Source organism: Pinus tabuliformis, chromosome 4_2 (genome assembly GCF_031772625.1).
Source record: "Pinus tabuliformis cultivar Carrire ecotype Pingquan chromosome 4_2, CPIR1, whole genome shotgun sequence".
NCBI lineage: Eukaryota > Viridiplantae > Streptophyta > Pinopsida > Pinales > Pinaceae > Pinus > Pinus tabuliformis.
This window is the reverse complement of record NC_142304.1, coordinates 748,864,823-748,936,911: the sequence shown is the minus strand read 5'-3', so window position 1 is coordinate 748,936,911 and position 72,089 is coordinate 748,864,823. Positions and strand designations below refer to the sequence as shown.

The 72,089-nt window shown below is 34.9% G+C and overlaps 1 pseudogene; it reads right to left on the bottom strand.

Moving 5' to 3' along the window:
• Nucleotides 1–33,388: 33,388 nt before the first annotated feature.
• LOC149171762 (peroxidase 5-like) lies at nucleotides 33,389–43,066 on the bottom strand (annotated as a pseudogene).
• Between the last annotated feature and the right edge of the window lie 29,023 nt (nucleotides 43,067–72,089).

Below are 72,089 nucleotides of genomic sequence, written 5' to 3'. Positions count from 1 at the left end.
GGAGGAACCGTCTTTGGTCGAGATCTGATAGGTACGAGATGGGGTATTTCTCTTCCCTTCTTTCACTCGCCCTCGTGCTTAACTCCTAGAAGAGAGGAGATTTCTTGGACAACTTAACGACATTGTATTTGAGAAGTATGGAAGAACCTATTATTGTTTTGAAACCAACGTTTTAAACTAACTAGGTGAGTCCATCATCAGGGCTGTCAGTTGCAAGTTTAAGAAGAGAGAGCGTGGATGCATGGAGCGATTAATAGTTGATAGTTGATGGTTTAATGATAAGAATTTGAATGTTGGCTATTTATTTATTTAATTTCTAATATGGTTAAATTAAGTCTGTTTAATTTCCTAATTTATTAATTAGAACTAGATGTAAGGGTTTAGTATATTTTAATGTTATAATATGTGTGTTGTTTAATGATTTTAAAGGTTTTTTTTTGGCTTATTTCTTAACTATTAATGTTTAGTTTTAAAAACATTATGGGTTATTTGTTAAAGTTTAATGTTTACTTTTAAAAAACGTTATGGGTTATTTGTTAATGTTATTTATTAATGTTATTTATAGGTTAATTATTAATGCTTTTAATTTAGGTTTATATATTTATGTTACATTTTATTTTTAATGTATTGTGTAGGTTTATTTATGTAGTTAATGATATGGTTTAAGAATAGGATAGTATTAATATTAATTATATTTTATTTAATTCTTAGTAAGGGTTTCCATGAACTACTTAGTTTAAGACCATCATATGTGTTCATGTTCTTTGATGATTTTTTTTCTATTTCAATGGCTTCATTCACCCTTATTTTTAGATAATGATCTTCCTCGTGAATTAATTTAGCATGTTCCATGCAAATGAAGTGTGAGGAGGAATATGAATTTTCTGTCAAGGCTGATTTTTCTGACCTATTCTTTGCGATGTCATTTATGTGTTCTTTTATCCTTATGCCTAGTGATCTCCCTGTTTCACCTATATATACCTTTCCACATGAACATGGGATAGAGGAAACTCCTTTGTGATTTTTCGGGTTAGTTGAATCCTCGGCAGAATCAAGCATGTTTTTTAGGGTGTTAGGGGGAGTAAATGTGACCATGATGTTATGTTTGGTGAGAATTCCAGTAATTTTGTCGGTGCTTCCTTTTATATAGGGTAAGGAGATTTTTGGGTTTTCTTGAGGGGTTCTTTTTTGAGTTTTGTTTTAGTAGATTTTAATAGTTTTTCTGGATTATGTTTTCTTGGTAACCATTGTTTTTTAATACTTTGAAGAGGTGGTTAAGTTCTTCCTCTAAGTGTTCGAGGTCACAGATTCTAGATGCTCTAGTAACTAAGGTTTTAATGACACCTACTTTTTGTTTTGGATGGTGATGGGAGTTTGAATGTAGGTATTTGTCCATATCAGTTTGTTTTCTGAAAACTTTGTGGCTCAGTTTTCCATTTTTCTTTGTGAGGAGGATGTTCAAGAAAGCGAGTTGGTTGTCGTTTTCAATTTCGATTGTGAATTTAATGTGTTTAGAGAGGCTGTTGATGTGAGTTAAGAACTCTTTAAGTTTCTCCATACCATGGCTCCATTTAGTAAATATTTCATCTACATATATTTTCCATTCCTCAGGGGTGAAAGGGAAGGAATTAAGCAAAATTTGTTAAAAGTGTTCGATATATAGGTTGGCAATTATTGGAATCATAATGTAGAGGGATACTATGTCAAAGCTTACTAGGAGGTCATTATCATTAATTTCAATAACTACCAACCTATATATGGAACACTTTGAACAAATTTCCCTTAATTCCTTCCCTTTCACCCTTGAGGAATGGAAAATATATGTAGATGACATATTTTCTAAATGGAGCCATGGTATGGAGAAACTTAAAAAGTTCTTAACTCACATCAAAAACCTCTCTAAACACATTAAATTCACAATAAAAATTGAAAAGGACAACCAACTCTCTTTCTTGGACGTCCTCCTCACCAAGAAAAATGGAAAACTGAGCCACAAAGATTTCAGAAAACAAACTCGCACAGACAAATACCTGCACTCAAACTCCCACCACCATCCAAATCAAAAAGTAGGTGTCATGAAAGCCCTAGTTACTAGATCATTTAGAATCTGTGACCCCAAACACTTGGAGGAAGAACTTAACCAACTCTTCAAAGTATTCAAAAACGATGGTTACCAAGAAAACATAATCCAAAAAACTATTAAAAACTCCAAAAACAAAACTCAAAAAAGAACCCCTCAGGAAAACCCAAATATCTCCTTACACTATATAAAAGGAACCACCGACAAAATTGCTGGAATTCTCACCAAACATAAGATCATGGTCTCATTTTCTCCCCCTAACACCCTAAAAAACATGCTTGATTCTGCCAAGGATTCAACTGACCCGAAAAATCACAAAGGAGTTTACTCTATCCCATGTTCATGTGGAAAGGTATATATAGGTGAAATAGGGAGATCAGTAGGCATAAGGATAAAAGAACACATAAATGACATTGCAAAGAATAGGTCAGAAAAATCAGCCCTGGCAGAACACGCATATTCCTCCTCACACTACATTTGCATGGAACATGCTAAATTAATTCACAAAGAAGATCATTATCTAAAAAGAAGAGTGAAGGAAGCCATTGAAATAGAAAAATCATCAAACAACATGAACAAAGATGATGGTCTTAAACTAAGTAGTTCATGGAAACCCTTACTAAGAATTAAATAAAATATAATTAATATTAATACTATTCTATTCTTAAACCATATCATTAACTACATAAATAAACCTACACAATACATTAAAAATAAAATGTAACATACATATATAAACCTAGATTAAAAACATTAATAATTAACCTATAAATAACATTAACAAATAACCCATAATGTTTTTTAAAACTAAACATTAAACTTTAACAAATAACCCATAATGTTTTTAAAACTAAACATCAATAGTTAAGAAATAAGCCAAAAAAAAAAAAACCTTTAAAATCATTAAACAACACACATATTGTAACATTAAAATATACTAAACCCTTACATCTAGTTCTGATTAATAAATTAGGAAATTAAACAGACTTAATTTAACCATATTAGAAATTTTACAAATAAATAGCCGACATTCTTATCATTAAACCATCAACTATCAACAATTAATCGCTCCATTCATCCACGCTCTCTCTTCCTAAACTTGCAATTGGCAGTCGTGATGATGGACTCAACTAGTTAGTCTGAAACATTGGTTTCAAAACAATAATAGGTTCTTCCACGCTTCTCAATATTCAACCAACGTGTATGGAATCACTCTTTAACAACATTGTATTTCACTCTTTTAATCAAATTATATGTTTAAATTCAGAGTGGCCTTAGAGAGTTAACTCTCCACAACCCTAAATGACCTAGACTAGTTGATTTATATATGAAAAATCAAAAAATTCTAGTTCATTTTGGTTTTAGCACTCGATTTTAATGGTTGTTCTTAAGTCATGCGTAAAATGGAAGTGCAACTTATGATGTTATTTGATGCAAGAAAAAAACAATAGAAAGCATACCTACATGCATATGCAACTCTTTTTCTTCGATGAAAGATATTTATACGAAAGGTTATACAAACAAACTAAGAAAGAACTTATTTTTTTTCTTTTTCAAAACACATGCTCACACACTCAAAATCTACAAAAAGACAAAACTTTTTTACAGTGCATCTACCCTAATTCAAACTAAAAATTCTTCATGCAATATCCCAAGGATTTCTCTTAAATAAATACAATGTATTTCTCAAAGAGATCAAGAGGCTAAAAATTGAAAAAAACAAAAAACAAATTCAATAAAAAACTATTTCCCAAAATCAAGAAAATTCAACCTAATGAAAAGACTTCACACTTGCTAAAAAATGATAAGAAGACCAAAACAAAACCAGAAAGAAAAAGAAAAGCAACAAAAATATGTTTTTATCTTTTTTATTTTTAAGGGCAAAAAGAGTTCTTGAGAAAACAAAACTACTAAAGACTTGAATATCAAATTTGAGCATAAATAACCTCAAATTTCACAAGCCATAAGAATCATTAACATGCTAAGTCTTAAAGTGAAAAGTGGCTACAAACTAAAATAAAATGTTCTGAACAATAGCATACAATCTCCAAAAAGCAAGAAAGTTTTTAGGAAGAGCAAGAAAAACTTTTCAAGATTGCAAGGAGGACTTTCTCAAAAACCAAGAAAAAACCAAATATGGCAACTTTCAAGAAAGCAACGCAAAGAAATGTAAAGGATGGGTTATAATTGAATTGATACCAATTCCCTGTTCCAAAAGCTCAGAATAGCCAAGAACTTCACTAAGAAGCCTTGAACCCAAATAAAAAAAACTAGCACTTCACCATAAAGCAAACCCTAGGTTAACTAGGTTTTTCCACAAAGAGAGATAGGAAACTGAAAATCTACAAGAAGAAAGACTCTCCGAGACAATCAATGACTAAACAAAACAAATAAAAATCAAGTGAAACCCTTTGTTGGATTCATAATTTTAAAAATTCATTCGAAACCAAGGATACTCAACTGTGCAGTGACAGAACAACGTGTATACGCGATTGTACTCAAGGAAACATGCATATACACCGGTTTCTTTGGAAAACAATGTGTGTGTACATGATTGTGTGAATTAGAAATCACATATATGGAAAAAAGAAAAGAAAAAATAAAACTTCACGCTTGATCCATAAGATCATACTTTCTTCCCAGATTGCAAACAAGTCAAAGATACTAGAAAAATCAAGAAACCAAACAAAGAAGGCTCATATCAAGAGAGAAACAACCCAAACAAGGAAATACAAGATTGTATTCCCCAACGGAGTTTCCAATTTTGTTAAAAGATAAAATACCCTAGGGCCTGGGTTGAGAACCCCAACAGATCGAATGCATACACCAACAAGAAGAAAGAAAACAAGCAATCCTAATTCTTAAACTACTAAAGTGGGATGACAAGATAGTACCTGTAGCTCCTATGTTTTATGATGTTCCCATAGGGCCGAAACCCTCTGCTTCCTCCAATGCTTCAAAACATGTAACACATTCCAGAAAAGCATATATACTAGCAGTATTTCAAATCATGTTCAATATATGAATGTTAGACCACATAAGCATATGGATATAAAACATTAGATCATACATAATTATATCATAACATGAGTTAAATCATAAAGATCATAACTATCGGGAACAAGACAAAGCTTCTTTATTGATGTGTGCAAAGAATGTGGAAGAATACAACCTGATTCGACCACGGACCTAAGTGAAACATTCCTCTGTATCCATACATCCCAAACCTGAACAATCCTCTTTCAAATGCATACACATAGATGCCATATAAAGGAGATGGGCATCTCTATGAGGAAACAAGGGTTTCCTATAGCTGGGAGTGCAGGAGGCACAAGGATATATTAGACTTGATCAGGGACCAATTGGATATAATATCAACATCCTATCTTTCTTCCCCTTTAGGCCTTCCCATGAGGTGTATTTATACGGGATACATTTAGGTCATGGGCTCCTATATGTGGGCTTTTGTTGTAACCTGTAAACCCCTCCCATAAAATAGGGATTTATATTTTTTTAATATTTCAAATTATATATGCGGGTTGGGCATAGCTGGACCCGCATGTGCACGTGCTTTTTGAAGGGCAGAGTCATGTATGGAATTTAAAATAATGTTTTTTGGTAAATGTACCAAGTCTGAAGGGGAAGGACTTCCCAAGACTAACTCAGAGCATCAAGTATACAAGGGTCATAAATGAAGCTATAACAAGAACGCAATATCTCTGGTGTACCAATGTTATATTACACAAGGTAATATTTGTAGTTTAGTAAATTACAATATATAGGTATTTGAGATCTTTCTCATAAATACCATAATAGAAAATTTATTTGGAAATAATTGTCAGAATCCAAGAAATTAATATATTCAACGAGTTCATTTCTCACCAAATTAAATAGGATTCTCTACTTTCTCCACCCATTTGGCTATCAGAACTTTATCAAAAGTACCGGTTGATGTCCCTGAACAAAAAACTGCCAACAAATGTATATAAGGTACTTAATCCATTAGTCATGTATATCCTATTGTTTTCGATTTGGAAAGAATTTCGTCAGATAGTAACTCAGACAAGAAAAACTTAGTCGAGTCAAAAATAGAGTTGACTGGATCATTGGAACTCATTCAACAGTTGAGACAATGTCAAAGTCAATCCGACTAGATCTGCATGACTATCGATTGTATCATTGGCACTTCCTTCTATCCCCAGACAACAATTAGAATTGGAAAGTATGGCCGGGGAAGGTTCTCCACCTCACACTATTCATGTAGGCCATGAGCAATGGACTACATGTTCAGCATGGAAATCATGTCAACCGAGACCCATATAAAACTTGCAATTGGCATGATTAGCCATTAGGTTCAATCAACGAGTATATGAATTGTTTGCTCAATGTGCTCCATGCACATACACATTTTATCAATTACTAAATTTTTCTAAGATAGACCCAATTAACTAGTTCATTGATAGATAATCACCAAAACTTGATGTAGTTATATCAATTACGAAAAAAAATAACAAGAAATGATACAAGCATACCTTGAGCCTTCTTCATGCCATGATGTTTCGATTTAGTTCATTGTCAATGTCAAATGGTAGTCGGATTCCATACATTTATGAGAATTGTTTTCTCCCTCAATTAACCTAGACATCCACAAAACTAATAAAAGGTGAATCATAGTCAAAAAAACTCTTCCTCATTTTGAAATTCATCCAGGAAATCACTAGTCATTTAGGTCGACTGTTTTGGTCACTCTCTTCCCATTGTCGTGATACAATACCCAAAATAGTTTAGGATTTGGATTCCTTCACGATTGTAATGAACTTGCGATCTTAACGCCATCCATTAGTTGTTGTCTAAGACTAAAAGAATTTGTTAAATTTTACAAAAAATGAAAATTGTGGAGGAGACAATGCATGTTCTCAATATTACGAATTAGTTAAATAAGAATACATTGGGGACATCAACCATAAATGATTGCAGTGAGACTGAACTAAACTAGACTAATTGAAACTAAACAAGGACAATTGGATGGACAGTTTTGACACCTAGTAGGTGGTTGGAATTAGATTCTCCAATACTCACCCTTAATTTCAACCACTAAAATAAGTTAAAGTAATATGAAAGTCGGCCTATGTCTCAACTAGGCTTATAGTTTGAAATTTGAAATCAACAATATTTACTTTTCTTCTTCTCTTCTTCCAGGTCTAATAACATGTAAATTGATTCAACTTTTTCTTTTTGTTATATCATTCAAACCTCAATTTCTTCATTTGTTTGTGAACCCCTTCTATTGTTCTAGTTTTCCTAAGCATGTCGTGGAATTCTTGAAAAAATTGCTTGTATGGGGACTGCTGCCACATGCCATCTTTTGTTGTGTGATATTCATTATCAATTTGCAGCAACATAAGTTTATAATAAAAAAATATTTCTTCATGACTCCAATCCTTTAAAATTTCATTAATTTGTTCATCATCCAAGCTATCTTCAAGGTTAATTTATGTAGTTTCTATGTAGCCTTTATCAAGGCATGGTGTTGCAAGCCATGCTTCAAGAAAATTTAACTGTTCTTCATAATCCTTTTGTGTACCTGCACACTGGAAATCAATGCTAGAATTGAAAATATTTGTAGAACCACATTGGTTCTATTCATTGTGCTCTCTAATGAGATATTTCTCTTCTTTCTCTTCCTTCTCTGCCTCTACCTCTATATCTGTCTCTATCTTCTCTTTGTGGGCTTCCTTCTTTGCCTTTGCCTCTATCTTTATCTTTGTCTCTTCCACTTTACTAACATGTGCTGCTACAAACAGGTTGTCTTCTACTTGGTTTTCAAATTCAAGTGGGCTTCTCTCATCGAATAACATCATTTGGATATGATGTTTTTTTTACGTCATCCACAATCATTCATCTTTAGGCAACAATTAGTCATTAAAGTTTACATCAACAAGAATAATTGCTTGATTTATCATAGCATTGAGTGCTCCAATGGAAGTTTCATTGCTATGAGTAAGATCTGTTGTTGGATTCACCAAATCTTCATCCACTTGTAGTTGTGCATAGCGGGATTCACGAGTATCTATGTGATCCTTCTCTTCTTCTTCCGCAATGTTTTGACATTCATCATCCACATTTGGATGAGCATAGTGGGATTCAACAAAATTTTTATCTTTTTGTAGATCTACTGCTATAGATCCACCTTCATCTTCAACTTCAATACACCCCCTTACACCAAACCCACTTTCAAGGGTATGCTAGGCTTCCTTGGTTGTCTTGACATCTGAGGTTAAGCGAAGAATAACGTTCTTCTGCTGTTTCACCTCCAAATCTAAAATTATCTCAATGATCTCATGTTGTCACTTTAACCTTCTTAGACTCTTGGCTTTTCCCATATGTTGAGTGTTGATTCACTATGAGTCAACAAGCCAATCTAACTTCAAACATAGGGACTACCTACAATAAAAAAGAACTTTGTGGTGCCTTCTTTGGTGCTTAACCTCTGGCTCTAATAATAATGTGATAAAATACGATGTTCTATTAATTAAGTGGCTCTCCAGGTAAGATACCTGGAGAGTGCCCAAGCACTTCACACATACACACTGTGTACAATCAGAGGAACAACCTAGTATATATAGACTTTCTTACAATCAGGATGGTTTGAACCACTCCCTGGATATTAGGATATGAGATCTAAAATTAGAGTCTCAATCCTATCATCATTATAAAAGTAATCTAAGTTTAACTTTCTCCATTATCCCCAAAACTCCACCTTAATGGAGAAAAGGGTACTAAACAATAACATATACCTACTGGTCTAGTCTCAGCTAGGCTTACAATTGAAAACATGAAAAATCTTGGTAACAGAGTTTTCATTTTAGTCTTCTTGCAGCATAGCCCATACTTGTTCATTTGTGGATGAGGCTTCATCTTCAGTTTCTTTGCCATGAGGTAGTGCTGCATCTTCACCTCATTTCTTCCCCTTTGAAGGAAAACTTGAATTCTTATTCTTGCCTTTATCAGAATTATGGTAGGCTAGATAGGAGAATTTTCCTTCTCACTATTTCCGGTGTCAACCATCTGAACACCAGCGATGATGTCTTCACCATTCATTACTGCAACTTCTGTGTTGATTTCATAAAGACATGGTGTTTCAAGCCATGCTTCAAGAAATTTCAATTCTTCTTCAAACTTTGTTACTTTGTCCTTTTTGTTGTTGGTATCATCTACACACACAGAAATATTAATGAGATCATCACAATTTAATTTTTCTCCAGCTTTGTTTTCTTCTGCCACATCTTTGCAATCAACTTCATCTGGCTCGTCCCATTGATCTTCAACACTTTGTTCCTATTCACATCCTTCTTGAAGATCAGCTTGTGAATCTTGCACAATAGACTGTGCCTGTTGATTCTCATGGTCATCAAGAGAACCACATTGTTTTTCTGAAATTTCTTCTGACTCGAATATACTACCCATGTTAATGCCAAACGCCAACATGAGAAAAATGTCATCATTAGAATTAAAAATATCTTCAAATAAAGACATGTTGTTAAAGTCCAACTTATCTCGCTTTGAGATTCCTTTTCGGCTCCACATGGTCCTCTAACAAGTTCCAACAACCTTGTTACCACACAGACGAGAAACTTCTCCCTTTGGCATCTCTTCAACTACAGAACCTTGTAGATTGTGGCTTTTGTGCCACGCAGGTCTTAGTGCCCTCGGCTCTAGCGACGAGTAACTAAATGACCTCTCACAAGTTGGAAACGCTATCATTATCTAATTTTGATGCACATATTTCTAAAGATGGGTTCAAATCAGCAAAAAAAAATCGCATTTTCTGTGGCATATAATAATTTAGAAGAAAATTTTCCAAGTTGGTTTTCAGATCTCCATAACCTGCACCTTCTAGGTTACTCAAAACAATAAAATTTCCAGATAATTGAAAATGGATGATCACTGGGAAGGACAAAAAATATCAGAGATAAGGTTCGCTGAAGGGGTTTGCCCCAATCTTGAAATTCTTAGCGTATCAGACTGCGTGAATATTCTTAGCATTGGTGAAACCTGAAAGATGTCTGATCTATGGCCTAGTCATATTATCCCAAAACAAGTAACAACATTTTTTATATTCCATCCATTGGCATCCACGGTAACTTTCCAAAACAACTGTTGAATTGTGATCCAGTTAGTTTCTAGCTAATGCTAAGTTACTTCTAGGGGACAAAATAACAAAGATCACAAAAAAATAGTAGCAATTAATTTGATACAATATGGCTGGATGCCAATTAGCAATCAAATAGAAGAATCTAAACCATAGTATAAGACTTGATCCAATGTCCCAAAGGATGTTCCACTTGCAATGTTTGGAACAGAAACCAACCAAAGAAAAAAAATTTGATGTTTATTTCCACATTTCTCTCACTCCCCTCTCTTATCAAACCACAACTTAAGTGCACTGCTATCAATTAGAAATGCCATTGTTTCTTGATACGGAGAGACAAATACAAATAGTCCATCTTAAATAAGCCATTTAAAGTTTAAGGAATGGGCATTGCTTCCTTTCATGCTCTGGAATCAATTTCAAAAAGAAAAGATCCGATGTAGCACCCTTTAACTCCTGAGGTTTGAAGTTGAACAAATTCAAATATTGCACCCTGTTTCAAAGATCTTTGGTAGAGATCCTTTGACACCGGCTTTGCCGCACTTCAAATATGTTGTCAAAAGAAAACACGCAGGTTGATCACATAGCTGTCACCTCAGCTGCTACACCATCAATGATCCATGACTCCACCAACAGACTCACCACCATGTTGCTTCAATGCAAAACAATGAATCCTACCACGCAGACAGCAGCCCAACATGCGAGACGGTCAGCGCACTTATACAGAAGGGTCTCGCGCAGATATTCACAGAAGTACACCTAAAATCTCCGAAGACTAACAAAATAAAATATGCGTGTAGTCTCAGAGTGGGTCTGCGTGCTTATGCACCTAAAACATGTGACATCTTCGCTCATGCTCTCCACCCTGAAGCTCTGATACCATGATAAAATACGATGTTCTATTAATTAAGTGGCTCTCCAAGTAAGATACTTGGAGAGTGCTCAAGCACTTCACACATACACATTGTGTACAATTAGGAAAAAAACCTAGTATATATAGGCTTTCTTACAATCAAAATGGTTTGAACTACTCCCTCGATATTATGATATGAAATCTAAAATTAGATTCTCAATCCTATCATCATTATAGTAGTAGCCTAATTTTAGCTTTCACCATTATCTCCAACATAATGGCTATGGTTCATGATGGGAGCATGTAAAAATATTGGCTCAAGAATCTCAAATAAATTCTCATTCACTTAATCCCAAATAAATTTACTTTTATCACTCAAATATGCAATTTAAATACTTCACCACTCAAACATAATTTTCATTTTTTTTGAATGCGAAGAGAAAAAAACAAGTTGTAAAAATATTTCCCAACCTTCATTTCACAAACATTTCCCCTTTTAAGAGATAGTGCAACTTCTACACATTCCTTTTAATAATACCACCACACTTCAAAATATAATATAAGTCCCTTTTTAATAAAAAAAAACTTTTGAAACCTTCTGCTTGCCTCATGAATATCTGCTTGCCTCATGAATATCTCAGGAAAGTATTTGTACTCCCTTCTTCTTCTTTTTTGGGTTAGAAAGGTCTTTTAAAAAAAAAATCAAAAGAATTTCTTAGATCAAATTTTTCAGGACTACCTTCCTTGGACTTTTCGTGGTCTCAATTGTTTCAGTTTCTCTGCTATCTTCGATATTAAAATGAACACTGATCATCGAACAAACAACGTGGAAATTGTAGGTTGAAAATTTTGATAATCTGCGTATCGTACCTAGCGACACACATAATTTAGTAGTCAACGATCAACACACTTCGTGATGCTAAATGGCAGCGCTAAATCAATCTTTTGATGAGATTCATAATTTTTCGAAGTTCAACCCATGTGGTCCTTCAATGTGGGTGCGTTTTTCCATTGAACATTTTCTTTTAATTCCTTTTTTCTCTTTGCCAACGTTCTGTATCATCGTGGCTTCTTGGCCTTCACGTAGCAACTGGCTACCTCACAGGAGGGATTTTCAAACTTCTAATTGTCTGTTAAAGAGTCTTACGGAGGATCTCATTTTTTCTCATCATTTCATTCACATTATTTCTCTCTAAGGGAATCTTATGCAAACTATCTCTGGTACCATGACAAAAATTTAATAGTGTGGAGTAAAACTTTTCTCTTCTTAATAGTACGAATCATTTCAATAATATTATTTTGGATGCATCAACATTAAATGACTGTGGTGAGAGTGAAGTAAATTGGAATTACTCAATTTGAACTAACACACATGTATGAATGGTTTTGATACATAGGAGGTGGTTGGAATTAGATTGTTCAACAAAATTCAGAAGGTTGGCAAGATTATTCTTCAGTAGTTGGTTACTTTCAATTTTAATAAAGAAACCATTGAGTGTTTCATAAGGTGCATTCTCTACCCATATTCTAACACCATAAACATATTGAATGTGATTACAATAGCCATGTTTCTTCCTAACTTATTATAAAAAATTACCACTCCATGTTTCTTCCTAACTTATTATAAAAAATTGTCACTCCATGTTTCTTCCTAAGTTATTATAAAAATTTGTCATCATGAAGTGTAGGTTGTCGGGCGTGTAAGTTGAAAGCATATTGGGTCCCAAAACTATGGCCATTCGATAGGAAATTTTTTCTCCCAAGATCCTCTAGTGCCATAATGGATTCGACATCAACTCGATCCATTTGTCGAAATTGAAGAACTCTATTAATTCACTCCCAAAGGTAATACTCAACAGAATCAAACACAATTGTGATTCCTATCAACCTTGCTCATTCTAGTCAGTAGGGACAACTTGTATATGGATGATCTCTAAACATACTCCATATACATAGCAAATAAATAATAATTTTAGACAATACATGTCAAAAACTATTAGTTGGGTGTCCCACTGGTTTTGTATGGTGAAAGTAGATTTATCACAAACCATCCCATGGCCACAACTAGAATGAATGTAGCAGTTGTGGCATCCCAGTACAATATGGATATAACTATATTAAAAAAATAATTTTTCTACCAATGAATAAAATATTTGGATAACCCAATTACTTCAAGTTTTTAGTATTTGGTGAACCCTTATCAATCAATAGACCAAAACCTAAAAATACAATTTGATTCATGGTCGAGTCAGATGCAGATTTCAAACTATTAGAAAAAATACTGAGATGGGAGGTGAATCAATATTTTTAATGTACTTTAATTTCCAAATACATAATCAAAAATCTGTATGATACTATTATTTATGAAACCCGTGTGTGTACACAACTGTAGTGAATGAAAAACAAGTATGTTCAGATTACTTAATATTCCAGAACTTACATCAAACGTTTAACTTAATAATTTCATTGTTAGTTCATTAGTCATCCGATATGGAGTAAATAACATATAAATTAAAACACATAAGCAACACATCAACACATATGAACACCAATATTTTAGGTGGAAACCCAGTTTGGGGAAAAACCATCGTTGATGTCATCTCTATCTTATTTCTTATTATATAAAGAAAATCTTCATTACATCTTATACTAGTGCAGACTCCTACCAGCATGCAAGCACCCATCAGCAGGAGGCTACAATCTCTTCTCATTCTCCAACATCCATTGGAAGGGAGCTACAACCCCGTGATTTCATTTACGAGTTCCTACCAAAAGGGAGTTCCTACCCCCTCAATGAAGCTTCCAACCCTCAGCAGCATGTGGATCATGTTTCAAAATGTTTCACACTCGATCTACCTAACTCAAACAAATATAAAAAAACATTAGCCCGCCTTTGATCAAATTTTCACACTGGACCCACATCAATAATAAGCCCAAACCCATATATCAATCTGAATATTGAATCACATAATCTAAATACAATGAATGAATCAGTATTGAATACTAACTGAATTATTGAAGTAATTGAAAGATTGAATACTAGACCAATATTGAATCGTCATAAACATATCATACCAAATAGTAATGAACCATCCTCATATCAAGCCATAAATCAATCCAATGAATAATCAGACATAAATCAAGATAATAGCCACACTGTCATCAACACAGAAATAATTTGCAGTCATTACAAACCCTCATCAAATTTAATTCATAAATTATACGCCACTGTTTTGAAGCATACCCAAGTGTATATGTGCTTCCTCTAAATACAACCTCTGTATAAATCTCAAAACATTGAATGATAAAACTAAACCATTGAATATCAGTTCCAATTAGAAATCATGTTATGAATATAAAAAACTATATATATGTCAACTCAAATGTTGATCATCTATCTAAAGAAGTTGTATTAATGTAGGAAGAGACTCAAATGCAACAAGAGTTTAGAAGAAAAACTTAGATTGCATTTTCAAAAATATCTTTATATTGATATGGAAAGTGATAAAAAATCACAAATGTGTTTGTTGGTTTTTTGTGTAGTTGTTGCAATAGTATTTTAGTCTTAGTAGTAAGGCTTAAAAGAGATTTTGTTAAAATTTTCCCATTATAACTTAGGAATAATTTATTTAAGTAGTGACATAATAATTTTAGATGCTTATATTATATATGTTAATATTACATATATAAGTAAATCTATATAAAAAGTAATTTGGCATTATTATATATATTTAAAGCACAAAAAATATGATAAAATAAAATGTAATTGTTTAAATTTTAAAAAAAATTAAGCAAACTTTGTACATTAATTTTAAAAGTTAGGCATTAATTAAAAGTGAAATATGATTTTAAGGCACACACGTACAAATGAAAATTCGATAATTATTGACATTTGATGTGTACTATTTTTCATAAATATTGTGATTTAACATGTGTTTGGTAGCATGCCTAGAATTTCAAAAAACAATTTCCTATCAATTGAAAATTTGGAGACGGGTGTTGGTTTTCCATGCCTATCAATTTACGTTTTCAGTAAGTTTATGACTGTCATTTTTTTCTTTTGTGTTACATATTAAAAAAATTAGCAAGAGTTCCTGTAGTTTGACATTCTCCATATGAAAAAATCTTCCAGTCTTCCATCATGGCCACCAAAACAACAAATTTCTTGCTGGTTTGCAGTTTGTGTCTCATGCTCATCCCTACAGTCTCGAGCTGAGCTTTAAGTTGCAATAGCTGCATCCATCAATCTAAACTGACACTAACAATCCCAAGCCACCAAGCGTGGGGCAGACTAAGAAGTATTCCATATTCCAGGTCACATGACCATCTAGAAAGACACACTAACAACCAAAAAAACCCACCCCTTGCTAGGTCCACACCACTGCAAACTCTCTTTTTTTTTTTTTTTTTTCTTCTTCTCAATTTTCTTAGAAAACTCTCACCAAACAAGACGAAATCATTACCGCACTCATCTTCATATTTCAATTAGAATTTTATTCACTTCACATCTCATCTCAAGACTGAGTTTCGATAGTCGTTCTCTTTCTCTTCCATGAGGAAAAGTCAATAACAGTTGACATGTGACTTCTACATTAAATCTTACTAGGTTATATTATTTAATTATCACTAAATTAATTGATTGATTAAGCAAGATAAATATATTCTTCAAAAATATAATGTGTTTTTCTTCTGAAACAATTACTCATAACTATTAAGTCTAGTCAAAATAGGCCAGTCATGGTAGATTTATTTTGCGAATTTTACAGGAAAAAACTAGCGTGCAACGATAAAAGTTCAAACGAGAACCATGAAAGCACATGTTGTCAAAGATAGAGCAAATCCAGTTTACGTCAAAGATGAGGGGCATGGTTGAAGGTATGTCTTACGAAGAAATCAAAGAGGTGTATGTGGGAAGTACCAGATTACTTTAAAGGAGTGGGTGACTCAAATGCCAGACTCATGGCAAGTTCTAATTAGACACCTTCAATCCAGTAGGGAGTACAGATTTGCATGTTCAGAACTCAAACTACACTTGATTTGCTGCGAGGCTGCAACAGTTTGGTTTTACACTGAGGTTTGTTGCAGCCACTACACTTGATTTGCTGCGAGGCTGCAACAGTTTGGTTTTACACTGAGGTTTGTTGCGGAGCTGCAACAAATGTGTTTTACAGTGAAGTAATGAACATCATATACAACCAAATTCCAATACAAATCCACCCGTACCAATTTAACATTCAACATACAATAGTTGCGTTCAGCGAGATCATGGAATAGGTAAATTGTAACATTGCAATTTCCATGTCTTCATCATATTAAATTTGCATATCATTAGTATAAATTTACATATCATTAGTATGGGGTGAGCAGCGAATGGTAGCTCGAGACTTTCTTCTTTTAATGGGTAGTAGGCAATGGGGAGCTGGAACATTTAAAGATTTTTTACTTTCAAAATGTGTTATGTACCGGTACTCTTATGAAATAGGGCATTATAGATTTTTATGTTTTCCCAGTGAAATTAGACGTTGTTTTGAGGTGTTGGAGAAGTATACCAGAAGTCAAACTTGACGTGGAAAATATTTCCTTGGTCGTCAAATACGTTTTGAAATCAAAAATACCTGTCAAATTCTAGGCCTATTTGATATATATATATATATATATAATAATAATAATAATAAATTTTTGATAAATATTGAGATTTTATGTGTGTACTATTATTTATTTTCTATTTTTAAATAATTTTTATTTTCAAAATCTATTTCTAACTTTATAAAATTAGCCATTTTGTTTATATGAGCTAATAAAAAAGATAAAAATAGAAATTTTAAATTATTTTTTATTTTCAATATATTTAGTTCAATAATTATTTTTTTCAAAATTTTAATAAATATTATAATTTTTTTTTTAATTTTACTAATTGTAAAATAATTATATTTTAAATCAAAATATTTTGATTGTAAAATAATTACAATATAAATGTAGATTAGATTTATAAAATTTTAATGGTAAGATACTAAATTTATATAATTTTTTTTAATAATAAATAATGCTTACATTAAAATTAACATTAATATCATTCAGATTTAACTAAATCCCCAGCACATTTTTACAAGAATTATAAAACTTGCTTTATAAATTAAAAAAAATATATATAATTTTTATATCATTTACTTTATACATGAAAAAAAATTATATAATTTACTCAGGACATTAAAAGAAGAAAATGACGAGAATTCACGGCGTTCTATTCATGATCCATAGGGCTGACGGCAGGGTTTGGAAAGTGCTACGTGTTCAATCTATGCTGCCATGTATTTTGGAAGTCTGGGAACTGACGTGACGTGAATCCCCCTTCAGTTCGAATTCCTTTGTGTATGGATTAGTTCACTATTTTCACTTCATGCATGGGTCAATGTTGTATTTTAGATAACCCTTTTTATTATATTTTTATTTTATGATTATAATTTTTGGAAAGGCAGTGATCTTTGGTTATTTCAAATATACTTTAAATGTATAAAGTGTTTATAATAATATTTTTTAATATATTTTTATTTGAAAATATAAGGGATTTGGATGTTTTATTATTTAAAACATGTTTTTAAATGTATAAATAGATTTAATCCACTAAAAAAAGAAAATTTTATAAGAGGATGCATTTATGAATTTTAGGTTAAATTGATAAAAAAATATGTTAGAAAAGGGAAACAACATCGAATAATTAAACTATGCTTTAACTATACTCAAAATTTATTGGGCGAATCTTCGACATGATGTTGGGAAGTACATCTGATCATGCACTGCCTACGCTATTGTCAAACTGACCATCAAGAAGCAAAGCCTCTATACCCCGCTGCCTACCCCTAGTCAACCTTGGGAATCCATCTCCATGGATTACATGTCAGGCCTTCCTTCTACGAACCATGGAAATGACTGTGTTTTTGTGGTCGTCGAGAGGTTCTCGACAATGGCCATTATGGCGGCCTACAACAATAATATAACAGCAGAAGCCACTGCTAAACTCTTCTTTGAACGAGTGTGGGTACACTTTGGGATCCCACAGTTTATCATCTCATATCGACACAACAAGTTCCTCATTGCATTTTGGTCTAGTCTCTGGTCAACACTGGACACCAAACTCACTAAGTCCACAACCTTCCATCCTCAAACTGATAGCCAAACAGAGGTTGTCAACAGGATGTTCGTACACATTCTGTGCAAGTACAACTCAAAGCATCCACATAGATGGGACAAGAGCCTCCCTTATGTTCAGCATAGCTACAATCGGGCTCTCCACAGCTCGACTGGCCACAACGCTTTTCAGGTGGGCTTGGGATTCCAGCCACCATGTCCCATTGATGTGGCCATGCCATTTGCAGCTACTCACGCAGATTTGGCTCATGTCTATTCTGAAACAGATAAGGCCAACAACTTCATTGAGCACATCCAACATATTCGCCAATAATTCCATGACATTCTTGAGAAATCAAATGCCATGTACAAGGAGTGACGTGATCAACATCGGGTTCCACACAAGTTTCAGGAGGGAGACAAAGTCTAGTTGCATTTTGCAAAAGGAACACCTTACCGGAGACTATCGGAAACTCAGACCACTCCGATATGGTCTTTACACCATTACCAAGGTTGTGGGAGACAATGCATTTGAGCTTAGCATTCCCCCATTCCTTGGCCTACACCCAATGTTAAATGTGGACCGCCTTCAGCCATACTTTCCATCATTACTAGACACATCTGACATTGCAGAACATCTCACACCCACAGAGTTATATCCAGATTGCGTGGAACAAGCTGCAATTGATCGGATCATGGACACATAGATCAAGCACACTCACCAGCAGAATATCGAACTGTATCGAGTTGTCAAAGCATGCCAACTCCTTCACCAAGGCAAGTGGCTCACCAAGGACCAAGTTCAGTAGAAGTTCCCTCATCTCCTGGAGGAACTCAACACAATGGGGACCATTGCTTCCTAAGGGGGGAGGAATGATCCAAGTGGATATTGGTGGCCACCCGCCAATTCCACTTGGAACCCCACCATTGCTTCTTTGAGTTTTTTAGTTTCCTTAATTGTTGCACAATTTACTATTTTTAACAGTTTTTTGGGTCGTAAACTTTTAGAGCCATTTTGAGGCCCTAAACGTCATTTTTTTGGAAATATACCATTATCAAAAGTTTATTTAAAATCATCTTTTCCATCGTAGTCCTCGAGGAGATCTTTCCAATGGGCTATCATACACATCAAACGGAGATAATATGACCAAGTCGCGACCCCGGGAAGTTGGCTATCCAACTCACCCCAACAAGGCCCATAAACTCTTGGTGTTACATCTCCTCGGGTTAGGGTTTTGGTTGTTTAGGGTTTGCTCTTATTATTCAATAATAAAAAAACCCTTGAGCCTCATTGTAAGGAAATTCAGAGGCATGTAACCGCCACATCTCTTCTCAGAGATAAGCTACCAACACCTTAGCTGGTTTATTTCCATTCCTGTTTGTAAGCATATTTCAGTATTTTACATTAATGAAATGAAGTATTATTTCCATTGCATCTCTATGTTTACGATTATCTTCGTAATTTGTTGCATTCCTGTTTAAATCCGGATCACAACAGAACCCATAGATTTATGGAATATCACCTTCAAATCCAAGAGGGGCCGTTTTGAGTCATTATCCATGCCTTTCAGGTTCAAAAATGCCCTTGCAAATTTTATGAGGCTGATGGATGAGATCTTGGAACCCTTCACCAACTTGTTTTTGGTTGTATATCTAGAGTACATCCGCATCTTCCTCAAGGTTTGGGAAGAGAAACTGCAACACTTTCGGGGGTCCTTCAACCCCTGTGACAACACAAACTATGTGCTAACTTGGAGAAATACACCTTTAGCATGAGCCACATCTACTATCAGGAATACATCATTGACAAACAAGGTGTGCATGTGGATCTGACTAAGATCCAAGTAATTCAGGATTAGCCAGCCCCGATCACTCTAACAGGCCTTCAAATATTTTTGGGTCTTAACAATTTTTATCGAAGTTTCGTGTTTGGATTCTCTCATATCACTTGGCCTCTCAGTCAGGTTACCAAGGGTAGAGTGAAAGTTTTTCTTTTTTTGGTCTGAGTCCCAATTGAAGGCCTTCATTGAGTTGCAACAAAACCTCTACTCTTGATGTAGGAGCATTCAACCAAAGGAAAATCATTGTATTTTAGTAGACATAGGGGGGTCATGTGTTTTAAAGAAGTTGGATTCCTAAGTGTTGAATTAATGTAATATTTAGGCTTTTGAGTGAGTAGGATAGGAATTGATTAAATGTTGTGAGGATGTTTGTAAATGCTCTTGAATGAAGGAGAACATGAGTGGTTAATAATGACAAAATAGTTAGAAGTCAATTATAACTCTTAAGCTCGTTTCATGATTCGAGGAACTAGATAGGACATTTAGGAGTCAATTTAGTAGATTGAGGATCTAAACGAGGAAATTAGTTATAGAGTCCTCTGTATAAATGTAAGCCTACAGGTAGAGTCTAGGAGAGGAGGCCACTGGTATTGAAGATCAAGCCTGTGAGAGATAGAAAGTTTCAATATGTAATCATTTGTTTATACTTATAGATACAAATGTTTAATTCCTAACTGTGTAAGTGTGTGAAATGAGTATTTAATGAATGAATTACATGTAAGTGATGAATTTGTAGGTTCTGTAACCAAAGGTTGCAGGCAGAGTTCTATAGATACGCAGAGGAGAGAATGATTCAGAGGAATCATAAGGGATCTTTGAATCCAGCTGAAGGATTAAAGTAACCTCTGGAGAGGTAGCGAAGGGAGAATTCGTGGAGTTAAGCTTAGAGGAAGTGGAAGAGTGGAAAACCAAAATTGTGAAGAAAAACCCAAAACTACAACGAAGAACACTGAAGGACAAAGTAAAGTCAAAGGAAAGGAACGAGCGGAGAAGTGAAGAGGTGATGCATAAGAACCGTTAGATCTCATAGATCAATTGTCATCGCATGAGAGAAGAGCGCAAGAGATAACTGATGAAAAGGCATGTTTATAAGCGGAAGTGGTATTTCGGGTGAGGTTTAAATGGTAAGTGGTATGGAAGGGTGAGCGCCTGATTCCACTCACCATTCAACACGTAGCACAAAGGTGGTGAAGGGAAACTGCTTTATCGGGCGGTTAATCCCCGTGCTCGTTGTCTATCCGAAGCCAACATCAACTGTTAGATATGAAGAATGAAGATCGACGACGGAGGGTTGTCGTTCCATTTTGTTGATCGGGTGAAATTCCTACTCTTAGATCAAGTCTAGATCGGTGGTCATAACTTGATCGCTGATCCGAGTTTGAATGGAGAGCACAATGGAAAGGTGATGGATGAGTGCTGACCCGATGACAATTATGAACGTGGATTTATAATGTTTCATGTCCGGCCTATGTGTTTGGCCGGGTTATTCCTTTGTATTCCGATATAATTTGAAGTTTCGCATTTAAAGGTAAGTTTATGCGATAAATGCTATGTAATCAATTTTTAAAGAGGGAAGGTTATATATATATATATATATATATATATATATATATATATATATCTGTGTGTGTGTGTGTGTGTGTGTGGTGAAAAGGGTTAGCGAAAGCTTATACTAAGGTTTATGGAAGTTCATGAGTCCCGATAGAAGGGTTTAATGAAAGGCTTTAGTAAAGTCATAAATGAAGGCTTGAGGGTTGATTAAAATCCTAATAAGTGGATATTGCCTAACGGTTGGGCTATGTTGGGTTTTAATAAATTATTCCGCACAAATTAAGAAAGGGGTCCTTAACCATTAATGGTTGAGATTTTGAACTCTCAGAGAGTTAAAATTCCTGGGACAAATTTATTTATGCATTGTAGATGCATATTGTGGGTGTAAGTAGGGTAACCCTGCATCATTTGGTATCAAAGTAGAATTTTAATTGAAACAATTGGTGTTAAAACAAAACAAAGAATTCTATGTGAATGAATTAAGAAAAAAGTTATGTTTCAAAGATGTTTATGCAGGCAAGGAAGGATCAGATTCTAATTTGACAGAAAGTAAGCACACAGAGGTGATGTGTAGCAGAACTTGCAGATGTAAGAAACAAAGGACAATCCATTCAAGGTACAAGTGGAATGGTGAAACAAGATCATGCTGAGATATTGAAGGTGAGGTGATATGTTCTGTTTTGATTTAAGAATGTGTGTTTATATATTGATATGGACATGACAACATAAGAAGGTGTGAAGGTTGCAGCAATCTAAAGCAAAGAGTGCTCAATTGGTTCCAAAGGAAAGAACCAGAGAGATGCTAAAAGATTGAGCTCAAAGGAGAGAAGCTTAGTGAGGAATTTGTAGCAAGAAGGAGACTTGTTACTGCAGAGGGATTGTTGAAGATCACAAAGGCAATTCCACAGAGGATGTGGGTAGAATTGGTAAGGGATCAAGGATGTTGGTAAGACTTTCTATGTGAAAGAAGAGGTGGTTAGCACCAAGTATTTCATTGTGATTGAAATACAAGAGGAAACTCATGTTCTTGAGAATTGCAGATGAGTTGAAGCCTAGAAGGAGCAGAGAGAAGTGCTCAAACGAGGTTCTAGAGATAGAGAACCAAGGGCTTGCCAAAAGACCAAGTACAAAGGAAATCTTGGTGAGATAAGTTGCAACAAGGAGGACTTGTTGTTGCAGAGGATTTAATGTAGATCATAGTAAGTGAGTAAGGAGCTCATGAAAATAGAGAAGGAGAAGATGGCTATTGAAATTCATAGCAAAGGTTCTGAGGAAGACCACAACAGAAGAAAGGTGAAGAAAGAGGATGCCAAGGCAAATGGCAAGGGGATGAGTCAAGAGGAAATTGACAAAGAGATTGTAGAGTTAAAAGAACAACTCGATTCATTAGGGAGAATACTAGAGGAAATCCAGAGACAAGGTTGGGTCTTAAGGAAGAACCCAGTGAGGTCGCATAAGTTGTAGAAAAGGCTATAGCAGAGGCAAGTAAGATGGCTGATGGAAAAACTCAAGGAAGCTGAGTTGGAAATGAAAATGGAAGGTTCCATTTGTGAAGCAGAACAGGGTGAAGTTCTGAGTGGGGATGAAGACTTGAAGACTAAAACTTTAAGTGAGGCCAAAGGGTCACATGGTTTTAAATCTGATAATTTGTGTATGTTTGCAGGTGAAACATGTAAAGAAGGACAATTTGCTGATATTGTCATAAAGGAGGAAGAAGACAAGAAAAATCTAAATTCCATTCTGGAAGAAGATGAGATAGATAGGTCTCATATACAGTTGGGGAAATATATGAAGCAACTAAGTGAAGGGCTTGAGGAGATTGAAGAGGAGACCATCGAAGAATTTCTGAATCATATGAAGGATTTAGAACGATGAAGAGATATGATAGTTGAAACATCAAGTGGGAGCACAGGGTCTTATGTTTTTACGACTGATAGTTTTTCTGTGGATGCAGAACAAATGCAAGAGAATATTAATGCAGATGGTGAGACAAGGATAGCTCTTGGAGAAGGTAAACAGCAAGAGATTAAAGGCAAACTTGAAGAAGAGACTATGTTAGCTGAAAACATAGTAAAGGATCATCAATTCGTCATGATGATAGGCACAGTGGAAATAACCATGGAAGCTGTTGAGACAGACAGTAGAAAAGAAGGACATCTACTGAAAGATGTTAAGAAGGAAGAAACCTATGCAGAGGATCAGAAATCTTTTGGAGCTATCAAAAGGATGGAAGAGTGTCTTTCAGAAGATGAATACTTCGGAGTAAACAATAAAGGAGAATATCTCTTAAATGAGAGAAGAAGTGATTTATTGCAGTAGAAAGAACTTAATAATGCATTGATGTTTGAAACTATTACAACACAGAGACAATTTCTTGTGGGAAAAAGAGATGAAGTTTAGCTTGAAAAACTGATATGTGAAACAACAGTTGAAACTATTGAGCCTTGTAATTTTCAAATTGACAATTCATTTATAAATGCAGGGATTATAAGTGATGATGAAGTACTTGAAAAGTGTCACAGAGAAATTTCATTGTTGGAATATTTGCTGGGAAATTTAGAGTATGACAGTGTGATTGTAGAAGAAGGAGTTCACTACAGTGGACAAGAGCAGGAAGACATCATTAGAATAGATGATGTGGGGTAGAGACTAGCTCACAGTCTCATGAATTCTTTTGAGAATTCAAAATAGCATACTAATGTGCTGGCAGAGGAGGAAGAAACATAGTAGCAAACTGAATTATTTCCAAAGGAGGATAAGGCACAAAAGCCTTATGTTTTTTATTTTAACAAGTGTTTTGCGAGTGCATGTTTAGTTGCAGATGCTGGAAGAAATTTGGCACAGATGAGCAGCCAAACAAAGATGAAAGAAGAAGATTATGTGGAAGAATTTAATCCATGGAATAGAGATGCTCAATTGCTGGAGAGAATATTGGAAATTCATGATTCAGTGCAGACAAGAATAATCATGAAAGAAGGTAAGGATGAAAGGGAGGCAGTATGCGTAGGAGTCAAAGAAAAAGTTGGAGCAAGAGCAAAGTAGAAGAAAAAGTAAACTAGCAACTACAAATTGAAAGTAACAACAAGAATTTGAAGAGTTAGTGGACAACAACAACAACCTGAAGCAAAGAGAAGGAGGAAGAAGTAAGAGGCAGTGTATGGACCAATCCAAGGATGAACTGGAGACGGATATTGAAGAATTATGGCAGTTGATGATGAAACAGTCCATGTGGAGGAAATTGATATCAGCAGGAAGCATGATCAATCAGAACTTCAACCTGATTAACAAGGAGAGGAAGATGAAACAGAATACAACAAACATACAATAGCAACAAAGGTGCAAGGCATTTGGGAAGCTACAAACTAAAGTTTGGGACCCTGGAGGTTTTCTATCAACTTATGAAGACACATGATCAGGAGATCATGAATACTTTTTACTTTGGGAGGTTGATGCAGGAGCATTCAACCCAGGGAAAATCATTGTGTGCTTTAAGGAAGTTGGATTCCTAAGTGTTTAATTAATGTACAATATTTAAGCTTTTGACTGAATAGGATAGGAATTAATTAGATGTTGTGAGGATGTTTGTAAATGCTCTTGAATGAAGGAGAATGTGAGTGGTTAATAATGACAAGAGAGATAAAAGTAAATTATAACTCTTAAGGTAGCTTCATGATTTGAGGAACTACAAAGTACATTTAGGAGTCAGTACAATATATTAACGATCTAAACCAGGAAATTGGTTATAGAGTCCTATTTATAAATGTAAGCCTACGGGTAGAGTCTAGGAGAGGAGGCCACTGATATTGAAGATCAAGCATGTGAGAGACAGAAAGTCTCGATATGTAATCATTTGTTTATAATTATATATATGAAGGTTTAATTCCTACCTGTGTAAGCGTGTGAAATGAGTATTTAATGAATTAATTACATGTAAGTTATGAATTCATAGGTTCTGTAACAAAAGGTTGTAGGTAGAGTTCTGTAGATACGAAGAGGAGAGAATCATTCAGAGGAATCATGAGCGATCGTTGAATATAGCTGAAGGATCAGAGTAACCTCTGGAGAGATAGCGAAGGGAGAATTCGTGAAGTTAAGCTCAAAGGAAGCAGAAGAGTAGAAAACCAAAACCCTGAAGAAAAACCCAAAACCAAAAGGAAAAACACTAAAGGACGAATTAAAGTCAAAGGAAAGGAACGAGTGGAGAAGTGAAGAGTTGATGCATAAGAACCGTTAGATCTCATAGATCAATGGTCATCTTATGAGAGAAGATCATGATAGGTAACTGATGAAAAGGCGGGTTTATAAGGGGAGGTGGTATTTCAGGCGAGGTTTAAATGGTAAGTGGTATGGAAGGGTGAGCACCCGATTCCACTCACCATTCGATACGTAGCACAAGGTGGTGAAGGGAAGCCCCTTTATCGGGTTGTTAATCCCCATGCTCCTTGTCTATCTGAAACCAACATCAACCGTCAGATATGAAGAAGGAAGATCGATGGCAAAGGGTTTTCATTCTGTTCTGTTGATAGGGTGAAAGTCCTACCATTGGATCGAGTCTAGATCAAAGGTCATAATTTGATTGCTGATCAGAGTTTGAATGGACAACGCAATGGAAAGGCGATGGATGAGTGCAGACCCGACGAAAATTATAAATGCGAGGTTTTAATGTTTGAAGTCTAGCCTATGTGTTCGGTCGGGTTATTCCTTTATATTCTGATATAATTTGAAGTTTCATGTTCAAAGGTAAGTTTATGTGATAAATTCTATGTAACTAATGTTCAAAGAGTGAAGGTTATATAGATGCGGTTAAAATGGTTAGTGAAAGCTTAAACCAAGGTTTATGGAAGTGGATGAGTTCCGATAGAAAGTTTTGATGAAAGGCTTTAATAAAGCCATAAATGAAGGCTTGAGGGTTGATTAAAATCTCGACAAGGGGATATTGCCTAAGGGTTAGAATATGTTGGGTTTTAGTAAATTATTTCGCAAAGATTAAGAAATGGGTCCTTAACCATTGATGGTTGAGATTTTGACTCGTCAGAGAGTTAAAATTCCTAGGACAAATGTATTTATGCATTGTATATGCATATTGTGGTTATAAGAGAGGTAACCCTGCATCAGCTCTACACTTATACTCACATTTTGAGACCTACAACAACCATTAGAAATTAATATAGATGCCTTTGACTATGCTATTGGTGAAGTTCTCACCCAGCAAAGGCATCTGGTGACCTATCACAGTGACACGCTTTCCGATAGAATTTTGAAATGCCCCACCTATGATTAAGAGATGTATTATATCATGCAGGTGTGCCGAGAATGAAAACATTACATTCTGAGGAAGGATACAGTCATCCACACAGACCACTGACCTATTTCGTTTATACAAACACAAGGGATGTTGTAGAATGATCAACATCAAACGTGGTCTACAAATATGAAATAGTTCCACCTGAACATTAAATAAAAGAAGGGTACAACCAATCATGTTACAGATTGCCTCAGTTGGCCCCCAGTTGCAGCATTAGCAACTATTCTAAACTCGTGTTGCCATGAGACCTTCGATGGTCGCAGCTGTACAAAAATGATCCAAAGTTTTCCACTACATACTAGATGCTAGTGGATGGAAAGCAAGTTTCATATTTCCACCCCCATGATGCATTATTATGGTACCCAAGCCACCTTTGTGTTCGTTCAAATGAGTGGGCCAAGTTGATGGGAGGCACACTACAGTGAAGTTGTAGGACACTTTGGCCTGGCGAAAATTGTGGTTGTGCTACAAAAGTAATTTTTATTGGCCAAAACTCTGATAGATGTTGGAAAATAAAGAAGAAATTCCTATACACTCCTCTTCCTACTCTTAGGCACCCTCAGGAATCCATCTCCATGGACTATCTGTCGAGCCTCCCTTCTACCAAGGTTGGTAATGACTGTGTATTTGTGTTGGTGGATATATTTTATAACATGGATATATTGGTTGATTGCAAGTAGATCATCACCACAGAGGAAACTACCAAACTCTTATTTGAACGAGTATGGGTACATTTTAGGGTCTCGCAGAAAATTATATCAGATTGGGATAACAGGTTCTTGAGCACATCGTAGTTGATCCTCTGGACATTATTTGACATCAAGATCTCTAAGTTGACTACCTTCCATCCCTAGAATAATTTCAATATAGAGATCATCAACATGATAATAGTGCACATACTACCATGTACAACTCCAAGTATCCACGAACTTGGGATGAGAGCCTTCCTTATGTGAAACATAATTATAATAGGTCTCTCCATAGCTTGACTGGTCAATGTACCTTTCAAGTGGGTCTGATATTTCAACCATTGTGTCTGATTGATGTTTCCATGCCTCATTCAACTACACAGATAGAATTTGCACATGTATAGTAAAAGGTTGATAAGAAACCCAATTTATTGAATGCATCTAATAAATTTGTCAACATGTACACAACATCGTAGATAAGTCTAATGCCAAGTACAAGGAGTGGCATGACCAACATTGGATGCCACAGAAGTTTCAGGTGCATGATAAAGTTTTGTTGTATTTTCAGAAAGAGCACCTTTCTGGAGCCTACTGGAAGCTCAAACCATTGTGATACAAGCCTTACACCATCAACAACGTTGTCGGATACAATTCCTTTCAGCTAAACATTCTCCCATTATTTGGCCTACACCCAGTGTTCAATGTGGACTGCCTTCGGCGATACTTTCCAGAATTGTTGGACACATAAAGAATTGCAAAACAGTTAACACCAATAGATATAAAACTAGTTTGCATGGAAAAAGACACAACTAATACGATTATGGACATACAGATCACGAAAACTTTCCAAAAAACTATCGAACTGTATCGGATTGTCAACTCCTGCACCAAGGTAAGTGGCTCAGTAGGGACCAAGTTCAACAGAAGTTTCCCCATCTCATAGAGGCACTCAACACAGTAGGGATAATTTCTTCCCGAGGGGGAGAACTAATCCAAATTGATATTGGTGTCCACCTACCTATTCCACTTGGACCTCCACCATTGTTTCTTTCAGTTTCCTCAATTATTGCACAATTTACTATTTCTTGTAGTTTTTCAGGTCCTCGACTTTTGCAGCCTTTTTGTGGCCCTAAACGACATTTTTTGGAAAATAGGAAAACCGAAGTTTGCAATAGGGGTTTTCAGTCAAAATTTATAGTCCTCAGATATATATTTTTAACGAGGCAACATACATGTCAAACGAAGATGGTATGCCAAAGCTACGACCTCATGAAGTTGATGAACCAATTTACCCCAACTGGGGCCATGAATGTTTGGTTCTTCATATTCTAGGGTTATGTTTTTTTATGTTTATGGTTTTTAATTATTTCACAATAATAAATAAACCCCTGAACCTCATTGTAGAATAGTTTAGAAAGCATGTAGCCACCAAATCTCTTCTCAGAGATAAGCTACCATCGTCTAAACTATTTTATTTCCATTCTTCACGTAAACAATTTTCAGTACTTTGTTATTAATTAATTGAAGTTTTATTTTCGTTGTAGCTCTGTTTTTCTGTTTATATCTATTTTTTATTTCATTCATTCATAAATCCGAATCAAATATGAACCAAATTACTATCTTCACCATGGCCATAGTAGGCTAAGAACTACAATTACCCCAATGCAATTTTATTTTATTTTCACAAATTATCTTGAACTGAAAAAGGAAATTGTTATATTCTAGAAAAAAACAAAACAAACTTCCATAGACCATTTATATACTATAACTGAAGGTATTCATTGTGAAAATTAACACTCACAATTATATTGACCAATAAAACACAAGAGTAAGAGTGCAATTGTATGAACAAATCAAATTAAAACTTACCATATCAATCATAGTACAACTATGGGACAAAATATTCGCTCCAGACTATGTTGGGTACGTGAATGAGAAATTGAATAGAAGTTTTAAATGTAAGGAACAAACCTTCAAGAAAACCCAAGTAAATTGACTACAAAGTACCCTAAGAATAGGAGATGAATATACCACTAAAAGGAGTAACATTTTCAAAGCCTTGGAACAAACCAGAGGTTTTAGAGTCCCGGTTTATACAAACATACTTCAAATGAAATTACCTATCGAAGGAAAAACATTAAACCAATGAAATTTTTTTAAGATAAAACTATCTTAAGATATTTAAAATTCACTGTGAAATTCCAATGTAAAATAGAATACCTAATTTCGCTAACTTCCACATGGAATTTTTCCCATGAACATGTACACTATGAAATATCCAGGTGTAAAAAGGGAAAAGCGATAAGATCCCATGGTGTCGTTAATCCTAGACAAAGAAATTCTCTTGCCTCTAGAAGAAAAAAATAATAATTTACCATGATTAATAATAATAATACTAATAATTGATCATGATTAACCTAGATCGGGGTGCGTGCCGGTGGATGGAAGTGTCTGTGGACAATAATGAAGAGTACAATTGAATTACGTACCACCGCCCCCACACAATCAAAGTGATGGGTACGGTGGCCTTTGGCATGAGTACATGCAAGGGTGGTGAGAAATATGGGAGGGGAGAGGAGGGATGTATAGAAATTAATACAAGGCAAACGTTTAAGGATTCTAATTTGTCTTGTAGAGTAAGGAGCTGGAACAGAAGCGAGGGAAGGCGAAGGCACCGATGGCATCAACCTTAGAGCGACAATGGGTATGTATCTTGGCTCTTCACCTCCTTTGAAATGTTGAACTTCTTTGATTCTTTCTGGGGGAGAGGGAGATACTTGGGAATGGAAATTGGGGGAAATGCAAGGGGAAATGGAGGAGGCATCGAGCGGCAATAGTGTAAATTGGTAATTCATAGATGCTGCAAGTCTTAGCTCTTCAGGCCATGTCTGAGGGCAACCCAACCAATGCAGTCTTTCGGGGAAATGTGGAAGGTGTCGCAACTAACTCTATTGAACCACAATCCAATTATTCAGCATTGTGTGAAGCTAGTTTTGGCCACGCGATCCTAAAAATTATGACAGATCTGGTAGCTGGAGCTTTAATAGCAGCAATACCTTCAGGTGGACAAGTTCTCGAGCTTGAAGACAAAACAATTGTTGGATTTATCTCCTTCCACGAAGGCCGAGGATATTTGTGAAACGGCTACCCACTTCGTCTATAGTCGTCGTCTCCATCAGAATCCTGAGTAGCTCATATCCAAAAGGATTTCAGGTGTGCATGCATATCTTACGCGAAGAAGTAAAAAATGGCCTCTGCAAATCCTTGAGATCATGGCTAATCGAACTCGTTAGGCTAGAGCATTAACCATGAGAGTACCGATTACTATCAACACATAATGCTCCTGAAGACCTTCGCTCATGCATCCAGAATCCATCAACGTGAAGTGCACGGTGGAATAAGTACCGTCACATAGGCAACTGCTGCATCACGTAGAGATGGATTCATATGGTATGTTGTAGCGTATAAAGATCCTGTTACCAAAGCAAATAATGCCAATGAAGACAATCAGAAATTATCTGTACCTTCACTCTCCGACCAATGCGCTGACGACACACCGCGATCCCTTACGAAACCTCTCACATTTCCCTCGACCTTCTAGTGAGGAGTAAACCAAGAGCTATCGGCTTTGGTATACGAAACCTCACACATTTCATGGGCCTTCAGGTGAGGAGTATACCGAGAGCTATTAGCTTTGATAGCAAGTAGAAAAACAGATATGCACACATAAACGAAAAGTTATATTACACATTACTAATGATAGGTACCTTTCATATTTGTTGAAAAGTTCTATTACGCATTAATAATGACAGATACCTTTCATATTTACTGAAAAGTTCTATTACACATTACTAATGACAGATACCTTTCATATTTATTGAAAAGTTCTATTACACATTACTAATTACTAATGACAGATACATCTCATATTTATTGGATCAGTGAGATCCAACTGATTCCAAAAAAAGATTACTTGTTGGAAAATTATTTCCACAAATGAACTAAATCTACGTACTATAATAAGTGTTCATTAAAAGTGTACACTGCTATGTTACTACAAATCAATCAAATCTACTTACTATAATAAATATAAATGTTACCCAATCTACAATACTATAATAAATGTTAATTTCAAGTGTACACTGCAGTGTTGCTATGATGGGTGCACACCATAATAAACTGTCAATTTAAGCATGGAGAAAATAAAAGCCAGTTATGTGCATTGGACTTCCACTATAATTGGCTAATAGAAGCTAAATGTAAGTTTTGATTTTATAAATGGAAATGATAACCTATGGAAATGGAGATTTATTTTTTTATGGCTAGGAGTTTGGGAATCCATCTTAAACACTACCTTGTTAATGTTGAAAAGCAAAGCATGATTGTGGTATGTATACAAATTTTTGGTTTTTTTCATTTATTTGGGTTATTGGTGTATGGAAAAATAGTTTTGTGTTACCTATGTCTATCTCTTTTTATATGACCTAGTGAACAAGTCAAATAAAAATTCACCATATATCACATGATCAACCAGTGAAACAAAATACAAGCATAAATGTAACATTTTCTTGAATTAATAGAACTTCTTACTTTACTTAAAAAAGAAAAAGTAAAATCCATGTTAGTAAAACGAATGTCATCCTATCTATTCTATGTTGTGCGATTATGTATGGAAATAAATGGGTGCTACAAATGCCAAATTCACTTTTGGATAGTTTTTTTATGTTCATTAAGACATCTTAAGAATTTAAACATATGAATGTGCGGTCAAACACATGCTTCTATGCCATGAGATGCATTATATAGGTATGATAGTGAAGTTTTGCTCTCGTATTTTTTTTATAATATATATTATTACATTAAAGCTGAATTTTACATATTTAGTTTTTTTTTTTTATATTTAATATATAGTTGAAGTGTAAAATTTAAAGAAAATATTGATGATAAAAAATATTTCAATGTGGATTATATATATATATATATATATATATATATAAATGCTAAACATTGTTTAATACAATTTTCAAGGAATTGCTCTTTTTTTTTATGTATAATAGATTTTAGTTTAAGATAAATTTATAAAAAATAATATGGTTAAAGCATTTAGTTATAGATTTCTTAATATAATGGAGATATATAATTTCTCTTATTCTCTGAAAAAAAAATCAAATAATTTAAAACATAATTATTTTCCCAAATTATTTTTTCAACTAACTCCTAAATACAAAATAAATTTCAAATTAAAATAAATTTATATTACTTATTCGTATAATTGTTTATAAAAAATAATACAAATAATATATTGCATTCATAATTAATATGATATATTATTATTATATGGAAAAATCGTTGCTAAAAATATGAAGACTTAATATCTCATAACATGAAGAATGTATGACATACGCAATTATATAAAAAAAAAAATTAATTATTGTTTTTTATTTATTTATGTTAGATTACATGTTTTATTCGGGAAAACTTGAACTAAGAATTTCGGGGAACAATGTCACTAATTGTTATGCCTAACGTTAACCATAGATAAATAATTGAGTTTAACAGTTACTCGACCGTAATATATCATTTTCATAGTCACTGAGGAACCAATAGATGGACAAAAAATCATTAAACTTCCTATAGGATTATTGGTATCATAGCGGAAAACAAATACATTATGAAGACCATTTCTTTATTATATTAATAGAAGAGAGGAAGGCAAACAAAAGAAAGGCAGATGAATCGAATTCGGGTGACCCTAGGACTAAATGCCATACTAATGAGGTAGCAGACATGTACTATGAGCTATTATTGATGACACTGCATTTACGACGAATTTGTCCCTCCTTGCCTGTCAGTTCGATAATCCCATATTAACCATGGCAGCAACAAAGTTTTGCTCCCAGCGCTTGCGTTGAATACAGTTGCGGTGTTTGGATCTGTAAGCAGTGTTGCATCGGAGGTAAACAAGCCTCGTTTCATTTGAAGCCCGTCGTAGTAGAGATTGTCGAGAGTTTCAGGCGTAATAATATCCATGAACACGGTCGTGATGTTGTTGCTGGGGCTTCCGTGAGGACACTTCTCCTTGACGAGGCAGCATATTTAGGATCAAGAGACGCGTCGGTCGGAATAGTGGTGCTGAAGTTAAGCCTGCTCACGAATGATGTGCAGTGAGAGACGCCTATTGAGTGTGCTCCTGCATGAATAGACCCTATTGAGTGTGCTCCTGCATGAATAGACCCACTCATGGATGAACATTACAAATTACAGCGAAGAATACACAAATTACAATATTTTTACTCACCATTGAAATATGATATAGGTGGTGAAAATCACATGAGAAAAGGCATTTGTCGATCGGTCGAACCAACCAGTGTGGTTCATCCTCACCGTCACGACAAGTTGAAGAAATAGATCCAGTTTAATATGTTAAATAACGGCTAAATCTACAGCTAATTTTAACCTACGGACCCATGTAAAATTACTATTCATTAATTTAATATTATTATTATTTTTAATATTAAAACATAAAATATTTTTAATGGTTAGTTTAAAAAAAAATATATTTATTTATTAACCATTATATATATATATAAATATACAAACATATTAAAGTTACGATAATAGGTTGTTAATAAATAAATTACTTATAGTGGTTAATTTAAGGAGATAATTAACTTATTTATTTAAATTATTTAGTAATTATTGTTAATATAAAACATAAATATATATAATAATATGTTGTTAAGGATCAGAAAAATTATCGATGTTTAAGGTAATATATATATATATATTTCAATTAAAAACATAAAGTTGAGATTAAAAATATAAATAAATCAAATAATTTAGATGGTTAGTTAGAAAAGGTAATTTATTTAATTTAATTTAATTATTTATTAAATATAATTAATATAATATTAGTAATATATTCTTGATATTATTAATATTAGTAGTCACAATATTATTATTAATTTAATATTATTGTTATTCTTAATGTTATTATTATTATTATTATTTATGGAAATAAGTTAAATTAGGTAAAATATATAGATAAATAAAATACTTTTAATGGTTAGTTATAAAAAATTTAATTTAATTAATTAATTTAAATTAATTAATTATATATATATATATATATATATAGATATATATATATATATATATATATACAAGTTATAATATTTGGTTATCAAGATAAAAGTTAGGTGAAAGATAAAAAAAAGGTAAAATATAGTTGAAAAAGGAATAAAAATAATAAATAAATAAATAAAATAATAATAATAATAATAATAAAATAAAAAATAAAATAAAAATAAAAAATAAAAAATAAAAAATAAAAATGAAAATAAAATAAAATATAAATAAAAATTAATAATAATAATAATAATAATTAATAAATAAAAAATACATGTAAATATAAGGTATATAAATAAGTAAATAAAAATAAAACAGAGAGAACGACAAAAAATAAAAAGGGGAGGGACAAGAAGAAGACCAATAGAAACCAAAAAGCAAAAAGGATCAACCCCAGGAGGAAGGAAGGCTCCAAGGGGAACACTGAAAGCTAACAAAAAAGGGGGGAAATGAAAGACTAAGATGACAGGACAGGGATCCAACAGCTACTGATTTTCCAGCCATGATCTCTATTGAGATTGTTACGCCTTCTTTCAATCTCAATAGCTTCCCTGAATTTACGATGATGGAATTGAGCAATCTTAGCAACAACCTTGGCCTCTTCAATACAAACCTAATGCTTGGTCTTTTCCACATGCTCTGCTAACGCTGAAGACTTGGTTCTCCCATGTCTTAGGTCAGCTGCATGTTCGCTTATCCTCTGATGGATGTTGCGTCATGTTTCCCCGATATAGGGGGTTCCACACGAACAACGGATCAAGTAGACACCCTTCATGTCCATCGGGTCAACAGGATCTTTCACCGATCGGAGGGATTTACAAATGGTGTTGAGGGGCGTAAAGGTAGAAGGGATATCATACCTCTTAAGGATCCGAGCAATTTTGTCTGTGGTTCCTTGAACATAGGGAAGATGGACCCCTAGTCAGCGCTCCTTCAGTTCTTTATTAATAATCGCATTTTTAGAGGCTTTAAGGAAAGCCTTCTCACCTAGCCGCCTACTGTAGCCATTCTCCACAAAGACATTAAGGAGATGGGATCTCTCCTTATCGAAGCTCTTATTATCATAAATCCTCAGGGCACGAGTAGCAAGGGTGTTAAGAACACCCACCTTATGAGCAGGGAAATGATGGGAATCGGCATGAATATACTCCTCAGTATGCGTTTTCATAGGAATACTTAGTGGGAGAGAGAGCCATCCATATTCTTAGAAATAAGAATGTCCAGGAAAGGGAGGCAACCATTGACCTCTTTTTCCATGGTGAACTTAATGGCAGAGGACTGACAGTTGAGGTGATTGAAGAAGCAATCCAGCTCCTCTTGGCCATGGGACCAGATTGCATTAGTGTCATCTATATACCTTCTCCACAGCTTAGGAAGGAGACGAGCCGAGGCTAGAGCTTTGGCTTCGAAATCTTCCATAAAGAGATTGGCGACAATAGGGGAAAGGGGGGAGCCCATGGCCACACCACAAGTCTGCTCAAAGAACTCACCCTCGAAGCAGAAGAAAGTGGAAGTGAGACATATCTCAACCAGATGCGCGGTATTAGGATCTGTTAGGCGATAGATCACTTCCAAGGCCTCCTTTATAGGGATGCAAGTATAAAGGGAGACCACATCAAAGCTGACCAGGATGTCATCAGGGTCAAGTTTAATATCTTTAAGCTCCTTAATGAAGGATGCAGAGTCTTTCACGAAGGACTCAGTGCAACCAACTAGGGGCTTAAGTTTCAGGGCGAGGAACTTAGCTAGAAGGTAGGTCAGACCACCAATGGTATTGACGATAGGCCTCAGAGGAACCCCTTCTTTGTGAATCTTAGGTAACCCATAGATCCTAGGAGTAAGGGGACTACTCTCAATGAGTTTGTGGCCTAGAGAGCCCACAGAACTACTCGACTTGATGGCAAGAGCCACAGTCCTGGAAACTTTCTTAAGAGGGTTCTTGAGCAGTTTTTTATAACTGCCACTATTGTAAAGATGATCTAACATCTTCTTACGATAATCATCCTTGTTAAGGATGAGCGTAGCCCCACCCTTGTCAGCCTTCAGAACGACAATGTCTTGGTTCTGATTTAATGATTTAAGGGTAGAGAATTCCTCCTTGTTGAGGTTCTTCCGAGGGGGCTTAGCCTTCCTAAGGATGACAACACAATCTTGCCTAACAGTGTCCTTGATATTGTCCGGAAGATCCCTAATCGCGTACTCCACGTCGCAAATGATGTCATCCACTGGGATTCTTCTGGGGGCAAGGGAAAAATTTAAACCTTTGCCTAAAAGACTAAAAATAGAAGGGAAAAAAGAAAAGCTAGAGAGGTTAACCACTCTTTGGCTCCCCCATTTCCCCTATTGTCGCCAATCTCTTTATGGAAGATTTTGAAGCCAACGGTCTAGCCTCGGCTCGTCTCCTTCCTAAGCTGTGGAGAAGGTATGTAGATGACACTAATGTCATCTAGTCCCATGGCCAAGAGGAGTTGGATTGCTTCTTCAATCACCTCAACTGTCAGTCCTCTGCCATTAAGTTCACCATGGAAAAAGAGGTCAATGGTTGCCTCCCTTTCCTGGACATTCTTATTTCTAAGAATATGGATGGCTCTCTCTCCCACTCAGTATTCCGAAAGAAAACGCATACTGAGCAGTATCTTCATGCTGATTCCCATCATTTCCCTGCTCAAAAGATGGGTGTTCTTAACACCCTTGCTACTCGTGCCCTGTGGATTTCTGATAATAAGAGCTTCGATAAGGAGAGATCCCATCTCCTTAATGTATTTTTGGAGAATGGCTACGGTAGGCGCCTAGGTCAGAAGGCTTTCCTCAAAGCCTCTAAAAATGCAATTAATAATAAAGAACCGAAGGAGTGCTGACTAGGGGTCCATCTTCACTATGTTCAAGGAACCACAGATAAAATTGTTCGAATCCTTAAGAGGTATGATATCCCTTCTATCTTTAGGCCCCTCAACACCATTCGTAAACCCCTCCGATCGGTGAAAGATACTGTTGACCCGATGGACATGAAGGTTGTCTACTTGATCCCTTGTTCGTGTGGAACCCCCTATATCGGGGAAACATGACGCTCCATCCATCAGAGGATAAGCGAACATGCAGTTGACCTAAGACATGGGAAAAACAAGTCTTCAGCGTTAGCAGAGCATGTGGAAAAGACCAAGCATCAGGTTTGTATTTAGGAGGCCAAGGTTGTTGCTAAGATTACTCAATTCCATCATCGTAAATTCAGGGAAGCTATTGAGATTGAAAGAAGGCCTAACAATCTCAATAGAGATGACGGCTAGAAAATCAGTAGCTGTTGGATCCCTGACCTATCGTCTTAGTCTTTCATTTCCCCCCTTTTTTGTTAGCTTTCTGTGTCCCTCCTGGAGCCTTCCTTCCTCTTGGGGTTGATCCGTTTTGCTTTGTGGTTTCTATTGGTCTTCTTCTTGTCCCTCCCCTTTTTATCTTTTCTCGTTCTCTCTGTTTTATTTTTATTTATTTATTTATATACCTTATATTTACATGTATTTTTTATTTATTATTATTATTATTATTATTATTGTTAATTTTTATTTTTTTTTTTATTTTTTTTTTATTAATTATTTTATTTATTAAGTAATTTAGTAATTAATTAACTAATTAATTAATTAATTAATTTTATTTTATTTTATTTCATTTATTTATTTATTATTTTCATTCCTTTTTCAACTATCCTTTACTTTTCTTTTATCTTTCACCTAACTTTTATCTTGATAACCGAATATTATAACTTATATATATATATATATATATATATATATATATATAAATAATTTAAATAAATTAATTAAATTAAATTTTTTATAACTAACCATTAAAAGTATTTTATTTATCTATATATTTTACCTAATTTAACTTATTTCCATAAATAGTAATAATATCAAGACTATAATAAAAGAAATAGCAAAACCAATCCTTGGTATGACAAAGATTGTAAAAATGCGAGGAGAGGAATTAAGGAAGATGTTGATGATTCTCTTAAAATGGACAAGATAAGAATATACAAAGCCCTAATTAAAAGGAAAAAGAGGCAGTACATTCGTCAAAGACAGGAGAATCTCTTACACCTCTCTAAGGTAGCTCCTAAGAAATTTTGGAGGCAGATTCTGACTAGGAAGACTAAGGATAATAATAAAATTTCTCTTCACGATTGGAATTCTTATCTTAAAAAGCTTTATGAATCTCCTAATGTCATGGATAATTTGGAAACCCTGTTCACAACAAAAGAAGTCTTCTCTTTAGAAGACATCAAGTTTGTGGTTAATCGCCTCGCGAATGGGAAAGCTAAGGACATTGAAGGTTACCAGGCAAAAATCTTAAAAATTGGAGGCCCTGTCCTCATCCCCCACATCCACAAGCTTTTCAATCAAGCTGTTAAGCAAGGGTTCCCTAAACCTTGGACTGAGAGCTTCATTATCCCTATTTTTAAAAGTGGAGATACAAATAACCCCTCTAATTATCGGACAATTATGATTAGCCCTCTCTTAGCCAAATTATATGGTAGTATTCTGGAAAAAAAGTTAAGCATATGGCTTGAAAGTGAAGGTAAGCGGGCTAAAGGCCAAGCAAGTTTCAGAAGGCATCACTCAACAACGGACCACCTTGTTACGCTAAGGATGATTGCGGAGGAATGTCGTAATGATAAATCCAATTTATTTTGCTGCTTTGTAGACTTTAGAAAGGTTTTCGATACGGTTCCTAGATACAACCTTTGGAATAGGTTAGAAGAGCTAAATGTTCCTCTTGAGTTAAGAGTTGCTGCTATAAGGCTATACGAGAATGTAATTGCCAAGCTAAAGAACAATGAGGGGTGGTCAAAAGATATTAAGTGTAACATCAGAGTTAAACAAGGTTGCCCCCTCTCCCCTACTCTATTTGGCATTTACATCGATAAGCTCGAAGGTTATTTAGAAGAAGCAGGATGTGGTGGCACAATCTTAGCTCGGATAGTCATTATCCTTCTTCTCTATGCTGACGATATTGTTCTTTTGGCAAGGTGCCCTTCTGATCTTGATAAGCAACTCAAGCTTCTTAAGGATTTCTGCTCTACCATGGGTATGACTGTTAACACAGACAAAACAAAAGTTATGATTATCAAATCTAAGAAGGACACTTGCGCTAATTTTATGTATGACAATAATAACTTGGAGGAAGTGTATTCTTACAAGTACCTAGGAATTTCAATTGATATCCATCACAAGCTCAACTGGAACCATAGCATTGAGAAAAGGATCAATGGGGGATGGAAAGCTTATTTTAATCTTGAAAATAATTGTAAAACAACAAACCTCGTAATGTGGGATAAAAAGAAGTTCCTCTTTGAAACTTTAGTCACTCCTGTTATCTTATATGGCTGTGAAGTTTGGGGCTGCAGCATCTCCAGAGAATCATGGAGGAAGATTGAGCAAATCTAGAAGCGTTTTATAACTTATAACCTAAAAATTAAAAGTAATACACCCTATCCTATTCTCCTTATAGAAGCAGGTCTTTCTCCTATTGAGAGCCTAGCTATGCTCAGGTTTCTGTTGTACAAGCACAAGCACAATAACATAGACAATCATAGAATTCCTAAGCTAGCTTTAAATTCCAGCCAAAACCACCTAAGGCTTAACCGAGGATGGCATAAGGACATAAGGGCCTGGCTAAACTATTGGGAGATCAATGAGAATGATGCTTTGCAAAACATAAATAACATTAAAGATATTGTTACTTCTAAGTTCAAAGAAAAATTGTGGTGCGAGAAAGATTTAGCGTCTAAAAGAAAATTAAGTTATTATAAGGTCATCAACCCCACCCTTGAAGATCAAAAGTATCTCTCTATTCTAACTAGCTCAAAGAAGAAAATTAATATAGAAAAGATTAGAACGAATTCTCATGAGCTCCATAGTGAAACTGGCCGCTGGGCAGTTCCTAAAACGCCATGGATGGAAAGGATCTGTCATATTTGTGAGAATAGAAGCATCGAGGATGAAAACCACTTCCTCTTAGAGTGCCCTGCATACAACCACATTAGATCTCAATTTCACAACCTTTGTTACAATACTGACCTTCCTAGCCTTTTACAATGCCAAAATTATAGTGAACTCGGGAGGCTTCTCTCCAAGCTTTTTGAGCATAGGAATAAAATCTTAAATCAAAATAAATAATTTGTCTTTTTAGGTCCGATAGATCATTGTTTGGTCCCAGCGGACGTTAACCATCATCATCATCATCATCACTATTATTATATTAATTATATTTAATAAATAATTTAATTAAACTAAAAATGACTTATATTATTAATTTATAATAATAAATAATTAAATTAAATTAAATAAATTACCTTTTCTAACTAACCATTTAAATTATTTGATTTATTTATATTTTTAACTTTAACTTTATGTTTTTAATTCAAATATATATATATATATATATATATATATATATATATATATATATATATATATATTATTAATAAATTACTTTAACCATTGATAATTTTTCTGATCCTTAACAACATATTATTATATATATTTATGTTTTATATTAACAATAATTACTAAATAATTTAAATAAATAAGTTAATTATCTCCTTAAATTATAAGTAATTTATTTATTAACAAGCTATTATCGTAACTTTAATATGTTTATATATTTATATTAATAAATTAATTAATTTTTTTTTTTAAACTAACCATTAAAAATATTTTATGTTTTAATATTAAAAATAATAATAATATTAAATTAATGAATAGTAATTTGACCTTGGTCTCTAGGTCAAAATTAGACAGGTCGATTTAGATATTGGAGTCTGGAGTCTCTGGTCAGACTATTTAACATACTAAGCTGGATATGTTTCTTCAACTTGTCCTGACTGGTTGGTTCCAAATGCGTCGACAAATGTCTTTCCTCATGTGATTTTCGCAGAAGCTTTGCTTACAACTATTATGGATCACATAAGACTCAATTCAATAATATATGATATATGGTTACTCTAGTGTATCTGATCTAATTGCAATGCAAGATCTTAATTCACAACCATAACCATAAATATACCTACATCAATACAGTGAGAAAAATTTGTATGCACCTGAGAGTATAACCATGTCGTTCTGGGATAGACCTTTGGATGCAAACCTCTGTGTCAACTGGCTTACATTGAAGGTAGGAGCAGTTATATTTGTGGCGACCTCTGAAGCCAGTGAAATAATTCCATCCCTTCGTCTAGCCGGAACATCCCAGCCGAGAGTAAGTTTATATGGTGATGCCTGCGATCAATTATAAAATCATTATTGGCTGTTCAACACTGTTTTAACAATAACTGTTTCAGACTCAAATTAGAATACAGAGTATGGCTTTCTTTGTATCATAAAATGGGTAACTACTAAAGTCATTTGTATTTTTTTATAACGTAGTTATTTAAGCCATTTGAGGAAAGAAAATTGAAATAGTTTAGATACTTTATTCAGCATGCCTGCATTTAAACAACTAAATGACTCCAATCAGTAACGCTTCCAAATTTTAAATCAATAAAACTTTAAACGGTTGTGTAGACTCTTGTAATAAAATTGTAACTTTGTGATATGCTTACCAGCTTTGCGCTATCTGTAGCAGCAAATGCTAGGATATCTTCACAGGAAACAGTGTTTGGGCAGATGGTCTCTAATCTCGATTTTCCTCTGTCAATCACGTCATATCCGTGAAGTCTCGGATTGTTAACAGGACTATTTTAAGGAATTTAGACTTCTGTGATCCATAACATTGTTTAGAAAACCTTCGGCAAAATCACATAATCAATCTTTTGTCGAGGCGTTTCGAACCAACTAGTGTGGTTCATTGTCAAGACAAGTTGGCAGTGTTGTTGGCAGTGGAGTCTATGAGAACAGAACCATTGCATCCCTGAAAGGCCACATTATTTCAACATTCAAACCCACTATAACATATAGTTGCGTTAGAATATGACTCATGAGTAATGCAGATAATGTATAACGATAACCAGAAGCATATATATCTAAATCGGCAGGGAGGAACACATGTAGTTGTCAGCAGAAAGCATTAGGAAGGGCTGTGAAAACTTGCATTTTCAGCAGAATTGTTGGGTGCTGATATATTAATACAATTATAATGATGGAATATTGAAGCCTACTCTGACGAAACAATCATGAAAACGCATCCTTATGAGTCCAGGAGCTACTTCTGAGCTGTTTAGGAATGCATCTCTCACAACCTAAAACTCGACAACTGTAATCGTAGAAACCGACTTCAAGGGCCCCAGTAACACCCGCTCCCGCTGCACAAAGTAATAGGAGAAGAAGGGCCGAGTACTGATTGGTCTTCGCCATTGCCGTTTCAATAGCCACGAAAAATGCACTATCATGGTTTGAATATGAAGAATCCATTACATAGTCGTCAGTAAATAGTAGAGAATTCAGATGAAAACAAAGTAAATAGCCTATAAAGAATTCCAGATGAAAACGAAGTTTCTAGCTAGCGAACAGAATTGAGAGGCTAATGGTTTATCGATAACTTACGGAAACATAAATCCGTGACGCCGGGTGTGGATGCAGAATTTCGATCGTAACCAGTAGCGCTTTGCATAAAGGTTTGAAGCTATATATATGTGTATTTAGAGGATGTTGTGGAAGCAGAAAAACATCAAGTTGCGGTGTGAGCGTTACACTTGAAAGGAGTTGGCAAAACAGGTTTAAGTAATGTGGACACAGACTCGACGAGTTATAATGCACATGTTTGGATCTCATCAACGCGCAGTTATGTTATATTTTTTCTCCAAAGGTCAATGCTAAAGAACCGCTACCACTACTTAGACCGAGTTGATTACTTTTTAAAAACCAATAAAGTAGTCTAATCATTGGCTGTAAGAACAAATGAAGTAATGTCTAGGTTAGGTTAGACACTCATAATGTCCATGTGTCATCGCTGAACAAAGCCCTCTCAAATGTTAGACCAACAAATGCTGAATCGGGGGTATTAAAGTTAGACCAACAAATGTCACCAGCCACAAATGGAATATTTTCGAATCTCCTCGGCAATGAACAAATGAAATAAGAACCGGGGAGTACTAACCGGGAAATGTTAGTCTGGTATTAGTTTTCGTTTTGATTTTAATTATCAATGAATTCATTACTAACTTTGTATTAATTTTAGTTATATATATATATATATATATATATATATATTAATGTTTAAATTATATGGTGGGGAGAAATTTATTTTAAAACCTGATATAAGGGAGATATGCAATTTTTTGAGTGGTCTATTCCTAGTTAATTTGTATAATATAAAATAAAATAAGAATATGTTTTTAAAAAGAATAACAATAATAACAAACAAAATATGAGCTAATGTGAAATTAATTCATTGATTATAAGCAATAATAAAATATTTTGATGTAATTGTTACGTGACATAATTCTATATAACTTTAAAGAAAGATAAAGTTATTAAAAGGAAAAAAATTCTTATATTTTCACTTTACATTATGAAGAATACTTTTAAGAATAATTTGAATATGAAACATAAAACAATCTATTTGAATATCCATGCTAAGTAATATATTCTAGTATCAACTCTATGTAGAAAAATAAAGAATATATATATATATATATATATATATATATATATATATATATATATATATATATATATATATACGGAACAAAAGCAATGAAAAGTAAAAAGGATCAATTACTTCTTAAAAGAAGAAAAATGTGTTATTCATTTAAATTCTTAATATAAAATTGATATATGATATTTAAGTAATCTTGTTATTAATGTGGGTCATGTATAAAATATTTCAATATGTGGAGCTAAGTAATATTGTCTTTAAAATTTTGTTGAGCTCTATTAATGTTATCCCCTATTTCTATCGCTCCTTCTTCCGTTCTGGTATTATGACTTCTACATTCAACCTTGCCTCACTTTGACAACCATGTTCTCGCAACACATGTGCAGTCGCTAAGGGGAGGAGGCCATGGGATTCAAGATAGATCCCAAGGCTTGGGCTCAAGAGTGTGCGACCATTTAGCACTAAAACACCCCCACTCTTAATTGAGATGAGATTTTCCACCCTAAGACTCTCACAACTCATAATCGTCAAGCCTTTTCTAATTCTAATATCCTTCAAGATGTATCCCATTCAGTTCCTTACCTTTGATCATAATAGGGGAAGACAAAAAAAATCCCTTAACTCTATTACCCCTCATTACCAGTTCAAAACCCTCCTGGGCAGAGTTCTAAAGGAGAAATAATAGGATTTGTTGACGCCTAATCATTAGGGATTAGGAAAACATTGTAAATATTCTAAGTAAGAAAATGAGAAAACGAAGGGACATTGGAATATGAATTCCAAGAGTCTCTCTCTCAATGTACATATCAATAATATTTTCTAATGAAAATATATCATTCACGGAGTTACCAATGTCTAGCCTCATATGGTATAAGAGTTACAAGGCCCCATTTAGTCTTTTCTACTCACTAACTCCTCTCTCCCTTGATAGAAAATCTATCTTGATTCCCTATTCTATCCTCTACAAACTGTGGAGTGTTAATTCTCTATCAGTGTGTAGGTTGGCTTATCCCTTTGGATTCTCTATGCGACGAACCTTCTTGAGCATCCTTTTGCATAGTTCTATGTTGAAATTCATTGTAGTAGTCTTCAGAAATGCCTGAAGTTGATTTCTCTCTTGAGAAATGCCTTAAATCTCTCGGTCTAGCAGCTTATGGTGTAGAAACAAGTGTAACAACATATGGTGTAGGAATGAGTGTAGCAGAGTATGGTGTAACAACTAGTGTAGCGTTGTGTGGTGCCAATACAATGTTGAATGATTGAGACCATGTAGGTTTGGAACTTGCGTTGAAAGGTGAGAATTTAGTGTTGAATGATGCTCTTCATTGTGTGTTGAACTCCTCTCATACCGATTGCATGCATCGGTATTTTATTGTTATGTGCATATGGTTGAACATTAAATTGCGTTGATGGTTTAGTATTGGAAGTCAGTATTGCTAATCTGGGTTGAAGACCATGAACATCTCTGTGGTTATTTAATTTATGGTATGTGCATACAATGAATGTTATGTACTTTGTGCATACTTTATGTTCGGTGCTCTATATGTGTTCGTGCTCTATATATGTGAAGATTCGTATGTGTTTTGAATTGGTTTACATATGTCATGGACTGTGAGTCATTCCATATATTATATATGTGCTAGTATTTAATGTGAATGGATTCACCTACATGCATTGAATGGTGAAACCCATTTATATGTCGAATCATATTTGATGTTATTTTAAAGAGATTGTATGCAAAAATTATTTCCTCGGAAAGTTGATGTACCAATTTACCCCAATGGGGCCAACAAAATTTTGGCGCTTCATCTCCTAGGGTTAGGTTTTTAGATGTTTAGGGTTTTCCATTGTTTTTAAATAATAAATAGGCCTAATAGAATCATTCTAACATAGTTCACAAGACATGTAGCTGCAACATCCTTTCTTATAGATAAGCCACCTTCGCCTAAGCTAGTTTATTTCCATTCGACATGTAAAGAATTTTCAATACTTTGTTATTAATGAATTGAAGTTCTATTTTCGATGTGGCTATATGATTTTGTTTATATCTGTGTTTCATTTCATTCCTTCAAAAATCTAGATCACTGGTATCAGAGCAATATGCTCTTTCTCAGTTTTTTATGCATGTCCCCAACGAGGTCGAGGTATAAGGAGTTGGAAGTTGAACTAATTGAACGTTCGCAAGACCGTCCCCACCGATATTCACAACCTTTGATAGTTCAAGAAAAGAAAGACATGAGAGCATCAGGTCCTATCAAGTAGTTGCTTGAAGAAGCTTTCGGGTAACAAAGGAATGATATGATGGATAGCTTTGCCCAGATCCTTCAACGGATACCCACCAACGATCCATATTCATCAACCAATCACTTCAGAGGTGTCGTCCCCTTCAAGGTACAAGTGAACATCGATATCCCTATATTCGAAGGTCAGGTAGATTTAAATGTTGTAGATAAATGGTTGAGTCTGCTGGAAGATTATTTTTCGATCCATATTTTCTCCACTAGGGAAACAATTACTTTTGCACTACTTAAGGCCACCCTGCATGTCAAGGACTAGTCAGAAACTTATTGTGAAACAAGGGTCAAGTATCCCTCTATGTTTACAGTTTTCCCCCACTTGGAACTCTTTGTGAGATGTTGTAAAGGAACAATATTGCCCCTCAAGGAGCTATGAGGACAAGTACATACAATGGACCACACTTTGCTACAAAGGAACCAAGATGCACATGAGTTTCAAAATATTATTCATACTCTGTGCACAAGGTTAGGTATAAAATACTCTTAGTGACACCCGGTGCTCAATTACTACGTTTTTATGCACAAATACATTCATGAATAAATGGTGGACATCTCCTCACTTGTTGTAGCATACCAATATTCTACCAAGGTTGAACAAACAGTTAAAAAAAAGAAGCATGACTTTGGATTTGTGAATTAGAACACCCCCAAACCGTAGAACAAAGTATAACTTGGCTAAGGTGGAGTGGCCCAGGAAAACCCATCGAATTTGCAAGCAGAGAATGAAACTACAAAGAAAAGTAAATTTATAGGAAGGTGGTGTGAGTTCCACAAGAACCCCACTCATAACACTACCAAATGAGTGCCTGCCAAGTAGTCATTAGTGTTCGAGCTGAAAGCCTCACAATTTAATGCATGTTCTGATTCTGAGTTAGAACCTGATATGGGGAATTGTTAGGGTCCTATAGTTTATAATATCAATTGATTATTATCTGTTGATTTTCATGTCATGAGATGTTGTAAATAATGGTTCATTCTACAAAGTATTTCAAAAAAACAAAATACAAAATGAAAAAGGGCATTTAAAAGAAAATTAGATATATATTCAAAAACAAAATAAAGGATGATGAAAAATCGTTAGAAAAATTGAAATATGAATGCTAGATCAAATGTCACATTATATGTTAAATAAATTGAGTTTAATTAGTTAAATCACAAATTTTAATTGTGATTACATATATTGTTAATAAATTTATTTTAACACGACTGTTTTGGCATATGTAATAAGAATCGCACTATAATCAATTACCATGACCTATCCCACCCATATCAATGACTCCTGATTATTTTATACATCCTTTTCCTTACGACATTTAGTCGGGGGGGGGGGGTTCGACAAGTAGATTATATCAATCCCGCTCTAGCAGCATGCCACCACCTCATCAATTTCAGATCCCCCTTTGCCTAAACCTCTTACAACTCACCGCCCTTCGAAATCCTCCTTCCTCCTTCCCACCTAATATCAAGTACCAAACCGGCTCCCTCCACTCTAATCTGCATGCACCAAGTGTCACATCCCTTTACCTATAATTTAATCATTAAGCAACCATTTCAAATATAATAATTTCCAAATTAATTAAATCACTTTGTTAAGTGAATAACTCCCAACGGTAAATGATCTTTCTCATAAAATAAAGCAAAACCCCATTCAATTTTCCTTTACTCTACTGTTCCATGACGTTGAATGACTAAGCCTGCTATTGTAGCCAATTATCAACCCTAATTGTTTTGATCCAACCAACTCCTGGGTAATTACAATTTTCCATTTCATTTACTTTGAACATGTCATCTAAAGGTAAATCGAAAGCCACAGTGGGAAACACTATGCTTCCTTCTGTAATTGACCTAGACCACCAGCCCTTAGTGGATCAACAATATAAAATATCTGAAACCAATTGTGAGTTCGATCTCTAGGAACTCCACAATTGGTTAAAACAAAACTATGTTGATCTCAATGATGAATTGAGTTTGTGGGGCTCCTTCCTACCCTTAATTAGTTTTGTTGTAAACCTGTCATTTTCCAGAATTTGTCTGATGGTGTCATTTCAGGTACATACCAAGGCAAAGAGAAATTGTAGCCCAGAACAATGACATCTTGTTTAAAATTACCCCTAACTCCATATATCATATTCTTTAGATCCAAAATTCAACTTATCTTAAACCCTTTTTAGTAAATTCCCTCATGGAACACTACAAAAACCTCAATTTTCCCCATAGAGCCAACATTTTTGATACATTTTTATGTGACAATGTCCAATTACCAAAAATAAACCCTCCTTATCCATTGTCACTGTTTCCTGAAATGAAAAAACAAGTAATTTATATAGTTTCTTGTTTATTGGGATATCAAACTGATCAATGGGTGATGAAGCCATTTTAGGTTTTATAGGAGTATTGCCAACAAGAGAAAAGCCTTTAGTCATTTTTCTTTACAATGAATTCTTAGCAGAGGTCATCCATGAACAATTCCTCAAGTTTTCTATAGAAGGAGTCATCAAGCATGCTTGAGTTTTAGTTTCCTTATTCTTATTCCATCAAGCAAATAGATTTCAATTTCCACTACAGAAACTGGATGAACAGGGAAATGCACAGTCGGTGATTCATTAGACTTCGTTGGTAAGGAAGCATACAAATGAATTAAAATTCAATGATTATGTGGACAAATTTTGTACATAGTTTCTTGCCTACTTAAAAGTGATGTTGAACCTAGAATTGAACCTGAAATTAAGAGAGTTCTACATCAAAGTGAACAAAAAAATATAGATGTATCGTACATGTATGAAAATTATGTTGAGATTAGAGTGTATGGATGCGAATTTCCTCCCTATAGGTTGCCTAAATTTGTTCCTATAAGAATTTTTGCATTGGATTATATTAGGCAAATCATAAATATGGAAAAGTTGCACTTTGTGACAACCAAAAAGAAATCTCAGCTCAAAATCAAAACACAGGTTTGGCCTTTCATTTGCAATGCCAGGAAAAAAAAAACAAGCAGATCTTCGACTCAAACAAATGAAATTCAAACTTAGTTTCACTTGGTCATATGATCCTTTAGGAATAATCTCGAAGTTGAGAGTAGAGCAAAAAAGTACTCCTTATACTCATACTCCCAAACCAGAAATTGAGAAATATATGAATCAAGATCAATGGCAATGAAATACATTGCAGGATGTAGAAGAATAGATACATTCTACTACGAAATCGCAGACTCCTGTACCACAAGAAAAGAAGGATAAAATACCAATGGAGGATGTTTCCCCTTAATTTTTAGAAATTCAGGGGAAATAATACTAAATATACAAAAAGAGGAAGAAAACCAATCCAGTAGATGAATCTTTGTAGGATAAAATGTACACTCTACAATAGTCTTGGCAGGTCCTTATACTTCTACTTTCCCTTGAAATGAAGACATTTTCATAGGGTCACCATTATCTTCAGCTTCTTAAGAACCACTTGAAACATCTCAATCAAGAGAACTTGTCCATGATCAAGCGGAACCAAATATATTTGCAAGGTATAAGGAAATTAAAAAGAAGAATGAAATTTTGAAAGAAACAACCTATTCTCAGTTCTGGAAGAAAGCACCTTCATCACAGCACAATCTTCTCTCTACTTTTGATACTGAGAAAGGAAACATGTAGATAGATTTCCTTGAAGCTGAAGTTCATTTTCCTAAAATTGCAGAGGAATGCAAAAATTCTATCTTTTCTTTTAACATTGGCCAAATCCATCATATTTATCAAATGGATTTACACAAGAAAACGGGTGAGATGTTATATTATACCCTGACAAACTCAACAATGGAAGAATAGAGACTTCAGGCTTCTGTCAACAATATTCAGTCTCAATTAAAATTAGAAAAAATATCTTGTTTAGCTAAAGGAACTAAGATAAAGTCTTTTGAGGTTTTAGTGATTAAACTAGGATATGATCCCAGTAATGTAAAATCTACTGAGGTGATAATTAAGAGAAAAAACATTGAAATTGGAACCCTAAAGAAGCAGCTCAAATTTCCATCTACTGAAGATACACAAAAAAAGGGAGTTAGTCAACTAGAAAAGGAAACAGAGTTTATGTTCAAAATTATCATTGAACATAATGGAAAAATTAAAGAAATATAGACTGAAATAGAAAAAATACTAAAGGAGAAATAACAATCAACTAAACTAGCAATAATTCCTCTCATAATAAATCCAATTATAGGTACATCAACAAGAGGGGCTTCTACTTCAGCAACTACTACAACAAAGACACAATGTATAGATACATTAGGAGAATTAATCATAGCTAAGGAAGACTTGTCTAGCAGAGGGAAGGTGATTGAAAATTTGAAAGCTCAACTTAATAATCTCCAAGAGAAAAAAATAAAAATTGATAATGTGTATTCGTCGAAGATTCAAAAAACTCGCAGATTAACAAAGAGAATTTAAATTTTAGAGAATGAATCTTCCATGGCACAAACAATTGCAAAAGCAAAGGAAAACATCTGGGTAGATATTAATGAAGTTATGATTGAAATTTGGCCTTCCATTGAAATTAGTTTCAAACAAGAGGAATTGGTGCAGAAATCAAAAGAGTTCATAGAAGATATAAAGGAAAGTTTGGGTCAAAAAGCGGGTGAAGCTACTGCCTTAATCAGAATTTTGAATTCAAAGACAAACATCAACTAGAAGAATATGAGATTGCAGATAGAACTAAGACAATTGCTGAGGTAAGAAGAGTTCTTACAAAAAGGAATTTAATGCTAGAGTTAGAGAATAAATGTCATAAATTGGAGGCTAACATTCAAAAGTTCCACAGAAAGTTCAATATACTTCATCAGAAGGGGCTTCTAGGTTTAAATGGAATGGGATATAAATTAGTTTAGCTAGAGAATTATCAATAAAATTTATATTCCATAGCAATAGATAAATCCAAATTTTCCATCATAAAGGGAACCGTTACAAGGAAAGATTTCATGGAAGGTTTAAAGTTCGACTTACTTATCAAACATGAAATAAAGTGTATGTTTATAGTCAAGCCCACTTTCAAGAAATATACCGAGGTGGATGAAACCTATAAAACTTTAATCAAGTTTTCCACCCTAGATGAAGACAGATGGGATAAGTTATGTCAAATTCTTGAGTAAAAAGGTATTCATCTTCACCAATAAAGAAACAACTTTTTTATTCCAATTCATCACTAGAATCCTCGAAATTAGTGGTAAAGAGCTTTAGCAGTTTAATTTTCCTATATTGTTGTACTATTTTTGTAAAAAAAAAATTTAGGATATTTTGTAGAAACATCTTGATATTCAAAATCAATATATTTTTATTAAATTGTGTAAATACTTCATATATCAAAGTGCAAAGGTTTGGAACTCATATGAAGAAAGAAGATCCTTGATGTAAATATGTGCATGTAATGAAGTGACCAATTCAATTAATACAGGAAGTTTGAAAAACCCAAACTCAAAACTCAACAACTAGCCTAATATCTGAAAACAACAAATCTAAATCCAATAGAGAGATCCCTCTCTGAAGCTAAAAGGGCTAGATCCCAGATTTACAAACGGTTTTGTGGCTACCTCTGGGTTTCTCTCGTAGCCTTGGGAAATTGTAGAGTGCTAACATGCTGGTGACCATAATGGGGAATTCAGACAAATATGATATAAATTGAATTTTTCCTTGGCTGTGAAATATATGTTATTAAGGTTGTTTTCCACCTAAATTTTGCGCATATTTCTATCTCTAATAATCTATTGTAGATGTGGCTCCTAGAAATATATACACTAGATCTCATCCAGATCTTAAACCACCAAAAATTGTAGATAGTCCTAAAAAACCTATCAAATAGAAGAGTTTTAATGACAGCCAGGCAAGTAATCATCCACTACCCAAAGGTAATTCTCTCCCTAAAATTATTTTAACTGTAGAGGATATTGAATTTGATTTACCTTTTGAGCATAGCCTTTTCCGTCCCAATTCAGACAACTTTGTACCTGAGACAATCTTTTATGAAAGTATTTTGAAACCATATATCTCCAAGTGTTAACCTCTTAATCCAGACTCTGATGAAGATGCCATAAAATAGTTTAATAAGATTGAAGTTTTGGTGAACGAATTAGATCAGTCTGTGCATAAAACTCTTATTCATCAATAATATAAATCTTCATATTTTTCTTGTCTTTCCTCAGCACCAACCCCACAAGTGATTCCCCTTATTACTATGGCCCCACAAATAATTCCCCCCCATTAACACTGTACTCATTTCATATCCTATCCCTACCACCACTAAACCAACACAAAAAATTATAATCTTGCCCCATTTAATACCCCCCATATCCACATCTATTGTAGTTTCATCTTCTTCCCATTCCAATTTAACTGTCATGGCAGCTCGTTATGTCCCCTGGTATTCCTGGAAAACATAGTGCCATTCCATAAGATGTTCAGAGATAAATACCTAAATTTGATAGCACATGGCCAATCACTAATCAACAACATATAGACAAGATGAATGATTACTTATATTTGCAATAAATTGATGAAGATGATGCGAAGATGAGACTATTTGCCCAAATTCTAATAGGAGAAGTTAAGAAATTGCTTAAGACATTGCAAGTTTCCTCTATCCTATATCTCACAAAATTTCACCAAAATTTCCTCACAATATGGGAAATAAAGAAGAATCCTCTGCAAATCTTGACTGAATATGAGAGCATAAAGAGAGCCCCTAGTGAAACAAGACTATTGTGCTATATTTAGTAACATTTACAATTCTATCCCAACTGGAATACAACCCCACCAAGACTAGCTCTGATCAAGTTTCCAGATGGTTTTGATCCAGACATGTCTTATTGGGTAAGGGAGAGAAATATTGATACCCTTGAGGAAATGTAAAGGAATGCAATGAGTGTGGAAGTAAATTTGTTGGCAAAGAGATCTCGGTTAAAAGCTGAGAGGAGAGTCACTATTGAAGAGGAACCTATTTATTCTTCATGAGATTCTAAGTTGAATACCTTAGTTAAAACCATGGAGAGAATGATGGAAAGGATAATTTTAACTGATAGGGACCCTCCAAGGGAAAATCAAGATGGCCCTCTGATTAAAAATCCTAGTTTTAGGAGAAATCCACCCCAAATTAAATAGAGAGAACAAAGAGGCCTAACTGGTCAACAACAGATTAGACCTCCATTCTGAGAGAATAATGCAGATGAAGAAGGTGAGTTACTAGAGGATCTTGAAGAAAATCAAATAAACCTGTTTGGGGAAAGTGAAATTGACCACATTTTCCTAACTAAGGAGGACCAAGAATTTTTCTTTCTATCACAACCAAAATTCATCCCTTCAGAGTCAGATGTGTATAAACAAGGATACCAAGATGCTATCATGGAGGTGTAGACGCAGTACAATTTGAGGAGTAAGAAGGCCATTGGAACTTCTCCAAAGAAGATTTAGAGTGACACCCCTTCTACCAGTCAGCCAAAATATGATTCTCAAAAGGGACTTCTAAAATACAAGATGTAAATATCGAAGAAGTAGATAAATCTCATACATATTTCAATATTGAAAATGAATTGGCCAAGGTAAAAATTCCTATTCCTCTGACATAATTGATTAACAAAAATGCATATATATCTCATGTCATGAAGGCTCTGAAGGTAGGGGAATGAACATACATAGTCAACTTGACTAATGACCAACTTGAGTTATTTTTTAGAGCTCAAATTGAAGGAAAGTCTCAAGATGGTAGTGTGGCACCTTTCTATACAAGTTTGACATTCATGACAATATTCTGCACAATTCTATGCTTGATTCTGGTGCTTCACACAATCTTATGCCTAGAGCCTTCATGGAAAAGCTAGGATTAGACATAACAAAATACCCTACAAAAATGTATGTGTTACTCTGGCCCAAATATGAGCAAAGAGTGTGGTAATGGATATTGTAGTAGCAAACATACATCTAACGTATGGAATGCTGCTCTCAAGATCATGGGGAGCAAAGTTACATGGTACTCTGCAGATGGACATGACCTATGCCACAATTCTTGTTTTTGGTCAGCAAAGAAGGTTATATAGTGAAACATCAATTAAATATATGGTTAGCAGCCATGAAAAACCAAACAATTATCTCCTATATTCTGTGTATTCAAATATGGACTCCTTTATTTTGTATAATGATGAATGTGTAGAGGAGGAAGTGTCACACTTGGAAGCTGAATTGAGCAATATGAAGGAGATAAAATCGGATGCTAGGAAACAATATAAAGAGGTTCAATCCCTTAGGAATATTGATTTTTATGGGGCCATGAGAAAGGAAGGATCAGGGCCAAGTATTTGGATCTCAAAATTCACAAATAGGTATAGCAAAGGGACATTCTTACAAGCTTAGTTTCCAATGTACAAATAATAGAGCTGAATATGAAGCACTAATTTTACAACTACAACTTTTGAAGATGCTGGGAGCTAAAAGGAATTGTGTACATGGGGATTCCAAACTCATTACTAGCTAAATTAAAGGCTAGTACTCGACTAAATACCCTACACTAAGGTCCTACAGAAATGCAATTTTATATTTCTACAATGTTTTCCTGAATATCAATTATCGCTTATTCCTAGAGGGAAAAATATCCTAACTGGTGCTTTGGCTATTTCAACCAATACTTGTAGGATGCCATTCCATCCCAACAGAAAATATGAGGTTGAAGTGAAGCATAGGCTAGCTGTCCTAGGTAATGTGATATATCGATAGGTTTTTGGTAGCGATAAGTAGGTAGAAATTATTTTATAGTTAACAGAAGAGTTCGAGGGTGTACATATTGATGTAGATAATGATGTTTATGAGAATATAAATGAAATAGTGTTAAATGAGACTGAGGATAATCCTGAGGAACTGGAGGTTCTACAATTGAAAGATAGTGTGTTACCAAGAGGATTGGTGCCATTCGAAGAGTTGTTTGATATTAACGATGTAGCTAAAAAGCCAAAAATAAAACATGTAGGAGTTGAGGTTGAGGATTGTAATATAGGTACTGATGAAGTTGATAAGATTGTAAATCTCTCCATGTCCTTCCCTCTGTCCTTCCCTCCCAAAGAAAAACATAAGTACATTGATTTATTAAAAGTATTATATGATGTGTTTTCTTGGAGCTATGAAGTTAAAATAATATTTGATGCAAAAATTATTATACCCTTAATATTTTCAAAATGGGTTCCTAATCTAGTGCCAAAAAGAAAAAATACAGGAGAGATAAGGCGCTGTATGGATTTCAGGAATCTGAACAAAGTTTATCTCAAGGACAACTACCCTCTGCCTAAAATGGATCTTATCTTATAGAAAGTAGTTGATTCTAGCATAATTTCTTTGTTGGATGGTTTCTTAGTATATAACTAAATTTCGGTACATCCTGATGGTCAACATAAAACAATGTTCACTACACCTTGGGGGAAATTTATATATGTAAAAATTCCCTTTGGCCTTATGAATGTATGGGCCACTTCCTAGAGAGAAATGGATATTGAATTCACTGATGAGAAGGATAGGTTAATTTTAATTTACCTAGATTAAACTATTGTATTTTCCAAACAGATGAAGATCACCTGCTACACTTCAGGAAGGTTTTTGAAAAATGAAGGAAATATGGTATTTCCTTGAACCCAAAAAAATATCTTTTTGGTTTAGATGAACGAAACCTACTTGGTCACATTATTTCAAAATAAAGTATCAGAATAGACCCCAACAGAGTTGAAGCCATAATGAAGATTGATGCAGTTAGGAACAAGAAAGAAATTTAGTCTTTCATCGGTAGGATAAATTTCCTAAGAAGTTTTATTCCAAACCTAGTTGAGATTTTGAGAGAAATAAAGAAAATGTTGAATAAACACTTTGAGAAAAAAATGGAATAGTGAGGCTAAAAAACCTTTTAGTGAGGTAAAGGTAGCTCTGAAAACTGCTCTTGTTTTAATTAGCCCTCATTTTACTAAAGATTTCATGATTCTCTTTTGCATCTAAACACACCATTGCGACAGTTGCATTGTAGAAAAATAGCGAGGGACATGAACAGCCTATATATTTGTTTGATAGAGATTTACGAGATACCTCCTTAAATTACAATATCGTGGGAAAAGAAGCCTTTTCTATAGTAAAGGACCTGAAAGACTTTAGAGTGTACATTCTAAATTCCCATATAATTGTATTTGTTCCAATTGTTGTAGTAAAATATATTCTCACTCAGACTTATGTATATGGTAGAAAAGCCAAATGGGTTGCAGTAGTTTTAGAATATGACATTGAGATAAGACCTACTAAGCTCATCAAAGGTCAATGATCGGATAAGATAATGGTTGAGTCAAGTTTCCATGCACTAGACATGAATTTTATAGTTGCACTTGATGAATAGAAAGAGCTATTGTCTCCATAGGTATCAAGAGAATTTGCTACCTCTCCTTGGTATGGATATATTATCTTTGTTTTACAAAATTTACAAGCTCCTCCTGGATTAAAAAAGAGAAAATCTAGATTTCTCAAGTTAAAGGCTATGAAATTATTAATTTAAGATCAAACTATGTATTGGAAGGATGCTGTGGTTATTTTTCTGAATTATTTATTGAAGGATGAAGCAGACAAGATCATGGAAGAATTTCATCAAGAGAACTATGGAGGACATTTATACAGGAATGACATAACCAACAAAATCTCGAGGGATGGTTTTTACTAGCCTAATTTGTTTTCAGGTGTTCATAAGAGAGGTTCAACATGCGATCAGTGCCAAACCTTTGAAGGCAAGAGAAAAACTGTTCCCTTACCTTAAAAGCCCATTTCAATTGAGGTTCCTTTTTAACAATGGGGTCCAGATTTTATTAGAGAAATCTATCCCAGCACTTCAGCTCAACATAAATGGATTTTGATAGCCAGTTACTACTTCACCAACTGGATTGAGGCCATTACAACTAGACAAGCTATAGACACTGTAATAATTCAATTTTTAGAAGTGATCCTAGAGGATCTCGTCAGATCAGTTACATAGTTCAGTGTCATTGTCAGCATTTAGTCCGGTTTCGTTTAGTTTCGACATTGTTCTTTATCGTACAAGTTGTTCAGGTGATGTCTATGGTTTTCATGGTATTTAGCTGATATGGTTCGGAACCTGGTTGTCAAAATATGGTTGTCGTCAGTTCCACCAGGATGTGGTCATCGAAAAGGTTTTGTCATCACAAATGTAGCATGTGTCGATGATATGTATGTGGGTCACTTTGTGAAAAACTGTTGTAAACAGATTTTGATGAACAAACTATGTAATAAAATGGTAAAACTACATCTAATCCTAACCAAAACCTAAGCCCTAACCATATTACAATTCAAACTAGGTGTTAAAATACATAAAACCTATGTATCAACTCTCGGCCTATTCAAATTAAATTACAAAACAGTGCAAATGTATTAACACATTAAAACCTAAACTTATGTGCTATCAACCCTCGGCATATATTAAAACATTACAAAAACATTGTAGTAAACCCAGAGTCATAAACTGTGGGTCTTAATTGCGCGGGAGAAGACCGCGGGGTACTTTCCATGTGAGTGACCAAAGGAGGTTAGCATTGAGCGTAGCAGAATAAGTTGTTAGGCTTGAAAACCGCGGAGAAGACCACATCGAAGGTGGTTATGTAATCATATGTTAACCGTCGTAGTTTTCCAGAGACAACAGTAGTTACCATGTCGGGTTGACATGTGAATGGAGGTTGATAGCCTCCGGAGCATTGTTAGTGGAACCGCCAGAGTTATACCACCAACTGGCAGGTTTTCGTTAGACCGCAACCTATTCACATGGGTGATTAACCTCCTCCAACCGGTCAGCAAGCCACTAGTGGTTTTGAATTTATTATAGGGTTTATTTATGGTTTTTGTTGTTAGTTTTGTTCTAAAATAATGGATGACCTTGTAAAGTGTTCATAATGTTGGAGATCAGATGCACAACAAGCATAAAAACATATTCAAGCACATAAAGACACAGAGAATTAACGTGGTTCACCCAACCATTCTGGGCTACGTCCACCAAACTAAGGCATCGACAATTCTGATTAATCAAATAGGAGATTACATCAATGAAACTCTCACACTCTTAGCAAACCATCTAAATGGTTGCCTATTATATAGCATAGAGAATCTAACAGCCTCATTAATTCCCTCACATCAAATATAGGAGGCATTAACTCCCTCCCAACAAACTGGAGCTAATCTAGGAACTGAATTCCTATTGTTGTCACCTTCAGAGATTTTTGCCTATTTCATCCCAAACAGAAAATCTCAACAATCTCCACCTTGACAACAATTCGCCTGATGCCCTGTTATTATTATTTTATCTTTTCTGCAAGCCAAGAGAAGCCAAACACCAGCGTAGCTTCTCCAACAAAACTAGTTTCGTGAACATGTCTGCACAGTTCTCCTTTGTATGCACCTTTTCAAGAGAGACTCCCCTTTCAGTGATAACCTGTCTTACAAAATGATATTTGATTGGAATATGCTTTGATTTACTATGATAGGCCGGATTCTTAGCCAAATGTATTGCACTTTGACTGTCACAAAGTAACCTGATGTTGTCCTGCAACCTACCAAACTCACCAAGCAAACCTTTCAACCAAACTGCCTCTTTGCAAGCATGAGAAGCAACAATGTATTATGCTTCAGTAGTGGATAAAGCAACAATGTTCTGTAGCTTTGACATCTAGCTCATAGCTCCACCTGCAAGAGTAAAGACGTACCCTGAAATTGATCTTCTCTTATCCAAATCACCTGCAAAATCGAAATCAACATATCCGCAAACAAATTCACTATTCTTATTGTAAGAAATACAATAACTAATTGTGCCTCTCAAGTACCGAAGCACCCATTTCATTGTTGACCAGTGTTCTTTACCCGGATTTGCCATGTACCTGCTGACAACCCCAACTGCATGTGAAATATTTGGTCGAGTACAAATCATCGCATACATTAAACACCCTACTACATTGGCATATGGAATTCAAGACATATAATCCTTTTCTTCATCTGTATTAGGACATAAACTCAAAGAAAGCTTAAAATGGGAAGCTAAAGGGATCGACACAGGCTTCACATTATTCATACCAAACCTCAAAAGTATTTTCTCAACAAACTTCTGTTGTGATAGCCACAGCTTACCATTGCTCCTGTCTCTGAAAATCTCCATGCCCAAAATCTGTCTTGCGGCTCCTAGATCTTTCATATCAAACGTCCTTGCCATCTGAGTCTTCAACCTGTTGATTTCTTCAATGCTTTTGCTTGCCAAAAGCATATCATCAACATATAGCACTAAGATAATGAACATGCCATTATTTAACTGCTTAAAGTAAACACAATGATCATATTCACTTCTTACATATTTCTGACTCAACATGAAAGAATCAAACTTCTTGTACCACTGCCGAGGCGACTACTTCAGGCCATATATTGACTTCTTGAGCCTGCAGACAAATTTCGCATTGCGATGCTGAACAAACCCTTCCGGTTGTTCCATATATATTTCCTCATCTAAATAACCATGTAGGAATGCAGTCTTAACACTAATTGCTGCAACTCTAAATCAAGCAAAGCCACTAATGCTAACACAATTCTAATTGAAACAATTTTAAACACTGGTGAAAATATCTCATGAAAGTCTATGCCAGCTTTCTGAGAAAACCCTTTTGCAACCAATCTCGCTTTGTACCTGTCTTCCGTATCATTCACACCCCGTTTCACCTTGAACACCCATTTACATCCCACAGTTTTCCTGCCTTTGGGAAGTTTAGCCAGATCCCACATGCCATTCTTACCTAAGGCCATCATTTCTTCCTTCATAGTTGCTTTCCATTTGTCACTATTTGAACCTTCTATAGCTTCTTGATAACACAAAGGTTCATCATCATTAGCGATCAAAGAAACTGAAGTAACATGATCATCATACCTTCTCGGAGGGCGTTTGATCCTTGTAGACCTCCTTAAGAATGTTTCTGGTGCTTCCACAATTGGCTGTCTATCATCTGTAGAAATTTCTTCATGATCGCCATCTGAGACATGTTCATGTCCTCCATCTGAACCCTGTTCATAATCTGATTCTGAAACCTGTTCATGACTAGAATCTGAACTATGATCATCATGACTATCAGAAGAAGTGTTGTCAAACTGAATATGCTAGAAATCAGATACATCATCCTGTTTCAATCTACTATTTACATCTAACTATACAAGAGAGGATTCATCAAACTTTACATCTCTGTTGATGATGATTTTGCGGGTAGTAGGATCCCACAATCTATATCCCTTTGTTCCATCACCATAACCAACAAAGATATACCTTTTAGACTTTGGATCTAATTTAGTTCGCTGATGTTTAGGCACTAGAGCATATGCATCACAGCCAAACACTCTGAGTTTAGAATAGTCACAAGGGTGTCCTTTCCATACCTCTTGCGGAGCCTTGCAGCCTATTGCCATTGATGGAGATCGGTTTATCACATAACAAGCTATTGCCATTGCTTCCGTCCACAACTCCTTTTGCAACCCGGCATTACTCAGCATGCACCTTGCTCTCTCTAGAAGAGTCATGTTCATGCGTTCAACAACTCCATTCTGCTGAGGAGTATAAACCGCGGTCTTATATCTCTCGATCCCTGCATCCTTGCAATAGCTGTCAAACTCCTTGGAGGAAAACTCACCACCATTGTCAGTTCTTAAACATTTTATAGTTATACCAGTGTTGTTTTCTACCAATGCTCTAAACTGCTTGAAAACTGTAAGAACATCAGACTTCCGTTTCAACATGTAGACCCACACTTTCCGAGAAAAGTCATCAATAAATGATAAAAATAAGATGAACCGCCATATGAAGCTGTAGGATCTAGACCCCACACATCTAAATGGATATAATCAAGTATGCCTTTACTAGTATGTTTGCCTATTTTAAACTTTTGTTTACTTTGTTTACCAAACAAACAATGTTTATAGAAATCCAATTTTCCAGATCTTAGATTAGGAAGTAACTTTCGGTCATCCAAAATTTTCAATCCTCTTTCACTCATATGCCCCAATCTTTGATGCCATAAGTGAATGGAACTACTGTCATGTTCAGACACAGACACATGATCTGACCCAGTTCTACCTTCTAACTGGAATAGATTTCCTACTTTCTTAGCTTTCATAACTAGTAAGATGCCTTTGTAAATTTTCATTACTCCACCTTGAATTACAGTTTTATATCCATTTGAATCAAGTGCTCCTAATGAAATCACATTTTTCCTTAAATCTAGTACATGCCTCACATCAGTTAATCTTTTTGTTGTCCCATCAAACATTTGCAGTTGTATGCTCCCAATTCCCACAATATTACATGTTACATCATTACCCATGTACACAATACCATCATCAATTGATTTATATGTTTTAAACCAATATTTATGAATACACATGTGGTTAGATGCCCTGGAATCTAACAACCAATGTTGACCATGTTTTGAAATATTAATTGACAATACCTCATCACTCATACCTGAACCAGATACTGAACCTGTATCTGTGGTGTTGGCTTCCTTCTTTTCTGTCGAAGAGCCTTCTTTAGCAGCCTGCTTTCGCTTCCAACAATCCTTTTTAAGATGTCCAGCCTTGCCACAATGCCGACACTTCACCTTGGGCTTCTTTCCTTTGGATTTTGAGCGAGAGTCGCTATGCTTTCCCCCGGAGTGTCTCTCTCGTGAGCGACCTCTAGCCATCATTACCTCTGATGTAGAGGTGTCTGCATTTGAACTCTTCCTCGTCTCCTCAGCCAACAAGGCTCCAACAACATCGTCAAAATCAAGGATATCTGATGTACTAAAGCTTATGGAAGTAACAAAGTGATCCCAGGATTCAGGCAAAGAACACAATAGAGTTATTTCCTTATCCTCTGAATCAAATTTCACATCTATACTGTCTAATTGTACCAATAAGGTATTAAAAACATTCAGGTGATCAGTAATTGAGGTACCTTCTTTCATCCGCAAACCATAAAGCTGCCGCTTCAGGAGAATCCGATTTGTCAAAGATTTCGTCATATAGAGCTTCTCAAGCTTTGTCCACAGGCCTGCAGCGGTTTTTTCTGACACAATGTTGAACAGAACATCGTCCGCCAGACATAACCGAATTGCGCTCAGAGCTCTATCGTCCATCTCATCCCAATCATCCTCCATCATGGAAGGAGGTCTTTTGCTTTTCCCCAACAGTGCTTTCGCCACACCTTGTTGAACCAGCAGATCGTGCATCTTCACCTTCCAGATCTCAAAATTATTCTTGCCATTAAATTTCTCAATCTCAAAACGGGCACTTTGAGTTTTCGCCATTTTGTATCCACAAAAAAACAAACACACAATAATCTCCAATATCCAACCAGCAATAAAAGGAAAAATTGCCTATGCCTTTCTGCCTTTGCCTTAAAAAAAAAACTGCCCTTTGCACTTATATTACTTTCCTTTTAAAAAAAACTTTCCTTTTACTTGTGCAAATTCCGCCCCACAAAAAAAAAATACATACACTTGCCTTTTATTCTAATTTGCTTTCATTTAACTGTTTGATCAACCAGCAAATATATATAAAACAACCAGCAAATATATATAGTGCCGTCGTTATGAATCCAAACAGAAGGATCCAGATCATTTGCGTAGGCAAAAAAGTGCATCAAAAACCTGTGGTCTCTAGATTCTGCGTTGACAAAGGCCAGTCAAGGAGTTAAACACCGACATTCTGCCACATTCCTCTTCCTAACGAAGGAATCGAGGATTCGTTCCTGTAGAATATCGTTGCGCCGTTTTATACTACATAAATCTGTGCTGTGTTTTAAAGATATATACACGCATTTGTTAAAGTTTTAACATATAACTATGCAGATAATTTCAAACTAGCGTGCGGAAGATAGTTTCACGCTATCACAAAACATTTGAAGCCCCCACGCAGCGATTACTCAAACCGGCACATGTATCTCCACACAAATACGCAGGTGTTTATAAATTCACCTCCCACGTAGCAAACACAATTTAATCACGCAAACAAATGGAAATTACTCTCGTTCACGTAGTCTTGGAAATGTACATCCGTTTGTAAATATGGATTAACACCCTTTGATAATAATTCCATCTCCACGCATTAACAAGCAATCCACTCCACGCATTTTTTTAAAATACATCCACGCCGTTTTTCAAAATATATACACGCTGTTTTAATAAAATATGTCCATGTCGTTTTCAAAATACACATCGATCATTTTTGAATGCGCATACCTTTACTCCTTACTATGATGTAGTGCCTTACGCTCATTCCTCCAGCAATCCACGCAGCAGGTCACAGCAACAGTCACGTCCAAAACAAAAGCACCCTCAGCGCTCCAGCACAGTCTCCCAGTGCTAACAGATCAACCCAGCACCTCCATCATCGATCAGTGCAGCGCCTCAATCAGCTCCTCCAGGCAGCACCTCCAACAAGCTCTGATACCAATTTTTGGAGATCAGATGCAAAGAAAGCATAAAAACATATTCAAGCACATAAAGACACAGAGAATTAACGTGGTTCACCTAACCATTCTGGGCTACGTCCACCAAACTAAGGCATCGACAATTCTTATGAATCAAATAGGAGATTACATTAATGAAACTCTCACACTCTTAGCAAACCATCCGAATGGTTGCCTGTTATATAGCATAGAGAATCTAACAGTCTCATTAATTCCCTCACATCAAATATAGGAGGCATTAACTCCCTCCCAACAAACTTGACCTAATCTAGGAACTGAATTCCTATTGTTTTCACCTTCAGAGATTTTTGCCTATTTCATCCCAAACAGAAAAATCTCAACACATAAGCTGTCAAGATATGCATGGACTGAGGCCCAAGAATTGAAATTAGATCAAATGCATTCCTAAACTCGATGGAAGGAGTTCGAATGTAGCTGGTGGGTTTTAAAAGGTAGTTTGATCATTGAAGTGAGAGAGAGTGGTTTTGGGTTTTTGTATGCAGGTTCTAGAGGTTATAGTTGATTTTGTTTTCAATGTAATAGGAGCATCCAAAGTCAGAATTGGGAACCATGACAAGCATTGGACAGGTGGTTCAGAGAACTATCCTTTGACAGTGACCAAAAGTTCCTATGTGCACATTCAGTTAAGTCAAATTGTTGTGTAATCGACCTATTTGGTTTCAATCCTAATAAAGAGGTCGCCCATATTGAAAGCGGACTTGGAGACGTAATCCATCAGGGACGAACTCTGTAATCAATATTGTTGTTTGGTATCACTGTGTTTTTGTTTTTTTCAATTCTATTTTGCATATTACTTATGTTTTATCAATTGTCGTAAAGTCAATATTATTAAGCAGTTCTCATGATTTCAACACTTCAAGTTAACATTCTATTCATTAATGGCGTAATCAATTCTTGTTCAGTTTTAACTTATGATAATTTTAGATCATATAATTTGGTATCAGAGCAGGTTTTGTTAGTAGAATTTTCCATTGAATGTTAACGAGGTCAATGTCGCAACCTGGAGAAGGAATCCTTGAGCAGATTGATCAAGAGATTGGAAAGTGACAAGTGGTTCATAAGTCGAACATGACAGGATCTGATGCAAGTGAAAATACTAAAACTAAGATGAGTGATGAACAGTTTCAACAAGCATGCTTGACTATGCAACAGATGTTGGCAGAACTATATGAATACAAGAAGGCGAGAGATGCAACTTATTCTTCAAAGACATGAAAGAAGGAAAAAGGTGAAGGCAAGGATGATAAACCACCTTCACCTCGATCATCTCCATCATCATATTCTTCTCCTTCTTCTTCCAATGCAAAATCTGAAACATAAGAGAAACCTAAGAAAACATCTCTTTTGAAACATGAGGTAAAATTTGAGTTACCTATTTATGATGGAAAAATGAATCCTAAGAACCTAGATAACTAGATTAAGGAGTTAGAAGTGAATTGTCATATTCAGAATATTTCTCATGATAAAAAGAAAATTCAGTTAGCTACAATCAGAATGGGGGGAACAACTTTAATCTGGTGGGAAAGTAAAACTCAGATAGATGTACAACATAAAGGAAAAGTCATCTCTTCATGGTCTATGTTTTTAAAAGCTGTTAGGAAACAATTTTATCCTTTAGGATACATGCAACAAGATGTTATTGATTGGAATTATTTGAGGCAAGGTAAAGGGAAGAGTGTTCATGATTTTAATCAGAAGTTCAGAAAGAAATCTTTGGCGCTTAGTATTTCATTGGATACACGTGAAACTTTATTAATATACATCGGTAGCTTACATTCATATTTGCAGCATACATTATTGATGTTTAATCCTGATGATTTTGATGAAGTGTGTGTTTAGGCCATACATATTGAATCAAGTGGCAGACCATTCAAGTTTTCATCGCAATCATCCAAAGAGTTGGAAATCAAAGATTCCAATGACAGTAAAGGGAAGAATTATTCAAAGTGAAATAAATCAGCAATAGCTCATAAGGAAAGACCTACTTGTTCTCATTACTAGAGAATAAATCATGATGAATCTAAGTGTTGGAAACTTCATCAAAAACTTAAGCCCATAAAGTTCCTTAAGGAGAAGGATGAAAAGAAGGAAATTGCAACAGTCGAACAAGATATAGGTTTAGATTCAGGTGATGAAAGGAGGATAACTGCTATGGTTAGGACAAGTAAAACTTCTGACATTGGTTCAAGTTTGAAAACTATTGCATCTTCACTAAACTTAAATCCATCAAATGAGGATAAGAGAGTTCAATTTTTTAACATAAGGATAACTTCTAAGCATACAAAGGTAGATACAATGTTTGACAGCGGATCACAAGTGAATTCAATATCTCAATATTTAGTTAAGAATTTGGTTCTGGAAACACGGAATCGTCCAAGAACTTACCCATTAGGATGGCTAAATAAATTAACTCAGATAAAAGTCACAAAACAATGTTGATTAGCATTTTCCATTAAACTAATTGCATTGATGAAGTGGAATTAGATGTGGTTCCAGTAGACATATGTGGAGTTGTCTTAAGAAGTCCTTATATTTATGATCGTGATGCAGTATTTTACAAGAGAGAACATAAATATCACCTTAAGAAATATGGCATTGAATTTATTTTCAGGGCACATCAAAACAAAAATCACTTCAATTTAGTTGTTGCTAATCATATGAAGTGATTAATAAGTTGAAATAAAATATTTGAAATCATGCTTGTAAAGGAACAACATAAGAATCAACATGATGTTTGTTCAGGTTATGAGTCTCAGCTTAAAGGTAGTTTGATCAAATAGGTAGAAAGTTTTCCAGTTCTATTTAAAGAAACCAAACATCTTGCTCATAAGCAGGGAATACAACATGAATTACAGTTTGTTCCTAAAGCTATCTTCCTAATATCAAAATGAATGAATTCAGTTGAAGTTTGGAAATTAACAGTTACAGGGATGCAAGTTGGTATTTCAGAATGTCAGTGTTACATTTCTCTTGTATTGTGTCACCATTTGATGTTTAAAATAGTTTGGAAGCCTCTTTTCAAGTGGAGAGGAAACCTATTTGTTTTCATATCAAAGCCTTTTCTAAAGTAGTGTCAAAGAATTTAAGGGAAAATTTAAGTAGTGTCAAAGAATTTAAGGGAAACTTATGCATTAGGGGAAAGTGCTAATAAATGGAAACATCATTTAATAAATGAAGAAACAATAATTCAAAAAAATCAACAACTAATTCAATACTTTCAAAGTCAAGCTAACATGCAACAGTTCTCACCTTACACTTCGATGGGTTTATGGTAGCAAGTTCACTTAGTAATCATGAATCGAGAAAGTATAGCTGGTTTGATGTCAAGAATATCTTTGAGTGTCTTTGTCATTCTGCAATATATATTGTTAATACATGTCAATGGTATTGAACAATATCTTATAGAAACTATTTCCAAAGATCACTATGAATCACTAGCTCATGGTATTTTAGGGAAAGAAATCAATTACCATGTTCATAACAGGTTGTTTAACCATTGTCACATGTTGTACATATTGTAGATCGATGGAATAGGTTACCAATTCAAAATGTGCCATGGTCAACATCATCAGGGTCATCACTTGCAGGTGATTGATCGAATGTATTGGTACATTTTCTAGAAGGTGGAGAGTGACGGAGCTCTACCCTCACTTATTATTTGTCTAGTAAAACTTTTGTGGTCCAAAAGATTTCAAGTGGAGAGGATTGATCCAGGAGGATCTTGTCAGATCAATTACATATTTCAGTGTCGTCGTCAACATAGTCCGGTGTCATTCAATTTCGACAGTGTTGTTTATGGTATAGGTTATTCAGGGGATGTCTATGGTTTTCATGGTATTCAGTTGATATGGTTTGGAACCTGGTTGTCAAAATATGGTTTTCGTCAGTTCTGCTAGGATGTGTTCATCGATAAAGGTTTTTCGTCACGAATGTAGGTTGTGTCGATGATATGTATGTTAGTGAATGTCACTTTGTGACAAATGGTTGTAAATAGGTTTTGATTAACAAACTGTGTATTAAAACCCTAAAACTACATCCAATCATAACCAAAACCTAAGCCCTAACCATATTGCAATTCAAACTAGGTGTTAAAATACATAAAACCTATGTATTAACTCTTGACCTATTCAAATTACATTACAAAACTTTGCAAATATATTAACACATTAAAACCTAAACCTATGTGTTATCAACCCTCGGCATATATTAAAACAATACAAAAAGATTGTAATAAACCCCATAGTCATAAATTGCATGTCCTAAACGCCCGGGAGAAGACCGTGATGCAGTTGCCATGTGAGTGGCTAGAGGAGGTTAGCATTAACCATAGCGAAATAAGCAGTCGGTCTTGGAAGCCACGTAGAATACCGCGTCGAAGGTGGTTATGTGATCAAATGTTAATGGCCCAAATTCACCTCACACAACAGCAGTTACCATGTCAGTTTGACATGTGAATGGAGGTTGATAACCGCCAGAGCATTGTTAGAGGAACCGCAGGAGTTGACCACCAGCTGGCAGGTTATGGTTAGACCACAACCTATTCACATGTGTGGTCGACCTCCTACACCCGATCAGCAAGCCACCAGTGATTTCAACTTTATTATAAGGTTTATTTATGGGTTTTTTTTTTAGTTTTGTTCTAAACTAATGCGATGACCTTGTAAAGTGTTCCTAAGGTGTCAAGACATGGATGGATCATGGCCCAAGAACCAAAATTAGATCAAATGCATTCCTAAACTCGGTGGAAGGAGTTTGAATGCACCTGGCAGGTTTTAAATTGCAGTTTTCTCATTGAAGAGAGAGAGTGGTTTTGGGCTTTTGTATGCAGGTTCTGAAGGTTATAGTCGATTTTGTTTTCAGTGTAACAGGAACATCCAGAGTCAGAATTGGGAACTGTGACAGGTGCTAGAAAGCTAGTTCAGAGAGCTATCCTTTGATAGTGACCAGAAGTGCCTGCATGCACACTCAGTCCGGTCAAATTGATGTGTAATCGACCTCTATGGTTTCAATCCTAATAAAACAGTCGCCCATCTTAAAAGCAGACTAGGAGATGTAGTCCATCAGGGATGAACTTCATAATCAATATTGTTTTCTAGTATCACTGTTTTTTTCTGTTCTCACTTCTGTTTTGCATCTTAAATTTGTTTTATCAACAGTTGTAAAGTCAATCTTCTTAAGCACTTCTCACGATTTCAGCACTTTTAGTTAACATTCTATTCATTAATGGCGTAATCAATTCTACTTCAGTTTTAACTTGTGATCATTACAGATCAAGAAGGCAATATTATTTCTAAATTTGGATTTCCACAAAAAATCATTACTCACAATGTTGTTGCTTTCAAATCAAAGAGAATGATTGATTTTTGCCACAAGTATCACATAAATTTAGGACACTCTACTACTTATTATCCACAAGGGAATGGGTTAGCTGAGTCTTTTAATAAGAGTTTAATAAACAATATAAAGAAATTATTATAGGAAAATAAAAAATCCTAGCAGAAGAAGTTAGTTAATGCTTTGTGGGCTGATAGAATTAGCACTAAGAAGTCTATTGGAATGTGTCATTTCCAATTAGTATATGGATTAGATGTAGTTTTACCTACTTTCTTGGGAATCCCTATGCTAAAATTATTTTAGGAATCACAAAGTGGATCCAAATGATATAGAGAGAAGAATAAATCAAACAATATAGTTGCAACAAAATATGGAGGAGGTCTACAACACAATTCAGATAATTTGGGACAAAAATAAGAAGATCCATGAGAGAAGGACAAAAGTAGATGACTTCAAACTAGATGATCTTGTGCTAAGATGGCACTCAAGACATGAAGAGAAATGTAAGAATGGGAAATTTGACAGTCTATGGAAAGGACCCTATACAATTGAAGCTTTTTGAGGTAACAATGTATTCTTGCCGAAAAACTTGAGTGGATAAGGACTGCCAGGAGGACCTGTTAATGAAAGACTACTCAAGCACTGTTTACCTCAAGAATAGATAATTTTCTCGTTCACGTAATTGTAAATATCATTTTATCGTTTTATTGCAAGAGATAGGGTGGTTGACACCAGGAATTGAAGCCCGAGGAGAAGTTCCTAAGCTTTTGGTGAGTTTCTGCCTTATAATAACAACAATTAAACAATTCAATTACAAAATAAGAACTAGATACCCAATGGATAAAGGCTACTAATCTACAGCGTTCTTGACACCTCATAGGGAGGATTCCATCCCCATTGGAGCCACAGTAAGATTCCTATAGCTTATAGGATCAATTGGTGATTACTTGTTGATTTTCATGTCATGACATGTTGTAAATAATGGTTCATTCTACAAATTATTTCCAAAAAGAAAAATAAAATAAGAAAATAAAAGGAAGAAAAGAAAAACAAAATGAAATAGGGTAATTAAAGGAAAACTATATATATATATATATATATTCAAAAATGATAAAAAGGTGATGAGAAATCCTTGAAAAAAACAAAATGTGTGATGTGAAATCAAATGTCACATTAGATGTTAAATAAATCGAGTTTAATTAGTTAAATAAAAAGTTTAGTAGTGATTATATTAGTTGTTAATAAAGTTATTTTGGCATGATTATTTTGTCACATGTAATAATCATCATACTATATTCAAGCACCACGATCTATCCCACCCAGATCAATTACTCCCAATGGTTTCAAACCCCCTTTTCCCCTATTAAATTTAATCAAAGGGGCGATCTGAAAAGGTATTCTATCAATCTTGCTTTAGCAATGTGTCACCCCCTCATCAATTTTGGACCCCCCTTTGCCTAAACCTCTTACAACTTACCCCCCCCCCTTCAAAATTTGTCTTCCTCCTTCCCGCCTAGTAACAATTATCAACCACGCTCCCTCCACTCCTTTGGCACCCACCAAGTGTCACATCCCTTTACCTATAAGTTAACCATTAAGCAACCATTTGAGATATAATCATTTCCAAATTAATTAACTTGCTCCATTAAACATTTAAATCTCAACGATAAATGACCTCGCACATAAAATAAAGAAAAACACCGTTCAATTGTCCTTTCCCCTATTGTTCCATGATGTTGAATGAATAAACATGCTACTGCCGGGTAATTACAATTTTCCCTTTCATTTCTTTAAAAAATCTCCTCAAAAGATAAATCAAAAGCCACGGTTGAAAAACCTTATGCTTCCCCCTATAATTGACCTAAACCACCAGCCCTTAGTGGAACAATAGTATAAAATCTCTTAAACCAATTTTGAGTTTCATCTCTACGAACTCCACAATTGGTTAAAACAAAAATATGTTGATCTTAGTGATGAATTAAGTTTGTGGGAATCCTTCGTATATCAATTAATTTTTTCGCAAACCCATCATTTTCTAAACTTTATCTCATGGTGTCATTTCAAGTACATACCGAGTCAAAGAGAAATTGTAGCCCAGAACAACGAACTCTTGTTCACAATTACCTTTCACTCTATATGTCAAATGCTTGAGATCCAAAATTTAGCCTCTCTGAAACCCTTTTTAGTAGATTCACTCATGAAATTGTATAAAAACCTCACTTTCCCCACAGAGCCAAAATTTTGAAGACATTTCTACCTGAGAATATCCAATTTCCAAAAACAAACCTTCCTTATCCATATTCAATTTTTCCTAAAATGACAAAAAAAATCATTTCTATAGTTTCTTGTTTATTAGGCTATCAAATTGATCATTGGGTTGATGAAGCCATTCTAGGTTTTCTATCAGTATTGTCAACAAGAGAAAAGTCTTTATTCATTTTTCATTATGGTAGATTATTAGTAGAGGTCTTCCATGAAAAATTCCTTAATTTTTCTACAGAAGGAGTCTTTAAGCATGCTCCAGTTTTAGTTTACTTGTTCTTATTACATCAAGAAGATAGATTTCAATTTCAACTATATAACTAGATGAACATGGAAATGCACAATCAAT